The sequence below is a fragment of the Taurulus bubalis genome, assembly GCF_910589615.1.
Source record: "Taurulus bubalis genome assembly, chromosome: 16".
NCBI lineage: Eukaryota > Metazoa > Chordata > Actinopteri > Perciformes > Cottidae > Taurulus > Taurulus bubalis.
This window is the reverse complement of record NC_136604.1, coordinates 18247022-18319110: the sequence shown is the minus strand read 5'-3', so window position 1 is coordinate 18319110 and position 72089 is coordinate 18247022. Positions and strand designations below refer to the sequence as shown.

The 72089-nt window shown below is 42.1% G+C and overlaps 3 protein-coding genes across 3 annotated transcripts; 1 reads left to right on the top strand and 2 right to left on the bottom strand.

The window, feature by feature from the left end:
* Positions 1-15329: 15329 nt before the first annotated feature.
* anln (anillin, actin binding protein) lies at positions 15330-28197 on the bottom strand (the record flags this gene model as incomplete). The annotated part of the gene is made up of 25 exons (XM_079231761.1): positions 15330-16715; positions 17178-17350; positions 18122-18229; positions 18318-18404; positions 18657-18710; positions 18976-19088; positions 19402-19420; positions 19557-19589; positions 19812-19856; positions 19967-20020; positions 20432-20480; positions 20790-20916; positions 21184-21366; positions 21744-21879; positions 22168-22309; positions 22401-22540; positions 22653-22966; positions 23492-23600; positions 23696-23806; positions 23910-24112; positions 24682-24988; positions 25263-25588; positions 25804-26220; positions 26329-26479; positions 28180-28197. The coding sequence occupies 25 exons, from the start codon at positions 28195-28197 to the stop codon at positions 16601-16603; spliced, it is 3534 nt and encodes a 1177-aa protein (XP_079087887.1). The 3' UTR covers positions 15330-16600.
* A 1623-nt stretch (positions 28198-29820) lies between these two features.
* On the top strand, positions 29821-36840 carry matcap2 (microtubule associated tyrosine carboxypeptidase 2; the record flags this gene model as incomplete). The annotated part of the gene is made up of 7 exons (XM_079232341.1): positions 29821-29845; positions 31306-31970; positions 33468-33611; positions 34994-35126; positions 35345-35650; positions 35759-35856; positions 36682-36840. The coding sequence occupies 7 exons, from the start codon at positions 29821-29823 to the stop codon at positions 36838-36840; spliced, it is 1530 nt and encodes a 509-aa protein (XP_079088467.1).
* A 5369-nt stretch (positions 36841-42209) lies between these two features.
* Positions 42210-68387, bottom strand: eepd1 (endonuclease/exonuclease/phosphatase family domain containing 1; the record flags this gene model as incomplete). The annotated part of the gene is made up of 7 exons (XM_079231642.1): positions 42210-42695; positions 43734-43928; positions 45895-46033; positions 46756-46890; positions 48329-48439; positions 54139-54190; positions 67540-68387. The coding sequence occupies 7 exons, from the start codon at positions 68385-68387 to the stop codon at positions 42505-42507; spliced, it is 1671 nt and encodes a 556-aa protein (XP_079087768.1). The 3' UTR covers positions 42210-42504.
* Positions 68388-72089: the final 3702 nt, after the last annotated feature.

The window sequence follows — 72089 nt, the reverse complement described above, 5'->3', positions numbered from 1 at the left end:
AATGAAAGGCTCAAGTAAAACTCTCCACCGCAACAATGCAGCTTCTCTCTGAAGTCCTCAGGACGGTTCCTCCATTGATGTCCGTGTTGATGACAACTGTAAACGGCTCTGCCAGGCCCTGACTTCCCCTCCTCTGGGCCTCAGAGCATGAGAGGATCCTGAAGCCTTGTTGTGGGCTCCGCTGTCCAAGAATCAGTCTCTCGATCCATGTGGCTTGTCAGAAGTTTTGTTTTGTTGTTGCTGTGGTTGTTTATAGGAGAAGGAGGCTCGGGAGTTTTTAATTAGTGAGACATTTTTTCCCAGTGACCCATCCTGCCTCATTCTCTCCAGCTCTGAAGCTGAGGTTTACTTAACGTGCTGATATTGAAAAAATAAGGTAACATGTTCTGTTTTACGTTCTCGTAAAGATCCTCAAGGAAAAAACGCAAAGTATGAAGATGAATTGTTTCCATTGTGACCAAACGTAATCAAGCCCTTCCATTGATTTGTCATGCCGGAGGAATAAGCCCCACTATGATCCATTAAAGAGTCCCTCTTCCTGTCCTCTCAGAGAAAAGCAATATTACCTGTTGCTGGATGATTACAAATTGACCCGTTTTAAAGAAGGACAATATACTCACCACTCCTGCACTGCCTCATCATCTTCTCAGTGCATCAATGAGTTGGTGTGTGTGTGTAGTGAATAACAACAACAACAGAGTGTAAAAATGGAATTTCCCAAAATGAGGGATTAATAAGGTGCTTTTAAATAGAAACAAAAGTCGTTTAAAGACACTTGGGAAACCCCCTTCAATAGTTCATATACAATTACTTAATTTATTGCTGAATAATTGTTTTCTTCCACTTTTTAGTCCAGTTACAGTCGCAGACACTTGATATTTCTTATAGCTGCAGTCTGTGAACTAATGGATCAAAGGTGTTGAATGTGAAAAATGTTGCTCATAGTGATGAACTCACTATCAACCAACTCTGCAGTTCTCCTCAGTTATATTGAGCTTTTTAACACTTTTTTTGCATTCTTCCTAATGGCCAGTAGGAGGCGTCTCTTCTGGTTGCAAACAGAAGTCAGATTGTATAGAAGTCCATGATAACATGACCCTACTTCTCTCTTGATTCACTACCTCAGTTGTAAACATGAGTTTATGGCCTCAATTGCTATTTTTAATTATTCAATACAGAATGATGTTCAATTATGGTCCCATTTAGACTAAAATATACAATAACCCAGGTAAAACTTTAGGGCGTGGCTACCTTGTGATTGACGGGTCACTAGCACGGTGTTGTCCAGTCTGGGAGTTGTTTCCGTTTTATAACTTTAACCCTTTCACAGTGTGTTTTCAGTCCATGAAGGTCAATTGTAACCTTTTTGGTTGCCTTAAAAAGCCTTAGTCAACATTTGGTTGTAATTAGCTCCACCCTCTCTTGACTCTTTTGGTGGTAAAACACCTAGATGACGAAGGCCAAAATCCAAGATTGCAATGTCCAAATTGTTAAATTTAAGGCTTGTCCATTGGATTTGTTAACAAGCAATAGTTTGCTATAACATGATAGCAAGTTTTCCGTCAAAAAAGTAATGAGCAGCTGGTTGATCGGATTTTTAAACAAGCCACAAGGCTTGCGAAATGTATTTGTTAAAGATGTGCATTGAGACATTACCATTTATATTAAGGTATAGTCACTTTTGGTTTTACCTCCAGATAATCTGGCTTCACAGTTGGCTTTGCTTTAGTGATGTAGCCGTGTTCCCAGATCTCAACAATCACTTTGATGAGAACTATGATCATAACCGATATACATGATGACCAAAACTACATCAAAAGACTTGTTAATGTCCTTCAACTTTAGCTTCAGATAAATGTTAGTTATAACCCGAGGTGCAAAGAGAACCGCCTCCCTGAAGATGAATCCTCGAGCTGCGTGGAATGTATTGGGTGTGAACTCTCCATAGGTAGTTTGACCTCTCGCCTCCCTGGGGGGCGGAGACTTAAGCTCATTATTATTACCTTCATTATTTCAAATGCTGGACCAGATGCCGGAGCGGGAGGGGTCCCAGCACACCCAACAGGGACCAGAGGCACCTGATTGGTCAGAAGGAGAAGAACAGTTCAGAGGCCAAAGGGTAGATTGGAGACGCCATCTGCTGACTTTCTTTTTCTAATTTCTCAGCATTTTGCTACATCAAGGACTTTGAGGAGATGACGCTGCTCCCTTTGGAAGAGGACACGCCCTTATAGGGTTATAAAATTCCATGTATTTCATGATAATCTAATCCTGAATATATGAGGTACAGTGAGTCGTCCTTTCTTTGGGAACTGCCTTATAAATATTTTGTGAATTTTTGTTTTCCAGGTACCAAGTTTTGTAATGATCACATGTTTTTTACACTTACAAATGACCTTCTGATCTTGCAGTTTAAATTCAAGATGCTATAATCAATATTTGTATGTGTAAAGTGAACGCTGTCACTCACACAAACGATCACCTGACATGCTCTAATCTGCTTTTCAGCATCTTTCAGCTCAATGTTTTGTTTTTTTCCGACCTTCAGCTATACTGTCTAGTTCATTCTCACCGCTCTCATCAGTGTTGTTTCAAGAGGTGTTATGTTTTATTTGGCTAGTACTTGTTGCCTCGACTGTGCGCTCAATTTCTGTAACCAGATTAGCTAGCTGGCTAACTAGCCTGTTGGTAAATTAGTCAAATTGTACGACTCAATGTTTCATTGACACACGCTTGTCACAGGGTAGGAGAGCACATTGCTATCGCCACGAGTGATTACTTTGTTTGGCTCATTTTCTTTAACCAGTCCAGCATGAAAACATGGTGGAATTGGTAAGCTAGCTCGCTAACTAGCCAGCCGCTAAAGATTCTTGTCCGTGCTCTTTGTCACAGTGTCAAAAAACCCATTGCTGTCGCCACATAATCTGTGAATTTAGGTTGTTCCTCATCTTCATGGTCATTTCCATACAAACCTAACAACTATGAGGCTGCAATTTGGCAGTTATTTTAATTATGGACGTTGTCTACAGTATGTCCTTCTAGCTTAGAATTCCTCACTTGGGAAATAAAGTGAAGAGGGCCAGGTTGAATTAATTCTAGTCTTGCTCTGCTGGAGGTCTCAACTGACTGTTAACACGTTTGCCATATCAATTTAGAAGGTGAGAATATGTCAATGTTCTTTTCACACTTTATTTTCACTGCCACCAAGTAGGAGGGGACACATCTGTGAAGGGCCAGGTATGTGAGATTTCTTAATGTCAACAAATCCCCCCCCAAAAAAACTAAAATAATTACACTGGCAAGACACCTTCTTCCTCTGTGCCATAGAGCTTCATTGTTGTCCAAAAACTAATCAATAAGCAACACAGTTGCACTGGGTGTCATGTTCCTTCATCACTATAAACACACACACACACACACACACACACACACACACACACACACACACACACACACACACACACACACACACACACACACACACACACACACACACACACACTTATTTTGACTCAATCCAACATACACCATCCTGCTGCCCCAAATACTCACTAAATGTGTATTAACCTACATCTGAAAATAGTTTTGGTAGAGTTTCAATGTTTTAGCTGTGTAGCAGTTTAATTTTTTTTTACATCCAGTAGGAATGACTTGGCGCCACAAAGGGAATCAGAATAAAAAATACTTTTTTGATCCCTTTGAAGAAATTTGGTTACGTTACAGTTGTTTCATTTTAGATTTGACAATATATATAAACATATCAAAATGATAGAGAAAAAAAGAAGAAAAATATATTTATGTAAAAATGTGTGCATTGTACTACAATATATAACAGCAATACATATGGAAAAATAGAAATAAGAAATATGTCAACATATGTATACTATAAAAAAAGGGATCTATGATTAAGTGTTAAAAATTCAGCAATAGTATACACAACATTAATTAAAATGTACAGTATAAATAATGCTTAATGTGCTAAATAATATGTGAGTGTGGTCATGAACATGACTAAAAGTGTAGTTGTAAATATCAGTGCAAGTTCCATTTAGCTCTCAAAAATCTAGGAGGTAAATATTGAGTTTGAAAAATTGCATCACAGATGTATTGCTGCTTTTCAAATGACACCACAGTAAAGAATTATAGGCTTCGTGTGGACGGAGAGCCAAAACAAAGAGAAAAACATGTGTTTTCAGATTCAAGTGGCTTAGTGTAGACACGGTCTCTCCAGCTGTGTTACTGAACGTCCCGGCGTCCTGCACATCTCTGCACATACATTAGATGGCGATGCTGCGTTTGCCCTCTGCTCCATCACACCCCCTTTGTGGCTAAAAATACATCTTACCGTGCAGGAAGCTCATGAGTAAAGTGGTAACCTGACATCGTGTAACCTTTAATAGAGAGAGGCTCCTCAAATGAGCGTGTCTTCTACTTGTCGACGGGTCAGGGGTCAGTGCAGATCGAACAGTGAATGTCCTTTGTCAGAGTAACAATCTATGCAACATTGTGGCATTAAGCCGGCAGATTTGGAATTAAAATGAGAGACCATACACAAGGAGAAAAGAGTCACCTACTTTGATGAATAGATCTCATTTGTATTTTGATTTATGTTTCCCTCACATGTGTTGTGTACGTTTTTCTTCATTTTTATGCCCGTGTTATCAGGAATGTTTTTGCTTTTTTGTTTTTGGACTTTCACTTGCTTTTACGTCTCGCTCATATGAATGTTGATAAGCGTAATGGAAAAAGTGTAGAAGGGAGGAAACTGTTCCTGAAAAACAATCCTCTGCGCTATTTCCTCTGACAGGAAATTGTGTCTTTGATCTAAGCCACCGCACTCATCTGGTCATCGCATGCGAGGTGTCACTCCTTCCTACGGCGGAGAGGAGGAAATTTGCTTTGGCTGCTGTGACTCGCACTGCCGTGTGAATGTGGAACACTCAAGTGCCTGAAAGATGAAACATAAGATTGTACATTTTTAATATTGCTGGGTTCAAGAAGGGTACCTGATGAAGGCCCATACAGTTCTTAGGAAAGGAGGACAGAGTGACTGATTCTTTTGTCGTCTACTGTCGTGCACTTGCATCATTCGTCTTCTGGCTGCAGTGGAGTGTCACTAATGAACATTATTGACCGAGCACAGTGTGGGAAGAAGATTCACACCTGCCAGACTACCAGGGAGTGTGTCCCATTGTGTGCACGTGTGCGTCACCTACACTGACGGTGTAAAGGGTCATTTTCATGTGGAGCGTCCCACATGGTCACAGATCAGTCAAATAAACACAGGAAGCAGATGATATCACACTCGCATGCGAGTATGCCATTGTGCATTTAGCTTATCATCCCTCACGGTTGTTTAAACATCATTCAAATGAAATGAGAATGTATGATGTGGAGATTGTGGTGTTGGTTTTACAGTATGTGATTTATATTCTGCAAACAGGAGGAGGAAGCACGCTGATCTTGATGTGTTGTTTGTCACAGTTAGGGTCGACTGCATCATTACTGCAGTGTGCCGCCCGGGTCTAGTCAGCATCAGGGGGTACAGGAGTGATCATTAATAATGTTAACAAGGCCGTCAAGACTAATACGGTCTTTCTCAAGGTCAGGCTTGATGCTGACAGGAGAAATCGCACCAAAACAAAGGAATAAAGTGGGCAAGAATGTGTGAAAAAGCTCTTTCTAGCAAACTAAAGCTTTTATCCTACAGTTCTTTATGAACACATGATTTAAAAAACACAGAGGTGGCAGGCAATAAGATAATCAAGAGCACTCTTTTCTGAAAGTCACCCTGAGACCATAACAGCAGGCACCTGTTAATTAGGAAGCAATTGAATGCAGGTTGCAATAAATGCACCTTTCGGCTGCACACACAGAGCAAGCAAGCAGCTTCAGGACAGTTGGGTGACTGTTCCTTTGACCAGAGTGCTTTCGGTTGAACATAGAGATGGTTTGTGGAGTTCATTTGGGGTAAGTTTTTGCAGTTATTCTCAGTATTTGTTGAGTTGCTGTGCCCATTTCTGACTGGATGTCTTGTTTTCTTGTGCAGGATCTTGCTGATTTGCTTAGTCCAAGCAGAGCATGTGCGTTGTTTGTGGGCTTCACACGGTGAGCAACACACGCATGTCTGTCATTGATTTGGTGAGTCTACTAGCTGTAGATTTATACTCTCGTTTCTCTTGCAGCTCGGAGACAAGACGGCAACACAAATGTTGGCTTCTCTCAACAGAGTGGATTTGGTGGACGCTATCTCCAGAATCAACTCAGACAGGCCTCTGGTTCTCCTGGCTCAGCCCAGAGCAGTAGACTCAACACAGACTCTGTTGGCCGTGGTTATAGCCAGAGATTTCCCAGTAGTGGCTACACACCAACTCTTTCACAGCCAGCTAAAAGTGGCTATGCTTCAGCCGGGTTGGTGCAGAGCCGCTCCGAGTCAAAGCCTAACTGGCGAACGACTAAGTCGAAACAAGAAAACGTGCAAAAGATGCCAAAAAAGCAGTTGAGCCTTTCTGCTCGCATTACTGGTGGCAGTTCACTCAGTAAGTACGATAAAACTCCAATTGCCAAGAAGAGAACTTGGCCAGTCCAGCAGCGTACCCCAAGTACGAGCAACCATCGTTCCAGTGGTTCTGGATCTCTTCAGAGTCCAAGAGAGATCTACTCCAAATCTGCCTCGCATCAGTCGGCAGCGCGGAAGGCTTCAGTTAATTCTGAAACCCCAGTCTACACCGGGCTAAAGGGTCCTTCGAATCCTATGAAGTCTTCCAGCCTGTCTAGCGAAGGTGCTGCTGCGACACGAAGAATCCCTGTTCGGACGAAAACATCAGCCAGTTCCGCGGCTAGAAGAGTGTCTTCACGTCGTAGCTCCTCAGCATCTGAACCTTCCCGTTCCTCCTCTCTCCAAAACGAGAGAACTAGAAATAACCCCAGCCAGACTGAGGCTTGGAAACCGTACTCCAGCAAACTGGTTCCTGTGAATGCTCGTAACCGCCCTGCCTCCAGGACCAGCAGTGTGGGGCCCTCTGGTCAGGGCTTTGCCTCAAGCGGAACCCACAAGATCCCTCAACACTTTGGTGGCTCAGTTCTCAGACGGCTGAAAAAACCTGCTGACCAGAAGGAAGTCAGTGTCAGGAAGCCGCAACAGCCGTCGTACGCGGCCCCCCAGCGCCCGTCTTTGCAGCAGCCGTCGTACGCGGCCCCCCAGCGCCCGTCTTTGCAGCAGCTGTCGTACGCGGCCCCCCAGCGCCCGTCTTTGCAGCAGCCGTCGTACGCGGCCCCCCAGCGTCCCTCTGCAGCTAACAAGCCACAGGTCCAGAGTTTTCATCCCGTGGCCAAATGGAACCGGGTCAGGCCTCGTCTGGGACAGTAGCAGGTGAGTACTTTATTACATCATGGTGTTCTATACGCCTACATTTGGTTTCTAATGTATCTTTTTTTTCAAATAGGTGCAGCAGTTGTCCTGGGATGAATCATTTAATTTCTTTAAATAAAAGTGATTTAACTTGCATCTTGTTTGCGTCTTTTCTTCCCCTCTTAGCTGTGTGATACTGGTAAAAGCCCAGCGTGTGTGCACATTGCTGTAGGCTTGGTGCCATCTAGTGTGTAAAAAGACATGTTGCAAAAATGGTTTCCCATGAAAACATGCAGGCTATTAAAAAAAAAAAAAAAAGCTCATTAATTAACCGGCTACTTCACTCATGGTGTGTGACGGTGACAAATCGGATGCCCTCTTTTCCTGCGTCAGTAGAAACTGACAATTCGCATGTGCAACATCAATGAAACTATCAAAATGTGTGCAACAATGTAGATTGAACGGTTGGGTTATGTTTTGCTTTTTAACAATTTATCTATCATGGGCCTTGCTAGTATTTTCATATTTTTTTCACTCTGCTTGTTGAGAATTTGTGACAGTTTGCTGTATATAGTGTTTTTATTTTATCCAGTAACTGTTTCTGAGCAGAAACTTCTTAAAACCAACTTGTGCAGTTTTCACAAAGGCATTACATTTCTATTTGCGTACATCCACCCTTATAAAACATGTCTTGGACACCATCTTAACTAACTTATTTCAGGAACTGGTCTTGCGACCCATAGATTGTTATGGTTGACCCTCAATATTTTATGACTCAACCTTTGTTTTTAATCACATTCAATTGTAATGAACAACTTAAAGAAACAGTTACCTGATATTGTAGGCCTAGTTGTAAATCCCTGTCTCTTTATATACTAAACATCCGAGTTCATAAATGTTATGCATATTTATGGCTAACCAACTGCTCTGCCTGCAATCGTGACATAATCCCCATCGCTCGGACCAACAGGAGTGGGACGTCCTTTGTGTCTCTGACCCAAGATTATTTGTGCTGTAAAGTGTTTTTATTATGCATATAGCTACATCACTATAATTTTGATTTATTTAATCTTCAATTGATCAGGTTTTATTCAGCGATATCAAACTATTTCATATCCGCTGATAACAGAGTTAATATATGCAAGAATGTAACCAACACTAAGTAACTCATTCTATTGAATGAGGTTAAATTAAATAATCAAGATTGTTAAGATCGGAGTGGTTTTGTCACTCCCTTATTAAACTGCACCCTCTATCTCAATATAAAGTAATAAGAAGCCACTGCTGTCTCCCCTTGACTCTGGACATTAATGTGCTGAAGATTTATTCCAGCAAGTATTGAGAGCAAGACACTTTAAGAAGAAAATATCCTGAGATTAAAGACTTTATGAACTGGCAACGGTGCAATAATCACCACTGCTGCTCCAAAGAGGTGATAAGATGATTCAGCATCCTGTTAAGAGAGATGGAGACGAGGAAGAACGGTTCAAACCTCAACTAAGAACACGACCAGATTCCCATGGTATCGGTGAAAGCCAATTTCAACAATCACCCAACAAGATGCAGTTGTCCAAAGAGGAACAGGCGCCATTGCATGCAGTTAATCTCCCATTTTCACAGCCGTCAGGTGAAACAATACCATATTGTAACACACAGAAATTAATCTTGGTACACTCTTTTTCAACATGATTTAGGACATTTTTTAAATAAACTGTGATCCAGTGCTCCACCTTCTTCAGACTTTCGTTTGGACATGTTGGACTGAGCTACATTTTTCTTTTCAATTTCTGTCTGCAAATGGCCCTGCAGTCTCATGCTGATTTTTGAGGATTGGCAGGGCGTTTACTTTTGATAATCAGGATTCAACTGGCACATGCCATGAATTTGCCTGGACGATGGGATTCCTCTTTATTAGCAAACTGGTACAAACAATTCAGCATTTTAAGAAATCATCACAAATCTCAATTAGACTCTTCTGAGGACTCTTTCTCAAGAACATATTTAAGAACAAGCTTAGGAAGATATTGGTAAATGAGGCCCAATGTTGATGAAAATGTATATTCTGGGTGTAATATCAGGGAACAAAATCCAGACCCTTGTGTAAGATATGTGCAAGAAAAGTGCTCAATGAATGTTGCAGTTGGCAGTTTGGATCATAAACTATGGTACACTGTAATTTTGAATGGTATTGTATCTGAATTACTGCAACACCTACGAAAGCGCCCTACAATCATTATAAGAAAGAATCAGTAAAAGAAAGAGCAAGCAATATTGTAAGCAATTTTTTGTTAACGAAAGTCTCTTTTTACTTCACAGTCTTGATTGGGTTGTTTGTTGAGTCGTGACAGGTGTTCAGCGTGGACTGCTGTGGCGCTGCAGCTTCCTGGAATGATTGGTTGGTGGACTCTCAGGTGCACCAGGTGACTCGTTAAGCAGTGATTGGATGCAGGTTGCAATAAATGCTACCTCTCTGCATCACACACATACAGAGCAGGTTCAGGGCAGTTGGAGTGCTATTGCATTGACCAGGCTGCTTTAGTTGGAACACATAAATGGCTTGTGGAGTTCATTTGGGGTAAGTTTTTTTTTTTTTGCAGCTCATTTCAGTATTTGTTGAGTTGCTGTGACCATTTCTGACTGGATGTCTTGTTTTCTTGTGCAGGATCTTGCTGATTTGCTTAGTCCAAGCAGAGCATGTGCGTTGTTTGTGGGCTTCACACGGTGAGCAACACACGCATGTCTGTCATTGATTTGGTGAGTCTACTAGCTGTAGATTTATACTCTCGTTTCTCTTGCAGCTCGGAGACAAGACGGCAACACAAATGTTGGCTTCTCTCAACAGAGTGGATTTGGTGGACGCTATCTCCAGAATCAACTCAGACAGGCCTCTGGTTCTCCTGGCTCAGCCCAGAGCAGTAGACTCAACACAGACTCTGTTGGCCGTGGTTATAGCCAGAGATTTCCCAGTAGTGGCTACACACCAACTCTTTCACAGCCAGCTAAAAGTGGCTATGCTTCAGCCGGGTTGGTGCAGAGCCGCTCAGAGTCAAAGCCTAACTGGCGAACGACTAAGTCGAAACAAGAAAACGTGCAAAAGATGCCAAAAAAGCAGTTGAGCCTTTCTGCTCGCATTACTGGTGGCAGTTCACTCAGTAAGTACGATAAAACTCCAATTGCCAAGAAGAGAACTTGGCCAGTCCAGCAGCGTACCCCAAGTACGAGCAACCATCGTTCCAGTGGTTCTGAATCTCTTCAGAGTCCAAGAGAGATCTACTCCAAATCTGCCTCGCATCAGTCGGCAGCGCGGAAGGCTTCAGTTAATTCTGAAACCCCAGCCTACACCGGGCTAAAGGGTTCTTCTAATCCTATGAAGTCTTCCAGCCTGTCTAGCGAAGGTGCTGCTGCGACACGAAGAATCCCTGTTCGGACGAAAACATCAGCCAGTGCCGCGGCTAGAAGAGTGTCTTCACGTCGTAGCTCCTCAGCATCTGAACCTTCCCGTTCCTCCTCTCTCCAAAACGAGAGAACTAGAAATAACCCCAGCCAGACTGAGGCTTGGAAACCGTACTCCAGCAAACTGGTTCCTGTGAATGCTCGTAACCGCCCTGCCTCCAGGACCAGCAGTGTGGGGCCCTCTGGTCAGGGCTTTGCCTCAAGCGGAACCCACAAGATCCCTCAACACTTTGGTGGCTCAGTTCTCAGACGGCTGAAAAAACCTGATGACCAGAAGGAAGTGCGTGTTAGGAAGCCGCAGCAGCCGTTCTACGCGGCCCCCAAGCGCCCATCTTTGCAGCAAGACTACGTGGCCCCCCAGCGCCCATCTTTGCCACAGCAGCCGGCCTACGTGGCCCCCCAGCGCCCGTCTTTGCCGCCGGCCTACGTGGCCCCCCAGCGCCCGTCTTTGCCGCCGGCCTACGTGGCCCCCCAGCGCCCGTCTTTGCCGCCGGCCTACGTGGCCCCCCAGCGCCCGTCTTTGCCGCCGGCCTACGTGGCCCCCCAGCGCCCGTCTTTGCCGCCGGCCTACGTGGCCCCCCAGCGCCCATCTTTGCCACCGGCCTACGTGGCCAAATGGAAGAGGGTCAGGCCACGTCTGGGACAATAGCTGGTGAGTACTTACTATATTGTGTTCTTTATGATTAAATGTGGTTTCTAATGTGTGTTTTCTAATCTTCCAAATAGGTGCAAGTGTCCTGGGACAATTGGTGTTTTTGAAATAAAATGCATTTACTTTAAAGCTTGTTTTCTGTCCTGAATTCCTCTCCTAGCTGCGGGGTACTAGTAAATGCCCAGCATGTATGATATTGCTGAAGCTTTGGTGTCATGTGTTTACAAAATAATGAAGTCTAAAACAAGACAAAATGTCTTGGCAATCTTTAGGTCTAAACACTCTACTGCTTTTTACTATTTTATTGTGTTGCATGCATCTAATGCGGGGAAGGAATTTGACTTTGGTTTGAAGGATAGTTTCATCCAATCAGATTTTCCTCCTGTGTCTCTATGGAGGCAAAGCAGTTAGACTTCAACAAATCAGATCTTCAGTTGGATGTATTTGACGTGCAAGCGCCCGTGAAATGACGTCAACGTATGATTGGTCAGTAGCCCAGCGTGACCATTAATGCGCTGCGATTGGTTTAGTGGGGCAGCGTGACTTCTGTTAATGAAAGAAGCTTCTCGCTAGAAGCTGCCTGAGAAACTTACTTGCTGGTGGATTTACTGATGCCTTTCGCACAGGGTTACGAAGGGTTGTGGGCATCTGGTGAGTGAACTGCTGGTTGTTACATCTGCAGTCTGTCTTTGTGCAGTGTTTTGGATTGTTTTACAACCCTGTGTGGTTGGGCTGGTCAAGTGGGATGCACAACAGAGCTTAGCTTGCGGCGTAGCGTTGGGCTGCTTCTACTGCTGCAGAGACGTGTTTAGTGCCGCAGTTTTCTTGGATTGTTTTGTTATAACGCTAAGCTATTATATTGAGTACTTGAACAGTTCTCTAGGAAGCAGTGTTCTGATGTATGTTTCTGGGGCTTTTGTGACGGGGAAAACGGAAGGAGAGGAAATAACCTAGTGAAGTGTGGAACAAGAATAAAAATGGTTGCCGTCTTGTCCCAACTACGCAGCATCGTGTTTTATTAATAAAGTGACGTATAAGTGAAGGCTACATAACTAAATGTGACTGTTCTTGATGTGAACTACATGCATTGTCCCTTAATAACACAGCATCCAGTCATACGCATATTTGTAAACGATATCAGACGGCACTGAAGGCCTAGGTGAAAAATACACGGCCCGCCACTGGTTAGTAATAATGGCAGTAACAACACATATAGAAATTGCTACCAGCAGCTGTGTGATATAATATATGAATGATAAAAGTGGTAATATAAATCTGACTAATCGTGTGTGTCGGGCAGTAAGCACGACCACGGTCCGGATATAAACACGATCCATGAGAACCTGCAAGGCGAGGAAGCACAAAGACTCTGGGGAAGAAGCCCAGTTAGTATTTATGAATGAGACATGAATACATGCAGATGGCGAGGGTATCCTAGCAACTTTTCAGGAATTTCTTTTATTTGTCATTTCATACGATATAATCCCTTTTTTGACTTATGACATACAATTACTAAGACCTTATGAGACACTCTGACTTTTATGACATATTTGAAGACTTTTTATGACTCTGTACATAGATTTGTTTTATGACTTACTATACTGACTTTTTACACTTGTCTGACTTACTATGAATGTTTATGTCCTACATACTGCTTTCATGAAAGTTTTAACATACTACAATCAGGTTTTTGACATGCTACACTTTGACTGTCATACTGACTTCATGACAGTATTCTATACACTTTGACTTAATCACATGTTGAATAATGTAATATCGGTCTCAAATTTAATTCATACGATAGACTATTCTAACATCCAAAATGCAGTCATTAGTTTCTGTTGCATAGTGTTACAGTAGATCTTCTGACTAAACTTTCATTAACCACATTTAGGCCAAACGCATAATTTATGAACACTGTCTAATTAGTGAGTTCATGAAGTATAACATGACTAAATTTACACACTTGTAGGACGTCTCTCCAGTGTTGTAGATGTCATGAACAGGCTTGTTTGTGACCTCAGTGTCCATGGAGAAAGGGAACAATGTCAGTGAGACGGGAACAGAATCACAATAACTTAAACAATGGAATCAAACATCACTTGGTACTCTGGACTGTTGGTGCCGTACTAAACTATCCCAGCCATTATCTGTGGCTCCTCATCATACGTTTCTTTTCCCAGAAAGACTGTGCTTTATTTTTGCTGGACACTGCAAACATCCAAAGACACCATCCAGGGGAGAAGACATTCTCTGGACGCCAAAGCGGTCATACAGATGGAGCAGCATCTCACCATCCACTTTAGTTCCATCCACAAAAAGCCAATGGGATTTTGCTGAAAATAATCTTGGGGCAAACACAAATGTAGATGTTTTGTTCAGCAAGATGAACTTCACAAATGAACACTTTTTTTGCATTTTTATTCTGCACATCATGTTCATGCCTAAAGGGACACTGGAGAAATGTGCCCATGTGTCAGTGTAGCCACTATATACCCAGTTTTGTTTTTAAAATACATTTTAAAAAGGCATTTGAGAAGCTAAACCTCTTTGTAAACCAAGCGAAGGTGCCTACAAGCTGGTGCTGGTCTCATCAATAGGAGCTGGTAAGAATCTGAGCGAATAGCTGATATGAGCTCGAAGCTGGTGTGACCAGTAAGTAGCTGGCCGACCGAAACTAACTAAAGCTACCAGCCCTGGCAATCAGATGTCACCTTTTATAAGAAAATACATTTTTAAAAAGTGAGCAGCATATCGAGTTATAACCGACCAGTCGGCTGTGTGGAGATCTGTATGGTTATACTGTAGCAGCTGGTGTCATTTTCAGACATTTTAATAAAGGTAAAACCAGAACGACCCTGTGTTCTGACACAGCATCAATCCTCCATAAAGTTGACCTAATAATGGATTGTGTGGTTAGTTTTAGTTGACCGCCGGTAAAGGACAGGGGTTACGTAACCTTCAAAATGAGCCACAACAGATAATCACCCTGCACATCTAACTAACAGACGCTAAGTCTCATGCTGCTGCTGAACATTAAGTCTCAGCAGCAATCAGCACTGGTTTGCGATTGTTTTTATTTTAGGCAATGCTTGTTAGCTTTTTAGTTAGTTCACGTTTGTTGGAAGAAAAAAACGTATTTACTATTAATCAGTTACTGTTTCACTGTTATATTAATAATCATGTTCTGTTTATTAATGATATACCGTTAAAGGCCCGGGACTTCAGATTTAACTATTCCTTGTTAACTTACTGAAACTTTGAATTGGTCTCCAAGGTCATAAGACAGGTTGGTATCTGTTTAAAGAATACACAGAACCTTGCCTGTCTTGTGACCATGGGTGCAGACCAATCTATGCAAAGGCATCATGTGGGATAAGACCAAAGACGCCATAAGGGCCTCTGATTGTGTGATTAATGTATTTAAGAGGTTACAATTCACTCGTTCAGAGCAGGATACGCAATTCCAATACCATGGTGTGTGAATCTGTCTCCTGCTCCTCTTTGCAAAGAATACATGTCCTGATTGAATGATTTTATCACCAGGTGTCAGGTACATTTTTCTAACGTTATAAATAGTAAAACCAAAATCACCATTTTCATTTTCTAGTACACAAAAGACACAATGGCATTAAAATATCTCTGAACTTAAAACACATTTTACTCAATTTAATGTTACATTTCAATAAAATGACAAAAGGAACTTGCGCATTAGTAACCTGGTCCATTTTGGTCAAAGCAGGCATTTATTGAAGTCTCGTAGAACCACAAAGTGAAGAACTGAAGTCTGTTAGCGCATCCGCTGAAAGCACTTACACAGTTCCTGCTCCCTCTCTTTCTCCATGATGAAAAGGTACGTAGAGCGGATGCAGAAACAATTAATTTGGTGTATGTTGTATTCATAAGCAACATGATGAAAAAGCACCGTTTTTTTTTTTGTATTAACTTCTCCTGAAATTACATTTACCAACACCGGCAGGGTTCACTGTAAAGTCTGTTACATAGTTTCCATTAGAACACAGAGGGGGAAATGTTTTGTAATCTCAGCGTCTGCTGCAACACCACAAACTAAAATGTCAGCTCCTAATGAGCAAAAGAAACAAGTCTGTCTGTTAAAATAAATATATCTGCACTTACTTAAAATTACAGGGTACTTGAGCCTGCCGTTGTGTTTTCAAAGCACTGTGTTTGCAGCCATCAAGAATGTAGACCAACAATCTGATGCTACAACAAAATATCTTCTTCGTAGATTAGCCTCTTTTTTCTTTTTATTTAAACACCAGCTATATTGTAAAGGCAGGCTCATAAATAAGCAGGCCAATACTTTAAAACAAATAGAGAAGTATTTAGCTGCAAGATGTGTTTAAGGTGATTCACAGTGTGTCCACCAGAGAGCACCGACAACTTCACGTTTACACTGTAAAAGGATTTGATTTATCCACTAAAGTATGAGTTTTATTCACAATTGGACCCATATAAAAAAATGCTCGTTAAGCATTTCCATAAAATCAATGCTGGCCAGGTTCTAGCGTAGACTATGTGACAGACCTTTCTTGGTTTTCGCAAATGCTAATTTCCACACTGAAACAAAGACTAACACACATTACAACTAGAAACGAAGGAGAGAAAAAAATAATGTGTAAATCCTGCCATAAGTTGTGAAAGCTAATATATATATATAAAGTAAAAACTTGCCAAAGGTATCAGTATTGTTCTATGCTTTTCATGCAGGATAAAAAGTGATAAAACTGTGGTGCCCCTTACAGTATTCATCTGTAATTTCAACATAATTTATATACATTGATTCCAGCCGTGAAACCAAATAACTTAAAGCCATGCATTGTGTCAAGGACACTAAAATCGCATTAACATAAATGCGGCAACTCAACAATACCCGAAAACATTAGAATATGAAACCAGACTGGAAATGTATAAAACAAAGCTAGTGCCAAACCCTGACTCCTACACAAAATACTGCCCTGAAATATCTCAATGGCTTTATTTACTTCCTCTTCTGATCTTTAACTTATGCGTCTGATTATGTATAATATTTACCGATTCATATACTGTATTGCACTTTATAAAATGGCATGCGTCACTGATATTGTCCAAAAGATAAGAGCTGTGACAGAGTGCAGTAATAATTACAGCGGCCTGTAACAGGAGTCTGGTTGCCACATACGCAGATCCACCACGATCTGGTTCAGTTTGTTCATCCACAGATTCCTCTCGTCCTTGGTGTCTGCACTCAGCCAGTTTCTGCACGGAAAAACAATCAGTGTTCAGCAATGCAGGCTTGTTATTTATAGATACCACATTTTACTTGTGTGTACTTTTAAATGTGTGTGTGTGTGTGTCAGCACATCATTCATTTTTTCATCTTTTGTCAGGCGGTCTTGGATTAATTTGATAGGCGTGAATCAATAGTTCCACATAGGTTTGACCCAACACAACTTCATGGCTGGGAGAATAAAGTGTTATGACGAGGAGCAGCTCATATAGAGCATAAATAAGGTTGTTGTAACGGATGTGAGCTAAACATTGTTTATCTAGCTTCTTAACTTTGCACCACATTCATGTTTGAATTAAACCTACAACATTTAGCGTGAATATTCCTAAATGACATATTGCAGAATTTCCCAGAAGAAGAAAAAGAAGCATTGCGATTTCAGTTTGTTTCCCCAGTATTGTGCAGCCCTAATGGACTTGGTGAGAACTTACTTGGTGACACACATGGTATCCTGGCACTGGCTCACTAGTGTTTCTTTGTCGTCGTCTCGTTGTGGTCGGACTGTGATGAGCTCAAACGTGTTGGGTCTGGCACAAAACTCTCTGTTGGCTGGCTCCACCTTCTTACTGGTGCAGTTAGACAGGTTGAGGCGCCCAATGGGATTCTGACAGAAGAAAGAAAGAAAAACCCGGTCAGGTGTCAGCACAGAAGATATGTTTGAGTATCACCAATAAAAGGTTTGTCCACCAGAGAGCATGCAAGTGGTTCTCATCAGAAATGTTTATATCACAGGACCCCTTTGAACTTATACAGTTCAGATTTGACCTCATGATACAGCTACAGGCTACACACTTTTAAGAAGCTAGTCCTATCTTGAACACTGTCTTCATGGAGACTGATTTACTTTCTTAAATCAACTAGAAGAAAAGATCAAGGCTGGATCAAAGCCTCGGCTCTCCATACCGAAAAGCATAGGTCATGATATGTGAACCAGCAATACGTGGACATTTTTTTGGACCCACAATTATCCAACATTACAATGGTATCTGAGAGAAAGTAACAATTCGGTTGGATGACTACCGTAGGTTAAAAAAAGACGTCCTTAAATGTGGTGTCTTAAGAGCTCCCTGATACCACTGTTTGCATCTAATGGCACAGTGTGCAACTTCTCATGTAATTCTGGATATTAAGAAAGGCGATCCACAGCCTCATGAAAACAAACCAGTGTTCAGGTTGCAGATAACCATAATGGCTTTTACATCAATAAAACATGTTTATTTGTAACGCTGTAGGAGGCTCAGGCATCTTTTGCTCAGGTCCACGTTTCCCACATTTATGGCAAATATGCCTCAGTTGAAATACACTGGAACTTGCTTTCAATGTTAAGTAATATCTATACACAAAAAAAATAAAGAAGCTCAATAGTGAATAATACCTTGCGCTTCTCATCGTCTGGGTAGGTCCAGTAGGAGATGCAGTATCCCGACAGGACACACCACCTCCTGTGCCAGGCTCCAAATCCACTAACGTCTTCAAACATCGTCTAGAGGGGAAATTAAAATCAGTAAATGAATAACAGCCTCTGCATTAGCATTAGTTAACCTGTGATGATGTCATCGGCCTGCGCTCACCAGGAAGCCCTTCTCCTCCACTTTGGAGCCAACCTCACACTGCATCTTGAGGTAGACGTGGCCCTCCAGAGGGCACAAGAACGGCACCTTGAGACAAAAGAGGACACTTCAATAAAAGATCAGACATCATGTTGACCATTCATGCAATTAACGCCACAAGACGGGGTTAAATGGTTGCAATGTTTTAAAGATGGTTAAAAATCATAGACAGCGATGTTCAGATTGAGCTAATAATGTTGTGTTATGTTAGTGCAACCATGAAGTGAACTATATTCCTTGTTATAGTGCGTTCACCACTTTCCCACACGGACAAAATAAAAAAACAGGGCAAGTAGTAACCTTGGTATGAAACATGTCACTGAGTAGTTCTCTTTCAATTCCTTCATATTTGATCTAAAAGAAAGATATTCAGGGAGGTGAATGAGAGGGAGAACAAACGGAGTTACTGAGAGTCTCTGTGAGGCCCGACACAAATATGTGACTACGATCCAAGTGAGCCACGCGTCAGCCTCACCCTACAGCATCGGCACCGTGCCTTCAGACCGAGGCTCGCCACATGTGAAACGCAGTACACGAGTACAGAAGAAAAGGAACGTGCTCTAAATGTGAGAATGTGGGAAAAGGGACATGAGATTATAAACATTAATGGTTTTTATACCTTCTCCAATGGAAATTTGTTCATTCCAATAGAGGACAGGGTGAGCTTGTGTGATCCGACCAGGGCGAAGTGACTGGTGCGAACAGCATTGGGGCCTCCGGGACTCGCCACAACTTCACACAGAAAGAATGACATCATTAAAAAAAAAAAAAAAAAAAAATCAAATCAAAAAAATCAATGCTGTGCGTGTCGAGCATCATAACATAGACCCAACCAAACTCGATTTAATTAATAACTAAATAAATAAATAATCAAATAGTTGTTGCAATCCTACTCCCAACTTCATTCTAGTGCAGTATCACTAGAGTACTTTAAAAACACCTCGTGGCCTCTGTTCACCATGTCCTTGGAGCATTTGTGAGATGCAAAAGGCTTCGAATACATTTGACTGAATAGAACAAACATTTTTTTATTTTTTTTGCATACCTGGTGTTTGGACACTTTTCTGCAAGACAAGAGGTGAAAGCAGTACATTAAAGTCAGGCAAATGAGTAGTTACTGTACATTCTGATACATACAGTAGTGATAAAAGGAAAGAAAGTTCGCTGTGCAACAAAACTATTTTTTGGGGAAATACTTACACTGATGGCGAGGAATCTCTTTGGAGTGATCGCCTGGAAAGATAGAAGTAAAACAAAGAATTATTAAAAAAAGTACTTTTGCTTCAAAAGAACAAATGGGACTGACAGTAATTAGTCTGACAAGCTAACGCTTCTCTCCGCTAAACGAAAAGACCTCCAGAAGCTGTGTAGAGAAACAGTGACATTATTCAGACTCCGCCCACACAGTGCACACCCACCAACATGTGAGGGATTTGATACAGAAACTGTTCATACCGACATACACATATAATGGGCGTCGTGAACCTGTCTCCATATTATCTGGACACACACACACACACACACACACCTTAAGTATTACATGAAGCTCCATGATTGACTGACAATGTGTTTTTCATTTGAAAAAAAGAAGAAGCAAATTGGGGATTTACCTTGGACTTGTTGGGTTTCTTCTTCTTGTCACTGCAGACGTCACGTTTCTGCACCTGAGGACGTCATTAATGCACAAGAAGATAATGAATCAGCAGCTCAATAATAAAAAAACGTTGATGTGGCGGGAGAAATAAAATAAAAGCAACAAAGGCCTCACCAACACAGCAAAAATGTTATGCAATTATGTGTGCTCAAACTCTGAAGTTAGTTTTCAGTGTTTTCTATTTTAGTTTAGCTTCAGTTTTTACATCATTTGTTTTAGTTTGTTTTTAATATGGTTTCATAGCAAAGGAAATAAATGCCTGAGAAAACACCATAACTGCAGTATGTGTTAAAAGGTGTTAAGAGGTTTTGTTTCCAAAAAAGTAGGACTACAAACAAAACCAGTAAATATAGTGGATATGTAGTCACAGTATCATTATTCTGGTATCTGTAAACCCGTATATATGTTATATTACACTCACCAAGCAATAGACCTGAATATCAATGTCAAAGTCACTGGAGACATCAGATCTGAAAGTGAGGAAGAAGAGGGACAATCATGAGCAACATAATCATATTCAAGTACAGCAGTATGGGATCTGTTCAGAAGGTTTTTTACAATCCAAAGATGATACTCTGTTGATTCTAATAATAATAATAATAATAATATAAACTGGTTCAATTTCATATGTTCAATTTGTTTTAATGAAACAACCAAACATCACGTAGAATGGAATCTAGAGCTGTACCGAATCTCATGATATTTACGTTAGCTTCTATTGAGGTTTAGTTTATGAAATGGTGCGTGTTCCTTCATAAGAGCAGGAGTGAAGTATTTACATGGTGAACTTGGTCGGGAAAGACAGGGTGTCCCCGCTGAGGCCGTGGTGTGTGCTGGCTAATGGTGTGGCCACAGAGTTCTCTGCTCCAGCACGAATCATCATGAAGAACGAATGTTTGGTTGACTCTGAAATAACAAGACAGAATTATAGACAACCATCAGTATGACAAATACTCAGATAGTGACTACATCCAGACATAAAGCTTTAATGGAATTCTTTGATTCTTGACACTAATGGCATTACCATCAGTCAGTTATTTTTTTTTGAGTTTTTTTTTTTTCCTTCACATTTAAATATTACACAGCATGAGGTTGTTAAACCCGCTTACTGAAAACGGGCCGTTGATGTCTGGAGATAATGTTGAACTGTGGTTATAAGCATTTTGAGCTTACCTGGCTTGTTGGCAATGGAGCAAACAAAGTCTGCCTTGAGCGGCAGGCGCAGCTCCTGCAGGGTGATGGAGCCCTTGGAGGCCGACATGCTAGAAGGTTCTGGGGCTACAGAGGCCTTTTTCTGGCCCTTTGGGTCTCCTTTCAGACGGTCCAGCTCTGCCTTCAACGCTTCCCTCCTCTCCGCTAAGAAAGTAACGAGGACATAGTCAAGCTGTGATACTACGAAATCCTAAAGATAGTGGATCTTAAATATATACAGACTGGGTAGAGTCGTATTGTAGCTTTACAATTTATACAAAGCAGATGTCTATAAACCTGGTTACTTACACTCTTGTCAAAATTGCATTAAAAACAGCAAACATGATCAAAAAAGGAAAAGCAAAAAATGTCCTAAGTGAGGAACAAGGGTTAAGAATAAGCCCCCAAAATGATCCAAAAGGGTATGTTTTTATTATTTGAATAAAGACTGAAGAGCTACAGGTTTCATAAATAAGGCTAAAACCACTTGCAGGTGTGTCTACTACATGTCGACTGTGTGTGTGTTGTCTGGATCAACTCACTTGCTATCAGCAGCAGCCGCTCTGCTTCCGCCTCCACCTGGGATCCTCTGCCATGCTCTTCATCTGTGCAGCAGTTCAGCGCCTGACTGGCCTGATGAATGATGGTCTGTTGCAGGTTCATCTCATTTGTCAGAATCTAAGGAAACAATAGAAAAGTTTGCACCCCGTGTGATGAACTATAACGTGTACAATCAGCCCTGAAGTGCATAACAGACTTAAGACTCATACTGTAGGAGTGCTGAAGGGACTCCAACACCATTGTTATGGGTTTTTTTAAACGCAAATGCTGTCAGCAGAAGTAAAAAGCCAACGTTGGGTTATAAAATAACTATATAAATTACTATAAACTACTTACGTAGACATAACAAGGCTGTAACGGCGGACTAGTCAGTGTGAATTCTAGCTTTTAGGACTTTTTCCTAACCTTCATCCTCTGTTTGATACTGGAGAGACTGGATCCTCTTGGTTCCTCTGCTCTGTGAGAAACGTCCTCTTTTCTCACAATCACCTGTTTCACGTTGGGTCTGTCGTTCTCTTTCACCCGGGTGGACCTATAGGCATCAATGCTAGCACACACAGAACCAAGCGGATGAGACGCACATTTCCTGGAACAAATGATGCCGACAGCCAACTTTAACCCATCCAACTGCCACTTACCTGTATGGCAGTTTGAGGTCCTCGTCCAAAGCCTCAGAGGAGGCAGTCCGTTTCATGTTGGTTCTCTGGAACTTGCTGGGTTTGGAAACATTGCCTGGAGGGTTGCTCTTTACAATGAAGGAGCCGGCTGGAGTTGACGTCTGCACAGACACACAAAGAAAAGGTTTTTGTTCAGACGTTTCTTGTGACGTTTGCCTCATAGTAACGAACAGGAAGTATGCAAGTAGAGAGCGACATCATGCTAGTGCCTACCATCATTCGTCTCTCTGGACTCTTCACCACAGCAGCCACAGTCTCTGCTAGTGGAGTGAGGATGGACATGGAGGAGATATTCAAAGCATCTTCCTCCTCCTCCTCATCATAATCATCACTCTGGTCCAGGGCTTGATCAAACAGATCGTTGATAACAGCAGAGTTGATGGACTGGTCTACATTCATCTCTATCTCCTTAACCTCCTCTTCTTCTTCTTCTGGGGTTTCATCAGTTGTTTTCTCGACAATATGGCCGACCACCCTCAGAGGACTGGATGTTGAGGACGGAGGCGAGATCATCAACACAGGATCTGCTATTGACAAAAGCTTAGTTAGAAAACATTATATTTTCCCATTTTATCAGTCTCTCAAGAGGAACATCTCTCCATTACAATGGATACCAACATAGGCACGTGCAGACTGAACACCTCTACCAATAACCTGTAAACTCTTAATTTGGACTGACATTCAAAGCCCTCTTTTAAAAAAATGCAATTAACAACTTTTAAGACTTAAAAGATGTTTGCCTTAAAACTTCAGGAAATAATACAGTTTTAACAACTCATGACCTTTTATGCTGCGATGTCATACAGTCTTCAAAATCTTGCAATGGCTACACTTCACTTGCAAATATTTTCAGTAACACAGAGCATGATGGTAATTCTTAACTTTTTACTTCAGGCACAGATTGCCGCTTTAATTAGCCAACAATTTTCCTCCAAATCAAAAGAGCCTAATGGATGAAAGAACAACTGCTAATGCCAGCAACTGATCACGCAAACATCTGGACACAAACAAATAGAAATGTCCAAACACAAATATGAAATGTTGTTGAATACCTGGACGAGTGCACTTTGTGGGTGTCGCCATACCCTCAGCAGACGGTGCTGTGGGTTCCTCCTGTGGCTCACGGGGAACTTCAGCCTCCACAGGCTTGGCAAGCTGTTCCTAAAAAGCATATTGTTTTTATTAAATATAATCTTGCTTAGGCTACGAAAGCATGACTATATTGAGATTTGTGTGTCAGATGCTTATTGGCCAACCTTGATGTCTGTATTTGTATTGCTTTCTGCGGCTTCATCTTTGTTTTTCCACATGTTGGTGTTCCCCTTCTGAAACCGGTTACGAATCTGAGCCAGCTCAGACTCTCGCTCCTGAAATTAGTTGTTTTTTCATAAAAATCTAATTTTAGTATTGTGATATCAAACAAAATTATTGCAACAATACAAGGATACAGTATCTCCAACATTAATTTACCAGCTTCTGTCTTTGGGTGAGATCAGCAGTGGTTGTGTTTGCAGATCGGGCCGCTTTGAGTCTCTCCTGTACCAGTCTGGTGTTCGGTGTGACTGATGGCGTAACAGTGGGAGTCTTGGACTGGGTAGCACCCCCAGCTGGGGAGCTCTGGTTGCTGCGCTCCTGGCACCTCTCTCCAAAGCGCTCCAGAAAAGATTTTACACCTGTTGGTAATGAAGGGAAAATCAATATACTGTATTTTTTTCATAGACGTGGAGGAAAGTTGCAAATACTAAACAACTCTAGCTATTAATATTGCCGGCTTGTGCATATCTGAAAAATATGAGGTTGGGTGTAAATATAATATTGAATACTTGGCCAAAATAACAAGGACATAAATGATTTTTCTGTAGTTGAATTTGTGTGTGGGATTTCTGCATTGGTTGACATGCAATATCAAAAACAAAACTGTCGTCATGTCATTTTTGTATCGATACACAGCATGATGCCTAGAGTTGTTCCAGTACCTATACCAGTATTTGGTATCAGAGTGTGCGATATGCACCCATCAAATATCTATATATCTCTATACATGAAAAAGAAGATCGAAATATCTATATAATACAACCTAAATTGTTTTTCAACTATTTCAGTAACTCTGACACAATACATATTACCTTTATACAACTTCTACACAAGAAAATTGTAAAATTAAATTGTATTAAAGAAGTCAAAAATAAATTGCAACATGACTCACCGGGTGCTGCAGCAGTGGCCATTTCCTGAGGGACACAGGATCCAGCAGTGGTGGGCTTGGCACGGAGTTCTGGCTTCTGGGGGCTGGAGGTGAGACCCCTGGAGAGGCCCTGATTCTTCAGGGGACTTTGAGGCACTGATGAGGAGGAGGGACCAGCCTTCTGGGGACTAGAAGGGAAGGCTTTTCCCTGGAGGGAACTCTTCTGGGGACTAGAGGGGAAGGTCTGATTGGAACTCTTCTGAGGACTGATTGCTGACTTAAGTGCTGGCCTGGCTGCAGGAATGTCCGCCTCCTGATGGCTTGGGAAAACCACTCGGCTCGGCTTTGCTGGTATACTCAGAACCTGCTAAGAAGACATAAAATACTTGTATTTAGTTGGGTCTAACTAGGCATTTAGAACAAAACAAACATGAAAGCTGCTGCATTGAAGGGGCACGTTGCTTCAGTTATCACCAGGGAGACCAATGCAATGTGTTGCAGCAAAGGGCCTGATCAGTTAAAGTTATTTTCAGGGTAAATGAAAAAAGGAGCCAAATTCACTGGAACAGACACCTCGTATTAAACAGTCATACATAACTGCTTATGCTGAGGAATGAGACAATTTCAGGTAAACCTACCTGCGAGCTGGGTGTAGACTTGCTGCTTGCAGTTGCACTAGCCACCACATGGCCTGCAGCACTTGGTTTAGTGCCGGCAGCCACAGCAGCGCCTCTGACTGCGAACTTGTGAACAGCTGGACCGGGCTTCTCTTTTGCAGTCTCATTGGGAATGTTAGCATGGCTTAGGTCGTCTTCCCAGGTTCCGATGGTGGCAGCGAGGTTGGCGAGTCGGCCTCTCCTCCCAACCGGAGCGCCGGAGGACACGGTGGGGACGGCAGCTGGTGGCACCTCAGCTTGTTTCTTAAACGGGGACAGGGGAGTGCAGTCTGGAACTTCAGAGGAGTCTGAAAAGGTGGCAAAATGTTTAAGTGGACAGGGACAAACTATATGACTGAGAAATCTAACTGTGTGTTTTGTTATTTTGGTGTGACGCTTTTTTGTTTCCACCTTGATTATAGATTGTGTCTTTAAACATTTTTTATTTGTTTGATGAAAACCAAAATAAATTATTATTAATAATGAACAAAATGATCTCAACCAGCAAACTAAATATTCGTACCATCACCATCCCAGTACTTTCTCTGCTGTGCAAGCCTCTGCAGACGAGACTTCATGCCAGCAGCAGGTGGAGCTGTGGCTTCCACCAGGTCCTCCTTGTTCCTTGGCAAGGCTGAACTGGCAGGCACCATCTCTACCTCTCTGCTGCTTGGAGCGTTAGGAGCTGGGGTCACAGTCATCTTCTCTGGCTCTGGCGTTTTCAGCTGGATAGCAGGCCGGGTAGCAGTCTTCTCCAGGGAGGCGGTAGGACGAACGCTGGCAGGCCCCACCGGGGGTTTCTTGTCTGTGGGAGGATCTGAGAGCATCGGAGTCACGGCTCGTGTCGTTATTGGCTCCTGGTTTTCCTCACCGGCTGCAGGTGAGAGATTTTCTTCTGAGCACCTGCGCTTGGAGGGAGAAGGCTTGGACACCTGTGGAACTGGGAGGAAGTGACATGGAAATATAAGCAAAGATTGGAGCTGCAGCTCAGCGGTCAAACTGACAGGACAAGTCTGAGTAGACAGCAATCCAACAAATGTATTCATACCTTTATCAATGGCTGGCTCACTGATCACACTATTGGTGTCAGCCAGCGGCTCTCTGGGCCGTTTGGCCATCTGTCTGTTTCCTGCATTTGGTCTCTCTGCCATTTTCTTTTGCAGATTTTCTCTGCGAGCTCTGGTGCGCTCCAACAGTTTCTGGTTTGACAAAACAAAAAGCATTGTTACAATGGCTGATTTATACTTTCTTACGACAGACAGAATAACATCACAATCTGTATAATATTGTATCATCAGGTAGACGGGTACAAAACACCTATTAAAAGTAACTAAATGAAAAGAAAAAAATACATTACATGCTACACTATCAATTACACAAATGTATAATTTATAGCAAGGCTATTGAATGGAAGTATATTATTGCCCAGGGTTTGATTTTAATATGTCCATCCCCAGTGTACAGCAGAAATAGTTTTCATCCAAGCCATAGGCCTTTTCCCCACAACCATAAATGTGTTTTCTGTATGTTCTGCAGTGTCCCTTGGAGCTTAGTGCTCCCACACAGCAAGTCAAACATCAACACTACTACATTGATTCAGAGTATCTGCTCCAACGCTACATCAAGGGGAATAACTGAATAATTTAACAGTTCAAATCAACAACTTGTAAGTGAGTGTTCATAAATGTTAAATTGCCTGCATGCTTTAGTCGCCCTTTATGTCCTTAAATAAATAGTTATACATTTTAGGAAATATGCTTATTTACTGTCTAAAAGAGCGAGAGGAGGAGATCATACCCGTCTCAGACAATTACAGTAGATGCGTTGTGGTGAGTCTTCTCATCGCACTCGCAGAAAGAAAAATGAATAAGCGCATAACCCAAATTGTGAAGCTATTTCTTGAATGCTATATAAGTTTATTTGACATGGGAAAAAGGCATGGCAATTGATTTTTAACTATGTTTTGTCTCAGACCTGATTTTATAGTCACACTTGTTGCTGTGAGACTTGCAATTAGGCCAAAATATGCTGATTCTCTCTCAAATATCTGCTTGATCTGTAAATATAAAAAGGTGTGGCAATGGGCTATTAACATACAGACTATAAAACAGTCCTTCTCCACCTGAGATCTTTTTTAACGGCCTGTTTGCTTTCCCTCTTGTCTCTTTTTTCTTCTCGTCTTAATGTGACATTGCCCTTCCTTGGCCTCACAATCTGATTTACTGTGCAAGTCCAAACACATTCCTGCAGCTGTGTGCCGCCTTCAGTGTGGAAAACTTGAAGTCACATTTAACAGCATTCCTCAGGAATGAGACACTCCTTCTCGTGGTTCCTGGATTTGAAATTTCAAACCCTTCTGGCTCAGATACTGGAAGAGCAAGAACGGTTTATATTTCTAATATAAGCTTGTAACAACAGCATGAGTGCATCATGGCAAAGAGAGAAAGTGTTGGACAATATCCAGTGCTGACACATACCATTGCCTTAAATGGAGGTAACGCTGTTAAATTTGAATAACGTCACATTATATGGGGTTGTGGTGTGTCTTTGCTGGAATGAAGGGATGAAGTACAAAAGCTACAAACTAACTGTTAGTTCATTGTTATTTTAGATTTGTGGTTGCAGACAACTGACAATACAAAGAAACAACACGTGATTTTTTTTTACCCATTGTAAACACATCATATTATCATACAATTCTGTATGGTGACATCAGTGTACGCCACAGTATTGTGGACGTAAACAAGTTAGTCTCCTGCCATAAATAGGATAAAAAGAAGAAACGTTACGTTAGCATTAGCAGGTAACGCCAACCTTACCATAGCTAGCTAACGCTACACGATATCTGCGGTTAGTTATTTAGTTAGCTGACGTCAGTTATGTTTGCTCGCCGACTCACCTCAGTAAATGGATCCATTTCGGACAGTTTATCCCTTTCGATCGATATTTCAACAACGCTGTTTAAACGCTGTACACACTACGTGTACACGAACAGGACGTGGCTCTGAGCGGCTCTCAACTTCAACTTCTTCTTCTTCTTACTCGCTGCACAAAAACAACCGTTCAAATTTTGAATTTCAGCGCTGGACCTACTGCGCATGCTCCAACAGTTGGGAAGCCCTTGAGAACCAATCAGAATCCACCTAGTGTCCAAGGGCGTTACACTCGGGCAGCCCATCACAGCCTAGGTGCATGTCACGTTACAAGAGGGCGTCACTCCATCATGCGCTGCATATGTTTTATGAATCAGTCCTCTGTGTATTCAAATATTAAGCGGTTAAAAAGTACGCTGACCGAGTTCACAGTTTCACTGATTATGTGTGTCGTCTCCCATGTGATCTGCAATATGCACACTTTAACATGAACACGTACAGACAATTTTGGTTGCGGTTTTACACTTAAACTTACACTGTTATTCTTTCTTTCATACAGCTATTTTATTGTTGTTGTTATTTTTTTATCTTTATTCTATCAGTATTATTATTGCATATATCTTTCATCCCTGTTATTTTTACATCTTATCTTATTTTCTGTGTAAATGGCTGCTACGCAACACTAAATTTCCCCTTGGGGATTAATAAAGTATATATTCATTCATTCATTCATTCATTCATTTTCACTGTCTAACTTTCATTTGATCAGTTTATATTTTTTGTCAAAAATTAAATTTACAAATTCAAAAAGTTAGTGGGGAATTAAGTGGCATGGAGACTAATAAAAAGTCACTTACATGGAATGTCAGTATGAACTGAGTTATTTGCTATCCTCTGTAATGTAAACAAATAAATATAAATTATGGCCATTGTGTAGATTCTGTGTTTTCACATTGTTTTTTGTTATCTTGTTCCCCCCCCCACCCCCCCTCCCACACACACACATTTTAATTATGTGCCTTCTAATTAATTAAATTAGTTTTGTCATTTTACAAATTCCAGCATGACAAAACTTTTGGCTAGATATTTTGTTCATGTTAATAAAAGCATGGCTTCTCTCAACCAGTCCAAAGAAAACTACAACAACAACTAGGCTCTACTCACAACACATGTCTACGTTTGGAGTGCTAAACTGGCACTCCAAATTGAAACTACTGACAATAGATTAATTATGAATTGCAAATTATAAATTAATCAATTTACGCCACACAACTCGGATGTTTTTCCTCAAAAGTGTCTCCACCTTTCCTCAAAGGAACTTCATTTCCCATGAGCACCCGCGTATAATCGCGTAGTAAGGTAGTCGTCAACGAAACCATGGAAACGGTTCAGTAGCTGCAGGGACGGTAGCTCGGAGACGAACTCTACTCCTGTCAGTGTGTCTGGGGCTCGGCGTCGGCGGTAATATTTATGTTATCTCTGACATTTACATACTTTAGACAAATAATTACAACGTGTTGTGACACGTTGTCATTACCGGGAATTTGCGTCAATCGTTGCAGGTTTAATTGGGCAATATTAGCGGGCTAATTCAGCTAGGTCAGTTTAACCTTTGTATTCTTCGAGCAGCACCGGTGTCTTTAGGTTTCCAGAACGCAGAACAGAGGATGCTGGAGTCAATTAAAGTAACAGGTAAGGCTGCATTCATCTTGTGTGTCTCTTATTATGCTGTGACTGTAGCTTGGAGCTCAATTACTTAGAGGAATTAGGGACATTAATACCTAAATATGATACTTTAATAATAGCGATTATGGTAACTTAAAACTGACGTTACTCATTAGCTTGTGGTTAAAGCAAGTGGGTTGAAATATGAGCTCCAGACAGCTATTGTGGACATAATGCACGTATTATAACTGGGAAAACATTTTAAGAAAGCATGAATGTAATGATTACTTTATATTATATTGTATCTTATATTATTGTATTGTATTATATACAACCTATTTTGTATTCACACAAGCCTTGTGGCTGCTTCCTGGTTTTAAGAAAGCATGAATGTAATGATTACTTTATATTATATTGTATCTTATATCTTATATTATTACATTGTATTATATACAACCTATTTTGTATTCACACAAGCCTTGTGGCTGCTTCCTGGTGAGCTTACTCAAGGCTGACTCATGCTGATTACTGCTGATCATGTGCTTTAAATTGACAATAGTGCTTTCATATTTCGATCGATGATGATGGGCTCGATGGAGACACTTCAGTATTGATTCATTTTGTTGTGCAGCTCAACCAGGTTCACATTCCCGACTGTATTTGCTGTCATACATTTGATTTCAGAAATGGTTACTGGGGAAAATTAACAATCACCCACCACAGCATCCACTAGATAGGAATTCTGGGCTGGTTTCTTCTCTGAAATACAGTATGATATGATAGCCTATTATGTGAGGTAAAACTGGATGATGAAATACCCAGCTGATGTGTTAGGTAATAGCATTTGATTTGGTGGCTGAGCAAGCCAACGAAGCTCCAATTTGTCCTTGTCGCTCTTCCAATCATTACTGTGCGGTTGAGGTCATTAGTTTGTTCTGTCTGTGGTTGCATGGATTCCGCCCCAGTGCTCCTGTCCGAACAGAGTGCCGGCTCTGACTGTGATGATGTTCCAGGTCACCGTACTGGAAATTAGAAAGACCTGCACTCTGACTCCTGCGCTTAAGACTCTGGAGACAAGATGAGAATAATGTCCTCTTGAAACAGATCAGGATGAAACTGAATGGTTATTTGAGTCATATCACATCATGGAAAAGCTAAAAAAGTGGGAAAAGATGGTTGCTACTTTCAAGCTTAAACTCACCGCATAGATTACATGTTTTGGTATATATATATATATATATATATATATATATATATATATATATATATATATATATATATATATATATATATATATATGTATCTGTATATTTATTATCTTGTTTTTTTAGCTTGGCATTTGGATAGATCTAATTTTATCCTCCCTTGATAAGAGGATTACTCTATCAAGCTATCTATAAAAGGTCTGCACGTGAAGGTGATCCAAAAGTAAGCAGCAAGCAGATTCCCTGTCTTCCCTTACTGGTCTCTCATCTTACTTCTTTCAGAAAGACTCCACTGGCCAGAAGTAGAAATGTCCAAAAAGTACATCTTAAACTCTGCCGACAAGGCGCTGAGTCCAAATCAGGTGTACCTGGAGAAGATCTCTTCCGCTGTCCTCAAAGACCTCTTCAGCACCGGCACCAGCAGCTACAACGTCCTGCTGCAGGCTGAGGAGAAGAAGAATCCGAAGCCGTCCCCGTACAAGAGGCCAAAAACATCAGTGAAATGTGGCACCACATCTAGTAGAAGAAACCGCCCGGTCATGGCTCCTAAAAAGTTGCGTGCCCCAGAAAGTGTCTGCAAACCTGCACAGACAAATCGTGTTCTCTCAGGCAACTCCAATCACTCTAAACCAGCAAGGAACATCGCAGTCGTGGGCAGCACCATGGGCCTCACCCCTCGTGCAGTTCCACAGCTGAGAAAAATGTGCACCCCCAATTCTCCACGCACGAAACTTCCCTTGTTACACAAAGCAGCAATCACACGGGAAGTGGAAAACGCCAAGAAGCTCTGCATCCTTACAGCCATTAAGCCGTCTAATGTTCAGAAGGAGAAGGCCACGTTTTTCAAGTCTGACTTCAACTATAATCCACAGTTTGAGTACAGCAACCCAGTCTCCCCAGCTGTTCTGGCACGGCATAACAATGCCTCGGACCGCTTCCTGACACAGGTGAGGGTGTGTTTGTGTTGGGAGCAATTGAATGATTGGGTTTGTTTGGCTGGGTGAGAGCAATAACTCTCTGCAACAAATACCCTTCATTGAAATGCTTAATAATGTGTTTTATAGGACTGCATCTTTCTGTCTGTATGAAGAGACTCACAACATGTCCTCTGTGTGTAAACCAAGGAGATGGCTATGCAATACAAAAGGGGTGTCTCTTAGTGATAAACCCAGAGGGAACTGTCAACTCTGCAGTTCCCCTCAGCTCTTTGGAACATTTCAGCGTGTTTCAGTTCATTGTTTTGTTTATTTTTGATTAGTTTGATGCAAATTTACTGTTTTGATTCTATCTCACTGCTCGTAGTTTCCAGCAGCTGATTGTGCACTATGAACCTAAACAGCAGATAAGTGCAGCACTTAGCATAGTGCAGCATTTAGCATAGTGCAGTGAACATAGTGGAGCATTTAGCAGCTAAAGAGACAGATTTTTTGTCAGGAGTGGATGGAGACTCAAGCTTTTCCCACAGGTTACCTATAAATACATATTCACTTTGGACCTATTGTAACCAATCTCAAACAGGTTTATCATAAGTCTCTGTGTTAAAATAAAAAATGGGATAGAGAGACTCAAAAACCGGAAGCCCACCAAATTGACCCAGAGGCAGTGACATGCCATTCATCACATCTGCAACAAAGTCCTTGGTGCATGAGGTTTCTGCAGAGCTAGCTGGTTTGAGATCAGCAACCTCCACATGGCAGCAGTCAAGCTGGACACTGGGATCACAGAGGCTTGCTGCCATTGCTGTTTAGCGTCAGGGAAGATCAGAGCTGGTGCAGTGTGAGTCTGTTGACTAAGTGGAAGAGGAAAGTGGCTGGGATTCACAAAAAAACTGCCACAGCGAATGTCTTAAATCAACATTAACAGTATTAGTACATGTCAATACAATACAAGAAATTGCAAGACAACCGAGGTCGGAGGTAATTTAGAAAGATTATCTCCATTACCAAAGCTTCACTACCCGAAAGCACTGAAAAAAAATTGATGGGATCCATATACAGATTGTTTGTTTATGTAGAAAAGCATTACTCTTGGCTGATATGTCCAGGTATTAGGTTCTAGGAGAGGGGACATTTGGGTAGCAGTGACATTTTGTGATTTTTTGTCAATGTGACCTAACAGCAGCATATAAATAGAGAAATATATCTGGACCAGGACCAAGCATAGCACCATGGGGAACCCCATAATATGATGAGAATTTGCCAATAAGTTGCAACTTATCTACTCCCCATAATCGGTCTATAAAATGAATTTGCCTGTTTCAATATATTTTGTTCTCCTTCTAAATAAGTTGTTTGACTAACTGGCGGTTGGTTGAAACTGTCATGATTAGCAGTTATTGCCAAGTTGCCAAGTACAGCATGTCCAAAGAATCAACAACAGAAGGTGTCAGAACAGTCATCCGTCGCATGCAGCTGTCACACCGTGACTCTCTCCTCATCTTGCAGGCCGTGCGCATCATGGAGCTGGCCCTGCAGCGATATGGCAGCTATGAGAAGTTTGAGCAGGCCACTGGAGGCAACCTCCTCACCAAGAGTCGCGTCTGGCACAACATCAAGAAATACATGGAGAAGGAAGGCTGCTTGGGGGAGGTAGGAGGACGGGCGACTCCGGCTTATTTGATAAGCGTTGCTTTTAATGTGCACACCCTTCATGGCGCTGTAGTTTTCACAGTTTAATTCGAACACAACAACAAACATACCGGTACACACACAGTTCAGACAATTCCCACTGTAGAATATATCACATACAGTGGAAAAAGTCAATAAGGGGCTGTCATTTGGAGCCTGGCATCTTTCTGTGGCTGCACTGCAGTGTGTGTCATGCTGAATTTGTGCATCATCATTGCAGAGCAGCAGACAGCAGGGCCTCAAAGGGAAAAGAGCTCCAGGGAAAAGTAAGACCTTTGCAAAAAGCCGCGTTCACTGAAGTCATCCTGAAGTTTGCTCGTGCGAAGATGTGTTTATATAACCGTCAACAAATACGTGTTACATCATCAAGTTATTAATGTTCCACAGAGCACATTACACCACACACACACACACCACCTTGTGTGTGTGTGTGGTGAAGTATTAATGGATTCAGACGCACTAGCCAGTGGAAATAAAATACAAGGGAGGGAATGGCACTAAAAGAGAAACCCAGCTACAAATGATAGAAGAAGATATTCCAGGAATGTAAAGCATCAGTGATTTTGATCTGAATGCAGCACAAACTACAGGAACACACATGAACACGGGGTGACTGTGGCTCAGTGGTTAGCATGCCCGTCTTTCAATCAGAGGATCGGTGCTTCGAGCCCCGCTCTGCTTGTCCAAGTCGATGTGTCCTTGAGAAAGACACTTAACCCCTAAATGCTCCCCATTGCTGTGTCTCCGGTGTATAGAGCAAAAATGTAAATCGCTTTGGATATAAGCGTCAATGAAATGTAATGAACACACATGCTGAATATGTCCAACATACCTAACATAACATTCCACAAGTTGAAAAATAGACACACATAACATGTTATTGTTATTCTTCTCTGTTACTGTCCTTGAATTCACTGCCAGCCATGCATGTATGAATGGCCACGCAATTATATAAAGAAGAAGGAAAATGATCAGTGTTTCCTGAGCAAGTCAGTCACAATCCCTCACTATTCATTATGTGAATCAGATTAAGGAGGTGAAGTAGATGCAAGTAGGATCATGTCGCCACAAGAAGTATCTCGTTTCCCCTTCTTCATTGAAAATAATGGGAAGTGACTTGCTTGAGGTGCAATCACACAGAACTACTAGACATCCTTCTTCTCGGCCGCGTCCTTCAGCTCCAACACCTCACATAACACGGCTACTAACACAATAACTAATCTTACAGTGTTTTTCTTGTCATTGTGTCATCAGGAAGTGGTGGAAGTGGATCAGACAAGTTAAATGAAAATACAGCAAAAAGTCAACAGCAAAACGTAATGTTTCATTCCATCTGTTGAAAGATCGTAGCCCAGGTGACAGATGACCTCCTGTCCAGAGCCTCCATGACGGTGGTGAACAGCAGACCCACGCTGAGCATCAACATCTCCACCGCCCGGGAGCACTGGCTCGAAGGCATGCTGCGGCATGAGATCGGTGGGTACAGCAGCTCCCACGTTGTGTTCTTCTGGAGGCCACCAGCCTAATGGAAAAATAATGTCAATTCAACTGTTCATCAGAAGACATTCATTGATTGTATTTACTTAAAGATACAATGTTATTTACTTTTATTTTATGGATCTAATCGAAGTAAAGTTGCCTTTAATTTGATCTTAAATACAACCATTTTAATAGCCCTTGTGACTGTCCACCAGGCACACATTATTTCCGTGGCATCAACAACTGCCACCAGCCGTGGAGCAGCGGTGCGGGCAGGAAGAAGCACAACCTGAAGCCTCTGAACCCCACGGAGGAGGGCCTGGCCAGCATCCACAGCGTCCTGTTCAGGAAGGACCCCACGCTGTGGCGCGCCGCCCTGCTCTACTACACCGTCTACCAGGCCAGCCACATGTCCTTCTCTCAGCTCTTCCACAGTCTGGGGCGCTTCGTCCAGGACCCCAACACCCGCTGGGACTACTGCGTCCGAGCCAAGAGGGGCCAGACCGACACAGCACAGCCAGGTGACACACAGTTTGACTTTACCTGAATAGATTCACATGTGATGTGTTGAAAGTATTCGTATTCGTCAACCTTGTATTGGACTTCTTTCCCCGCCTCTCACACTGCAGGGTGCTTCAGTAAAGACCAGGTCTACCTGGACGGGATCCTGCAGATCCTGAGATACAGAGACAAGATCAACTTCCCACTGCTGATGGCTCTCGGAAAGGTGAGGTAGCTCAACTATCTCCCTCTGGTTGTGTTAGACTGTTTACTGATTCACTAAGCAGCAGCTATATGGAATAAAAGCTTCCAGGATTATTCACAGGTGCGAGTCTCTTTATTCAATGTTTTAATGCTGTCGTTCACAACTTGAATTAAACCCGTGGCTGCTCCTCCCTGCCACCAGTTTCTCCCCTTCAATCAGTCACTGACTGAATCCAAATGTCCACCCTCTGACATCAAAGAGAGCAAAACAAACGCTGAATTAATACGGCACTCAACTGGCATCTATTTTCCATTTTGTTCAAAGGGATCTGTCCAACAGGCATCATAATCGAATGCAGGCCCCACCTGAACCGCATGTAACTCCTTTCAAAGAGAAGCAGCAGTTTCAGCTGCTCATTCTCTCGGTCTTTACCCAAATCAATTTGCCCCGACACTACACAATAGTACAAAGTGGTGAACACGAGAAGTGAACTCCTTCCCTTGATACTCGCTGCCAGACACTTCTCTTTCCTGATATTTACACAGCTTCCTCCTGAATCCCCTCCGCTCCAGCATACGGTGATGAAGATTGTTCAGTATCAGAGTATCAGATGAGGCCTCATTGACAGCGTCCCGTAGAAATGAGTCTGATATAATAACCTCTGATTCAAAGGAGCTGAAGGCACTGATGATTCCACAAGGTGCTCATTCCAGCTGTAGATGTGGAACCTGATGTAAGAAGAGATGTGTCTCCAACAACATGAATACGTGAAGTGAAAAGGTGGCACGGTGACGGCGATGCAGCTGGTTGTTAACTCCTTCTCCTCTCTCTCTCCTGCGGGTTTAGGTGTCATTTGAAGACGTGGACCGCCTGAAAGCTCTGGCTCAGATGGAAAATGTCCGCATCCCACATTTCATGCAGGACCAGGCAAGGTACGCCGAGCAGCTGGAGAAAATCATGGCGGTCAACCAGCTGACTGACGAGGAGCTCAAGGCCATCGTCTGATGCTGCGCTCCACTGCTCAGACCACTGCCAAGCCGTGGTCCGCATCCCTCCACACAGTCACCCTGCTGCCAGGGCGCGTGCAGCATGCTGTAGTGCACGTCGTGTAGTTAGACAGACACATTAGTTGACTTTGGCTTTGAATTATAGATCTGTTATTGCTCAGTTATGTCGTTTCTCCACTGACGCGAAACCCAGAGAATCATTTGGGTGTCTTGTGATTAAGGCTGGGAGTAGTTTATTGTTTTTACCAGTGCCAATACAAAACCTGAATTGCTGATCAATACAGAAATTAAGAACTTGATGCCAACTTTTTTTTGTTTACTTGTTAGCATCTGATACTCAGTTTGGTTTGAGGTTTTTCATAAATATCTCCCCCAGAGCTTGTTTTAATATTATGACCTAATTTAGAGCCTGACGGATTTTTTTGTGTCAGTTACTTCACAGGGTGTCTTGTAAATGCACTTTGACCCATTGCATGCCCTGTTGCCCATAAGTGAACCAGGCTACTGTCGTTTTCTTTGCTCACGTAAAATGGGGATCCCATCGGCTGAAAGTATAATCATTACAATCATACCGTCCGAGAAGTGATGTGTGCAAACATTTTGGGTGAAGGTAAAGCTCACTGCTACGGCCTTTCACCAACGTTTGCTTGTTACTCGGTGAGGCAACAGCGTCACACGTGAACACGTGAACACATGAACACGTAAACAGTGACTTAACCGTCGGACTCTATCAAAATGCTGCCCGCCGATTACAACCAGACAATTATGACTTTCTTGGAGAGTTCTTGAATGCTTATTTTCTTGTGGACTTGTGCATGAATATGTTTAGCTGAAGCATCAAACACACATTGATCTAGTTCTAATTTAAGAATCCCTTGTCGTTCTTTCATGCACCTGTGATCTAAGTGTACTTACCTCGTGTTTTATATCTGTCTCTTTAGTGGGGATGAACACATTCTTGCACTTTTTGTATCCTCTTGCTACCACTATTTTTGTAGTACAGATGTTGGGCATTAAAAGAAGAGAGTTGTTGCTCGATGGTGAAAGCAAGATGGTTCACAGCAGCTCCGTCTTTCTAGAGAGAAATGGACAGATAACGTGATAAAGTGCTTCGTCAGCGCCGTCCCACACAGGCCTGCTAATTACAGCGGAGCTCGTCAGTATTGTTCTACATTCGCTGAAAAGGAAATGTCCCTGAAATGTGAACGTCACTTGTAAAGCTGTGTATTTTGAAGGTGAGTTGCTAGGAAGCCCTCGTGGTCCAAGTGCAGGGACTTGAAGCCCTGTTTGACTATTTGCACTTTGTTACCTTTGATCTACCTTTTCAACTGCACCGATAGCAGTTACTGTGTTGGTGTCATAGACGCTGTAGAAGAAGTGGACGTAGCCACCGTGACGTCACTCATTGGCTTGTGGACTGCAGATTGTGGACTGCAGATGGCCGTCGCCATCTTGTTTTTTTGGAGCTAGTAGCGACCTGTCACCTGTCCATCACAAAGTAGCCCCGCCCTAAAGTATAACCTGCTTTGTCGTCTATTTTAGGCTACGTCCCCTTCTTTTATACGTCTCATTGGTGTCATTTATGATATATTTATGTTTCACAAAACAAAACAAAAGCCTCGTAGTTCTACTGTGATACTTGATGAGTCGTTGTGTCGTTGTCAGGAATGACCTAATATGGAGAGCATGTGTGCTACTCTGCCCCTTAAATAGTACAGTTTAATTACACGGCTTTCCTATGTAATGTTTTCTATTTGAGTGACTATTTGTGATATTATTATAGATAACATCTTTAAATAAAGTGGACTACCTGAAAATATGCTTTGTGTCTCCCAAAGTATTTCTGTATTTATATTTGTGCATCTTTTACATGTATAATGCATTTATATTCAAAATATTGAAATAGTTGTTAACGCTGTTAAAAAACAGTGAAAAGAACTTATTCCATTTGTCACAAACTGAACAACGTCGATCAATACGGACGCATCCATTCAGGTTTGGGTCTCGCCAATGCTGTTGTGCTTTCTGTTTTTCCCTTCAGGGCCACCATAGATATCACCACTTACAGACACTGCATTCCAAATCGCATACTTGTTATTTTTACTTTCAGTTCATACTGCAGCTGGCCTTACAAAGTAGGTACTGTTGCAACATACTTCTTTCTCATAACATTGCACCTTGAACATTGACCCTCTTGCTTAAATACCTAAACATACAGAGAGGATTGTGGGTCAGAATAGCCAGTAATAGGCTTGTACACTGCAAAATACGCCTGGATGCAGTAGGACATCCTGGTAGTATCTGGAGCTCTTCCCAGTGTCAGAGATCAATGAGTAGAGTTTCAGTTGAACATGCTGACCCACAATCTGAGTGACTGCAGTAACCAAATCTGTCACAACACACACTGCTGGCCTCTCCAAACCCTGTCCAGAGGTGTCACACGTCCCATTCACCGGCGTCTGGTTTCACTGGGAAACTGGAAACCATTGAGTGGTGACTGACGGCTACAAGCAGTGACGGTCTGAAGACCTCAGTCATCAGATGGAGGCTTCCTCCTCCCACCTCCTCACACTCGCCTCTCATACGCAATGTGCACAATGTGTAGAATGAAAATGTGTGTTTTACTCAGTCAATCATTACAATACAATATGATACAATATTCTATGTAACATACAAAACAGAAAGAATGAAAAGGTAAAAGTAGGATCAATTAAATCAGATAATTAATTTGAAATAAAGAAAAAATAAAATAAATATATACATATATATACATACCTCTTCCATATACATACATTTCATTCACACTTGTAACCTTCAAAATTGTTCGGATAAATGATCCTTTTGAAAACCAAAAATTAGTTGACTTTAGTGTTGTTCCATAATTGAACTCCTTCAATAGAAATACATCTCAAATCATATTTACACTCGTGTTGAAAACAACCTTTGTACACGGTCTTGACTTTGCATTAGCTCTGTACATTGTCTGCATTATTTTATAATAAACCAAATCACTAAATTTTCTAACATGTGATCTGAAAAACAATGGATTTGTGTGCTCAGAGTAGCCAGCGTTATTCTTGAAGCGTATCAATCGTTTTTGTAGCAAAACTGTAGAATTCATAAAGGTTTTATAGGTTGACCCCCACACCTCCACACAATAAGATGAATATGGAAGTATAAGGGAGAAATAAATGATATACAAAGCCTTAGAAGTTAGTACATCTCTACATTTATACAGTATTGCTATTGAAAATACACTCCCCTTACGAGGAAACTATCAAACATGTGTCTCCACTGTAGTGCACAATGTACTGTTTTAATAGCTTTTTATTTGTTCACTTTTATTCAATGTTTTCTTACCCTCCACATTTCCCAACACCTTTTATTGCTTGTGGAATATGTTTGTATGTCTGTATTGTTTAATGATTATTATTAATCATTATTATTTTTTTATGATTTTAGGAATGAATTCATTGAACTTTGTTGTTCAGACGAGCGTCCTGCTGAAGTAAGAACACACTGTCATCAGATGAAGTGTGTGACAGTTGAAGTGGTTATTGTGAAATAGAGCAACATCTCCACTAGAGGACAGCAGCTCATAATAAAACTATTTCAAGAAGTGAACTACAGGAGAAATGAGACAGACATCCTGAAACCCCAAGAGTCATAAAATCCACCAGATATTCATTCTAAATGAAGGATGACATCTCACTGAAAACATAAAGCGTATATTATATAATGGATTATAAATGTTTATGCTATATAGGAACAAATACTGTGAAATTGCTGAATTTCCAATACACATTGTTTGAATATATAAACACTTATAATCCACATAAGAAAATATATATTTTTCACATATTGAAATAAGTGAAGACCTTTTTATTGTGAGAATATGGCTACACAGTATATAAGTATGCACAATATGAATTACAACTATGGTAAAGCAAGCTTCGAAGGCTATGCAATTTTCAAAAGTCATTCCCTTGGTTTCATTATATTACATGTTGGATATACTGTAGTTCACCAAGTTCATGAATTCAAGTTCATCAGCTGATCAAATAATATTGCACAATGGTATTTAAACAGTTGTTTGGCTACACAAGAAAGGAAACTGCTCTCTTTATACACACTTTTTAAGAACCTAAAATATCAAAAACCTTTGGCCATTTTTTACAGGTTAAAAGGACAGATGATGCAAGAGTACAAATATAATGTGTTTGAGTATTTTATAGTCAAAGAGAGTCTGTGGAGGAACCCGAGGCTCATCGTGGCCAATCTGTCCGGCAGAGGACCGACTCGTCCTCGTTCAGAACCTCTCCCTCCAAAAGCTTCCGGCCCGTTGATGTCCGTTCAGTCCACCGTAGGCCCAAAGAAAGCAGCCCGAACCAAAGGAAGTTGTTCACTGTTGCTGCAGGACTTACTACATGCATACTTCCTGCAGCAGCGGAGGAAGTTCAACCTGCCAAATGTAATGACGGTGCACCACCAGATTCGATCTGCTGAGAAGGCTGCAGGCTGCTGTCCCTCCAGGATCTTTAAGATAGTGAGCAACCCCTCCCACCCCAACCTGCAGGAGGCTGCAGTCCATCAATACCAAAACCTCGACAACAACACTTTCACTGTGACTGACATTTTGCAGTACTTCTTCCTGTGTTTGTTATTATGCACGAAACTCTCAAGCCAAATTCCTTGCATACAGAAATCTGATTCTGGCATTTCTGCTAAAGCATAAATCCCACCTTCTCTATCGCCTAAAAAAAAATTTGGTCCAAATGTCGAACAAGTTGATAGTTTCTTGAAACAAAGCAGGTATTGTTTGCATGATAGAAGGCGCTGGAATCCACCACTAGGGGGCTCCATCATAATCTGGCTATTTATCTCGGTTATTTTTGCGCTTAGTCTTGCTTGATTGGTCACCCAGCAATGTTTTTACAGTGCGTGCAGCCAAAAGCATTGATTAGCTGTCATTTCATCTGCACACAGAGCCTCTTTACCCAGTATGGATATCTCTATTCACTACAAATCAAAAATGGCCAACTAATTAGTCCTGTTCTCCGACAGGTTTTCATAGAATAAGATCATTGTTGTGTTATAACGTGGATTTTTTCCCGTATATCTAAAACAAACACGGTGGAGCAGCACGTCCTCTGACGGCCTTCTGCTCATTTCCCATCACAGGAGGAACACACGTGCACACGGAGGCCCGGCTTACATAATTTAGCAGCGCTCAGCCTTCATGACGTCATCACCCTGTGGACTGACAGAAGAGATGAGCGCCACCTTCGAGCCGCCGGAGAGCCGGGTCATCCGGAGGATCCCGATGAGACTAATGAGAGGTCGGACACAGCTGGAACATCTATCAAGTTCTCTTTATTTTTATATACATATAGAAAATGTTTGGCACATTCCTTTTTAAAGTACATTATATATATATATATATATGTATATATATATATATATATATTCTGTCGGAACATGTTATGGCTCTCTGACCAGTGACTATCATACATTGATAAATTGAAACCAAAAAGGCAATCATGGCGCTTCTTCACATTCATCAGGAAACTCTCTGCTCCACAGCTCACCGAGAGGAAGCAGGATCCAGGCCGGACGAAGTCTCGCGTCTCACTACTGTCTTTTTCTGTGTCGGCGCACGTCGTCACCGCTCGTGTTTGGGTACAATGTCCCCTCGGTCCACCACCGACATACCGGGCCTGCTGAACTCCTTCGGGGATACGTCTGCGTAGAACTCGGCCACAACGGGGCAGTGATCCGACGCCACGCCGCCCCACGACCAGTTGTCTGGGATCCAGGGGTTGGTCAAGCCCTCCCGCACCACCGTGCAGTGGCCTGTCGGAGGAAAAGACACAAGAAGTCAGCCGACATGTGGGACCGCGTGAAGAAACTTCTCACAAAAGCTGCTGCATCCAACTACGACTACCATGCACCATGTTGCAGTTTACATCCATAAGTGTCTAAATACTAACACTCAATAACTTCACACAGATACTCTTAACATATAGAGCTATGTTATATATATTAAATAAAATATAGCAAATATAGTTACGATAAGTAAACCTTTAATTATGTTTTTGCAAAATATATATATTTTCCTTTTCTGTGCACTATCATAAACCAATATACCAGTCACACATATATGAACGTATTATCTATGTTCCCAAGGGTTTTCTGTATATTATACTTTTTAAATTATTAAAATAGGCCTTGTGGTTGAGGGGATAATCAGAATTTTGTATGGGTATATTAACCATTCGGATTTTCGGAAAGCAGGGCTTGATGCCATAAGGTTAAAGCGCTCTACAAATAAAATGTGTTATTGTTTGTGTGAAATTGTCATAATTAGCACATGACATCTTGTGTTTTGTGAGGTCACAGTGAACTTTTATGGCGTTCACTAGGATGGGCCGTTGCTACGTGGAGGGACGGGCCATCCAATTACATATGGAAATATTTATATGGAAATACGTAACAGGTGTCCTGTACTGCTACATGTAAACATCAGAACAGTCGGGTCGAGTCAGACTTAAAATCAAAAAATTAAGCAACTAGCAGGCCTTTTAATGACATTTCATTATCAGGCCGATGCATTGAAGTCTTAGTCTCAGTCATGTAAAAACTTTTTACAGGCCAGACTTGTATCAAATAACTTGAGACTCAACTTTGAGTTACCTTGAATGACTCGAGACGGAGCTAAAACTTGTGTTAATTGACTTTGACTGAGAGTTGACTTGTCTCAAATTACTTTTTCTCTTATAACTTGCGACTCAAAACATATTCATCTCGATTGACTTTGACTCCAAACCTTAATTTTACCTGAGACTTATGAAAGCGTACTCAATTAAAATCTACCGCTGTCACTGCACCCACCAGAATAGATCTTCTTGAGGGAGCGGCTCATCCAGATGTTGTCCAGGCAGCGGGTGCCCTGCGGCGACCGGGTGCTGATGTTGGTGAACTGGGAGGATGGGACCAGGGCACAGAGCTTCTCCTTCCTCAGGACGTCCAGCTCTGAGCTCTGAGCCGGCGAGCCAAAATCTCCCATCACCAGCAACTCCTTCTCAGCTGCAGAGAAAAGAAGAAACGTAGAAAAAAGATTGAGAACAGGATGACATCATCATAACTCACATTCATGGAGAGACGGACGACGCACAGGACACAATGTTTCAGACGCTTTGTTTCAGTCACTTTGGGGACTTAAGAATTAAGATAATAAAATAATAAGCACCATACAACAGCATGTTTATGTTTAATACATTTAATGTAATTTATAATTCTCAGAAAATACAGAATAAAGTGGGACTCTCTGGCTTAAACTAATTGCGGCCCGCGAACGGATATTTTGTGGCCCCCTACTTGACATCAAAGTTTAGTGTTATTGCGGCCCCGTAAGACAACGTTTACTGGACGTTTCTATTAATAGCTCCGTGAAAAAACAGAGTAGAAAAAAGATTCAGATGCAGCTAGATGCGCCAAAGTCTGGAGGTTCCGCCCCACTCCTCTGTGTGATCATACTGCCTCTCATAGGAGCACACAGCCTGTCGAGCTCCACCTTTCACCTGATTTGTTGATTCAGGTGTCAGTCGACATTTTGTGTGAAACTACCCAATGAACACTCAGGAAATCCCTAAGGACCTACCCACCCACATACGGTGCAAAGATTCACTGGTTTTTATTCAGACAGACAACACACTACCACCTGAGAAAAAAAAAAACTTGCAGTGTACTAAAAAAATCAACACTGGCCACAGAGAGATGGCAGCTCTGCTCCGCTCAGCTGTTCGCTAATATTTAGTTTGAAAACAGAAACGGTTGTAATATTAATGTTTCATGTGCACACACTCCATGAAGCTTGATCTGTAGTATGAAGACATTTCTCAGTCCTGAGTCTGTTGCAAATGGAACTTATTGACTTGCAACAGAGATCTAAAAGCTAAATTCAAAGGCACAAGGACAACCAGCCATGATGGACCATTTCTGAGAGAATTGCCTCCATCCTTCCCTGAGCAGACAAAAGTGATCAGTCGGGTAATGTGCCTTTTTGGAAGCAAATATCTGTGAGAAACCTTTCTTGACTATGAACTTTAATGCAAGTACAGGTCCAGGCTCAGTGACGCCTACCGTGAAGCTGTACTCAGGGTTTCACCGTGACCTGGATCAGGGTTTCCACAGTAACCTGGATCAGGGTTTCACTGTGACCTGGTATAGGGTCAATGTGGCTCAGATGTGTGAGCAAAAGCGCTGCCAGGTGCCTGGCTAGAAATAGAATAAAGTACAAATGTATTCAGGGATTGCATTTGTTGGTTCGGTGCAGTTTCAATAAGTTATTGAAAAAAAAAAAAAAAAAAAAAGAAAAAAAAATATATATATATATATATATATATATATATATATATATATATATATATACATACATATATATATATATATATACATACATATATATATATATATATATATATATATATATATATATATATATATACATATATATATATATATATATATTTGTACTGTTAAAAACTATTATAAAAATGTATAGAAACTGCTGGTTGCCTTTTTTAATGACGAAAATATGTTACGAATGTAAAAAAAAATATTGCGCTTTCTGTGTGGCCCTCTGATGAGATAAAAATACCAGCAGTGGCCCCAAGTCAAATTGAGTTTGAGACCCCTGCTTTAAAGCTTTTCCTAAGAAATGTGAATTCTTTGTCTGAAATGTCTTTCTTTCTCTTAGCGCTCTCCATTTCTCTCTCCAAATCTCACGCACTAGAAGAGGCTCGCCTGGAAACAACATTTGGTGAAGCTGTATTATTGTCTGGGTGGAAAAGAAGACCGTTAGAGTCTTTGGGTTCATACACGCAGTCTAGTGCCAGAAACAGGTTGCAACAACGAAAATGAAAAAAAACTAAAAGTGTGGAAAAGTTGAGAATCGAAAGGCCAGTTAAAAAAAAAATACCAGGAAAGTCGGGACGGTTGGCCCATTTGGTCGGATCGCTCCACGTCCCACTGGTCGACCTGACAGACTGACCTTTCAGTGTTTCCTGGATGCTGGGCGGGAGGTGCGGACACTTGGCTTCGTCCGTGTTGTGGTTCTTGCCGTTGGACTCTCCCGCTGCAGCTGTGGCCTGCATGTGCACGTTCACCACTGTCAGCTCGTATGAACCCACCTAATGGGGAAAGTCAGACATTTCATTTTGGTCAGAATCCAGTTGACCATCAAACCAAACGAAACAAAATGCAGGGACATGCATGTGGGTTACAACATGTGTTGTTGGGCATCTTTCCTGTCAGTAAAACATTGTTCACAACCGACGGCCGTGTTTCTGACTCATTTTTTAGCAATGCTACTATTATTATTATTTTCTCAGATCTCAGCTATTACTCACTCAAGTGACCTCATTACGAAGAGAAATTATTATCAAAACTACCAAAACGAGACCCAAGCTGTAATGAACTGGAATTATTCAGTAACAGTAACTTTTACGTTTTCATGACAACAAAATATGGCATCCTGTTGACAAACTTTTGACGTTAATTACGAACAATAATACCACTTGTGAGAATACTGCAAGATGTTGACTTTAAAGTGGAAACCTAAAAGACTTCCAATCAAATAAATGTCTGTTCAGTCACTATAACTAACACATTGCTGTTTGAGTCTACGATGCAATGATGAAAGTATTGCAATATTTAAATATTTGCAATTTTATGAACTTTGTGTGTGTAGCGACATTCCCTAAAACACAACACACGCACATCAACATGCATTAACATTACAACACAGCGACTTAACTCTCTGATCAGCGAAGCCCAACTCCTTTATATCTTTACACAGACATTCGATTTATCATTCACCTAAAATCCGTTTTGGAACTGGATCAATACTCACAGAGAAGTGAGCCAGGTAGAGTCGAGGGTAGGCATGATTTCCGTTGCCGTTGACAATCGGAGACTCCAGGACTGCAGCGTCCTTCAGGTCAATACCAGACGAAGTGTCCCACAGAAAGCCAGAGTAGCTCGCTCCCTGGAACAAGAGGATCATGGGAAATGGAGTCAGATATATGCATCTAAAATAACAAACCCAAACTGAATCAGGAATAGTTCCCCAACCTTAAGGCTTATATGCATATGTCAGGTCTCCTTAGAAAAGTATGAAGCTAAAGAATAGGAATTAATTGAAATAAAACCTATTTCAAATTACCATTCCATAGTAAATGGAGATGCAATAAATGAAAAAATAAGATTTTTATCATCATGTATGATCTCAATTTCAAAGGCAATAACACGGTCAAAACCAGGATTTATGGATGATGATGCAACTGAATGTCTTCTCCTACAATTGGGATGTACATTCGATAATAAATACACATAAATGCACTATTTATGATACTATTTATAATTATTTGGGCCATTCTTATTGTGTAAAGGTTAACCGTTCACTGGGAGTTTTATTTCAAAACGCTATTTATTTCCATATAGCCATGTCATAAATAAATTAAATGAAAATAATGATTAACACAATGAATTTCGAACAAAATTCATGTATTTAATGTAGTATTATGTCAGTCTGAATGCAAAAGGTGAAGTTTAAATGCTGTGTGTTTTGAGTCGAGGTGCATTTAGGTGCATTAGAAAACTCAAAATTTTCTGGTTTCCAGCGATAAAACTTATAATTGTAGGCTGACGAGAAAATGATCATGGATCTTTTAAACATATATACACGCATATTTACATGAAGGAAATTTGTACAACTTTAAATGCTTTGTAATAACACATATTTCGGATAGCATTCAGTCGATTTATAGATTCTGAAACCTGAAGACTACATGTTTTCATAACAGTATAAAATACGTGAGATTTTTGCAACAACACAAAAGGTACTCTCTGTCCAGCTTCAGTTCATACTAGTGTCCTTTAACAGCCCCAAAACCATTACTAACGAAGAGCTTATGACAACTTATACGCAATTCCCTGCATCACAAGGCCGTCGAGATGAACTATCTCTAAGCTTTCTGAGGTGTCACAAGCTAAGCTTTGATCTTCTACTTTAGAGTGGATCATGTGTATTGATAAGAAAGCACATTTATTAAAATGAAAAGGTTATGAGCCTTGAGGTCTGCGTGAAAAAGCTTCAGTTCAAACAGAGATGTGTTATAGATGCAAGATAAGCCAACCAGACTTAGTCACAGCTCTGTAATCTCTGTGGGAAAACTGCTTCTTTTTGCAGCAGTGAAGACTTAAAATGCGTAAAAAGAGTAAAAAAAATTAAAAAAATGGGAAAAAGGAATGAAAACCACTTTGCAGAAAACTGTGCTAAGTAAAGACTTTCATGCACCATCATCATGAAATTATTAAATAAAAGATATAGATATATATATATATATAAAACTGTGTTGTTTCTCTCAATTCAGCTGCTTCAAAGATGTCCGTGGTGTCCGTATTGTTCAAGATGGCCGCCGTACCTTGCTGGAGTGTCCAGTGGGTTTTTCCGACACGACACTTTTCCACAGCCCTCGTGGCCATTTCCACTTGCGTGTGCTGGCCAGCGTTCCTTGGTTTAGCTCCACACAGAACTGCAACAGAAAACAGAGAGAGGACATTTTGTCAGCGCGATGCGCAGACGCCAGATTTGTTGTTGATTGCACTTCAAGGTTTGGAAACGATGAAAATGCCGATTGTGGTTTCAGTTCTGCTGACTTAGACGTAGAAACACAGAAACCCGCTAAATAAATCACTTGTAATACATGTTTAACTTTCTGAGCAATATTAGTCTGGCTGAAATGTAATAACTGTACATTATAAAGACACCAGAGCCAACTAAGGACACTGAGTTAATAAGAAAGAGAATCAAAGCCCACAGGGGCTTGAATACATCAAGGAGACACAGTGGTTAACTTGGAAAAAATCTCCAGATGTTTATCTGATAATTAAATGCCAACACGACTTTATCTCCACTTCTCATCAGTTTCTAATCATAAGTGCAGGTCATGTTGAGTGTTGTTCTGCGTTTCAACACCCGAGGGCAGATTAACTCGTGGAAGTTCTGCTTAACAGCCACTGAGGAACAATATGGAGTTCAGTGAACTCAAGTAGCCTCATCTCAGAGGAAATACAGAGAGAAAGAGGAAGCCTCTTGTTGACATCACCGAGAGAGGGCTAAACAGGAGCGGGGTAGCGTTCTGGAGGAAATAAGTAGGAGAAAGGAAAGGAATCGAGGGAGCTGCACACATGCTTATGAGGACTCAGGTTGCTGCACTGGCTGACCCGCCACTGGCTCTAAATTTAGCCCGAGAGGTTCCCTTTAGGGAGACCGGGAGAGTCAGAGGAACCCCACATGGAGCACGCACGCACATACGTGACCTCTCCAGGAGAGGCCCACTCTGAAAGGACACCCACTAAGATTTAAAGTGACAAATGTCGAGTGGGAGTCGAGCAGAAGTCTCACAGAAATCTACGTTTGCTGAAGCGTGGTTTTGAATGGCGGCGTTTTAACAATACAGTTGACATTTTAAGGTTTGTTTACAGGATGTCAAAGTTGTTTAAACATGTAAAAAAGATCAATCCTGAGAACACCGGTGCTTCTCCAGACTAAATTAAAGTAAAACTACATTAAAGCCAAGCAGCTCGTTTACATTATATTGCCCTTGCCCTGACAACTTGAAATGTTTATATTAAACTGCGTTAACGTTAAAAATCGAGTATCTGAAGGAACTGAGGTTGGGTTGTTGTGTAGTTAGTTAGCGAGGAGCATCCAGTGTTAGCGGGAGGCTAGCGGCTGGTACTTTGGTACTAAGGTGCCCCCAAATGTCCCCATGTACCCTTTTTAATATATAGCTGTATATTACATAATAGACTGTATATATAGTAGGTCAACTTTGGCTGGTGTTCAGTAAGCTGAACAAATATAACTGTGTTCTTAACAATATTAATGTGGTTTAAACTGTTGTAAAAGAAGTTGACAATCATTGTATTACCTCTCTATTACACAGTGACATTGCTCGTTGTATTTACATTTTTTATGTACATTACATTTTTCATGCTGAAGATTTAAAGTGGTGCTTTTGTGTGACTCTTTGTGGAGAAACTCATTCAATCAACTAATCGAATAGTCGACAAAATCATTTAAAGTCAACAAAGAATTTCTTCAGTCGAGGCCCTTTTTTAAATATTGTTCGACATACATTTCTGCTACTGTGATTCATGCACAAAATGTACTTTAGTTTGTGCTCTTAAATGTGTTTAAAGTCTCCTGGTCTTAGCTTCAGCTTCATGTAACATACTGGGTGGTTTTGGGCCCCAGTTTGACATATCTGGAAGAGTTACATTTTGTCCTCATAGGGACTAAAACTCGAACCCATAACACGTTCAGCTAGATAACACTAATGAACGCCATTCTGTGTCAAAGTCTATCAGGTCACCTCCGTGCGACCACGGCTCTATCAGGCTGTAACGAGATACACAAACACATAGAGGTGCATTCTTTTATCGTCGCAGAGTGATAAAATTAATACGCAATTTCAGACTGTCAGGAGGTTAGAAACTCCCAACAGGATTTACTTTCAGTCGTTGTCCCCGGGGGCCATTGAGCCTGTAAAGGGAACAAGGATGAATTGCTCACAAGTGTAACTTTGCCAAAATACCCTCATTATTCAGCTTGTCGGGCACAAAGTGCGGGCGCAGCACGCAGTCAGGGCCCTGGCGAGGAGCCCGGCGGGCCGGGAGGAATCACCTGGCAGAGCGGCAGAGTCCTGTGACACCTGGACTCCACCGTGCAGGTATGCAGCTCACTAATACAGACAGAAAACTGGCAAGGACTTAATTATCGGATCACTAGAATGATTGTTTTTTTAATAGAACAGACAAAGGATGTAAAACCTCCTCACCAATACTTTTTACTTAAAGTTTCATTTTCGTGGAGTTTGAAAGATGTAGGATCGAACTAAACAGGACAAGGGGCGTTTTTTTACATCACAAGTAATCATTTGAGGCATTGGTTTTATTTAAAAATAATAATAATAATTCCTGCAGCTTGAATTGATCTTTTTCATTATTTAAATTGCCTCACCCTGAGAATATGTTCAACCCCCCGACAGGAAGGAGCTCTAAGAATAGCATAATTTTAATTAAATTAAATTATTTAGAAGCGTGGCTGTAATGCACAGTGCAGCCTCTAGGAGCTGCTCGCAGAAGTTGGACAGAACGCAATAAAAGACTTCAGGTTGTAAAGTACACACTGTTTTGCACGTCTATGCTCTCATGAGTGTGTTTCTGATCGGAATCCCGCGTGACTTTTTTTAATAAAGGCTGAGCAAATGTCCTGATCGAAGCATCTTTCATTTCTCCTTTCAAAAAACCCACTCATGATCACTTCGACTGAAGCATGAAGAAAACAAAAGAAAAACCCAACAACAAAAACAACGGCCTCATTAAAGCCGGATGGACAGATGAAGACATTTAGGAGCAAACAGAAGAGAACTCACTGAACCCTCAGACGGCTGCCAGATAACCACGTCTGGGTTTGCCAGAATCCACACAACACAAAACAACAAGGAGAGACAGTGTGTGTGTGTGTGTGTGTATGTGTGAGAGTGAGTGAGTGTGTGTTTTTTAAGTATTTAGAAAAGGTGAGGAAGAAAGCAAGGCCATTTGTCCAGTTATGCGTATTCATTATTGTGTTTGCGCAAAAGCTTTTTCATAGTAACCAGGAAGGCATTTTACAGTGTGAGTAATCATGAGTTTGAAAACCAAACCACAGACATGAGGGTTCCTTAGCGACAGAAGAGACAAGAGGATAACAGTCTAAAACCGGCAGACTGTGTGACTAATCACAACACGTGACCAGCAAAGTGACGCTGAGTGGACATTTACCACACGAATGCAGTAGAGTGCAAAAGTGAGATGTGCCGCACTGCATTGATGATATAAATCCTCATGATGTATATTTTACCAGATTGGTCAAAGGAATGTAAATGATGTTAGTCTTTTAAGAGTCTGCTTAGCCCTGGTGGCAACCTACGGGTTTTAAGTGAAGCCGAAGTGTTTTAAGTGAGCATTTTCTCGCAGGAGGCGAATGCTCTCGTTACTAAAAGCAGTCTGATTGTATAGAAGTCTATGAGAAAATACTTCTACCTCAGTAAACATTGTGAACATGAGTCTTCTTCACTACAGCATGATGTTCATTTAGTAATTTATAGTACCAGTTAGAGTAAAATGGGGGATACCAAGATGGCAACGTCATAAAATATTACATCTGTTCCCATTTCTTTTCCCGTGGCTCCCTGATGCTAGATCAGATACTACTGTAAACTTTAAAAGTAAAATATTTAATATTGCTCAGACTATCGCGTCGATAAGTATACGTTTTTGTGTGTATTGCTAATTGCTGTTCGTATTATATGTACAGCCTTTTGAGGAAAGCTTTGTGATATCTGGCGATAAAAGCTTTTATTTTAGCACCCACTTTCTCTTCTATATGTGAAGTAAAACACTACAGCAATCAAATCATAGGGATATCACAACATTCATAGAGTTCCTACTGTCATTCAAAGTAATGAGAGGCTGTTTACAGACTTTTACTCAATTATTTATGAAATATTCAGGCCATAAAAATAGAGTTTTGAACAAGAAACGAAAGCGTTAAAAGCGTATTTTAGCGAGCTGCACTGCACCGAGTGAAGTGGAAGACCTAAGAGAGAATGGAAGACGTCTCTCAATCACTCGGCAGGAAGAGACACTGCTGGGACGGGAGATGAAAAGGAAAAGAGAGGGTGCTAATGAATAAGACAAGACCGAATAGATGAGAAAACAGGCAGAAAATCAGTGTGGGAGGCTGGCAGGAGTGAAAACGCTGCAATGTGCTACCACTTGTCCAGAGGTAACTCATCCTCCCACCACCTCCCTCTCTCTCCGTCCAAAATACTCTGTTGCTGACCTACTTCCCTTTCCACGGCGCTCTGATTTCTCTGCCAAGGATCCATCTGGTAGCCAATACAGAAAGTGACATCGCACATGTGCAAACGAGTGTGTAGGCCGAACAGGAACACATCACGCTGCTCAGAGCCGTCTGTCCAACGATTTACAGAAACGCTGACATCTAACGCAGTCGCCCTACGTCTCTGCCCAGGAGGAGAGTGGGTGATCTGAACAGCACACTTCATACATCAGTGACGAGTGAGTTTAACCAACGTTTTCCACGGCGTCAGTACTGACAGAATGGGGTCCAAAAGAGTACGATATTAGAATAAGAGGAACTGAGAATGAGAGTAGAACGAACACTGTACCGTTTGCCCTGGTTGTTGGACTAGTTCAAAATAAAATGGTGCTCAGCACTGTTGATTTGAATGTCTGTTCTACTCTCACTCTATTTCTAGGATTTTACCTCTACTACGTGGTCCATATAATCTGGATTTACAGTCAGCAGATACAAAAACTAGCATTACCACCTCGTGGTTGTATGCCTCCGCCAACCATTCATGTTGACGCTTACAGTATACAGTATATGTCCCAAATGTCATCACCACTATTTGTGTAAAATTAGCATAGTTCATTTATAAATGATTGGCCAAAAACTGTTTTGTTTTCAGGCGACAGTGACCTTTCAACACCAAATTCTAATCAGTTCCTCCTCGAGTCCAAGTGGGTGTTTGAGCAAAATTCAAAGGAATTCCCTCCAGGCGTTCCTGAGATATCGCATTTACGAGAATGGACCGACAGATAACCTAAAAACCTAATTTCGCCGGTACGGAGGAATAAATACGTGTAACGGCAGCAACAGAAGGGTTGCTGATCTGGCTGGGAGTCTGGGTGGTCCCCCTGGGATCAGACCAGGGATCAGTGGTTGTTTTTTCTCACTAATCCTAATCCAATGTTTCCTGATTACTGCTGAAGAGGACACCCTCCAACCCAAAGCAACCACCGTCAGATATATATAGTGATGAAAGCCCAGTGTTTTCATCACTATATATATCTGACAGTGTGCTAACACAGTTCAAATGTGAGACCAGGAATAGAAGACATTTACACTCGGGAGATACAGACACACAGAAAGAGAAAGGTGTGTGTGTGTGTGTGTGTGTGTGTGTGTGTGTGTGTGTGTGTGTGTGTGTTGGGGGGCTTATTTTGCATAAGAGCAATACATTAAATAAATGGGAAACACTGAGCGAGAGTTTCTGGTGAGTCATCTCATTTACAATGCTGCAAATCAAAGCCGGCTCCAACACCTCCCGCAGCAGTCCTCCCAGTGTGACCCCGGCAGAGAGCAGCGCTACTTTACCTTCTCAAGAGCCTCCCGCTCCAGCAGGTCCTGCACTGCCAGTAGCTTGATGCTGGAAACAGAAAGAGGGGATGAGTTTTACATTCACATGACAGGATTTTGAAACACATCCACGCCGAGCAACTGACATCCAGGAACCACAGACTGTTTCACTGGCTGAGACGTGTGAGACCAACATTCAGCCAGAGTAACAGTCGCCTCCTTGTAAAGATAAAGTCTCCTTCATACATGAAAATGACAGATACCCTACATGCACAATACAAAATCATGTCATATTCATGAATGATTTCTCATCAAATGCAGATTTGAGCCTCAGAACAAATTTTCTGCTTGAAAAACACAAACAATGTGTGTTGAAACAGAGGGTCTATAAGTGTGAGAACGCTAAATGTAATGCTTTCTATTACATTTTTACGACATTTATTTATTGTTTTAGGTATTTGACGAGTTGGGAGTGAGAATGGGTTGGCGAGACCTTTTAGTACTGAAATGAGCAAAGGTTTGTTTCTAATGTGTTCAACAAAGGTTACATAGTCTTACAGCTATTTTAGCAACAATTATTGTGAGTATATATCTGCCTTTCGTTACAATCAAAAACCAAGAACCAGAAAAAAAAAAAAAAAAATTCACATAACCCCAAAAGAAACCCATTGAACTCAGTTTCTAGGAGATGCAGAGCTTCGACACAGCAATGAGTGTTCGGCATCAAAGAAGGAGAATAAAAACGTGCCAATCTTAAACAAAGTTGAAAATGTTCTCCCCCAGACTTCCAGCAGCAAGCATGCATGCATGTATATATATATACAGTCATGCCTCCAGTCATGCCTCCAGCCCAATACAACAAGGTTAACTTGTTTAACGAGTCAAACATAATTTAATGTGTTTGGAGCAATAAAAGGAGACAGTGACACAGTGTTGAACAGATACAGTAATGTTTCATAGTGCTTAAACCTGGCCATGTATTCTATGATCATGCACACAGTGAACGTCTGATTGTGTTGACACAACAGACACAGTGGCCAAACTGGATCCTCACCTAATCAAAAATGAGCTCAGGGCCCGTTCAATGTTTTTTTAAGCCTTCAGAAAGCTGAATAACTCTTATTGAGGGAGTTTGGATTGGCGTCATAAATCCTATCTTCCAACACATTATGGCGCTGTGAAGGAGGAGTCCTTTACAGCTCAATAAACATTTATCTGTATACCTTTTTAATGGCTTTCCAGACCAACAGTCAGCACAATAAAAAGAGCGTGTCCGAGAAGCACCAGTGCTTCTTTGGCTCGGGACGAGGAAGTGTTTTGCGATCTGAAGAGAGCGTTCCCCGGTATTTCATTTGGATTAATGTCTTTTACAAATGTCCGTCTGCACATCGAGAAAGTCTTAAAAGGAGGGAATCCAATAAGTTCCCCAAAATCCTGCTAGTTGACACCCACAATCTTCCAGGGCTCAATCTGAGCCGTCTGTTACATTGGAGCTGGAGGAGAAAAAGTGCTGCTGGAGTTGCACACGGCGTTATTCTAATGCACACACACACACAAACACAAACACAGCCTGCAGTGCCATATGTTCACCTGATTCACAACACAATGAAACAAAGTTGGTGGCAATGCGTTGCCCTCATTCACCTATAACCTACTAATCCGTACAGAAAATCCCATTGCATAACAGTCTTTTCTATTAGCGAAGCCCTGCTGCTGTTGGGCATTACAGGAGCTCTGTTACCGCTCCAGACTGACTCACCAGCAGCATCACATGTAACGTAATCACTCGGCAATTGTGAGGGAGAACAGAGAGGAGTTACGGCACAAATCCTCTCCAAGGTTGCTCGCTTCACGCCGCAAAGGCTGCGAAGCCGTGAAGGACAAAGTCGGCCGAGAGGAGAGAGCACTCTCTGCACTTATTTAGACTGACCGCCTGTTACGTCGCGTCCACAGAGACCTCCCTATCAAAGGATACCCTTCACCTTGTGTTGCCGGTTTTACAGAAAGTGGAGACAATTTCATAAGTGCAACATCCTATCATTCACTTAAAGCGCATCAGTTGAGGACCGTGGCCTTAGAAATAAAGGACGGACGGACCCGTTCCCGTTCAAATCAACGTAGCGGGACGGTCAGAATGACAGGCAGAGGACACTTCAGCAAACCAGACATGCAACCGTTGCTATTTGTCCACAGATCTAGAAAAAACAAAAGCCTTCCTGGTTACAATGGAACTGGCGGGTGGTTGTTAGTCCTGCCACCGTGGGTCGAGGAACAGGGCGTTATCGAGCACCGTGTGGTGGCTGTTAGCTCGCCAGTGGGTCACACACACAGCTTCCATTCACATGGTTAGTATTGACAGAAGCGCTCTATTGATATCGGTGTCACATTTTTTTTTTTTTTAAACAATAACCTACTGACGTGTGTTGTCACCATAACAATGAACAATCTCCATTTTCTTTTGACCGAGTGCAAACAGCTCAATGCCCGTTCCACCACTATCCTGGTTCTACGACTGCAGCACACACTGGACGTGCAGACGGAGTCGAGATAGAGTGGCTTTGACTGGAGGTCGTGGTGCAAATCTCTGCATGTAGGGCGGCTAAGAAGCACAGTTGAATATTGATTGTGTCCGGTCCGGCTGCTTTGGTCCAACAACGAGCTGAACGAGCAAACACACCAGAGTTGGTTTGAACGATACCAAGCAAGTTAAAGTGTGAGAAGAGGCGGTATCATCTTATCATCAAGAGGTATTTTAAACACTCCAGTTGACCTCACATAAACAAACAACTGGTGTGTGCTAATGTCCTCTTAGTTAAGCAGATGTACTATTATAATGGCATGCTGACCAAAAAAACTGTAATCATGGCATTCTACCAGGAAATGAAGTTCACTACAGCCACAATCGGAACTAGTTGAAGGTATGTAAATCTTAATCCTCAACACATTCACTGTGACTGGAATGAGAATCAATTGAAGCAGCTGCTGATGCATATTCAGCAGCTGCAGCTCGTCCAGTAGGTGAAGGATAAAGAGGCATGGAGGTGAAAATAGATCTCGTTGAGTGGAAAACTCAGGGCCCATTACTATTATACTAAAGCTGGACAGGCTGAGCCATAAATAATCTGTACAGGGTTATGATGATATGTTGGTGAAGTACTGCTGAGTGGATTTACTGCTGTTGTCATGTGAAAAAGAAACGTCCAACAGATCAACGTTTGTTTGAATTGGTTATAGATGCTGGCTCTTCTTGAGGCTGCAATGTTTAGAGGTTCAGACATTACAAGAGCAGCAAACAACAAACTGAAGATTTTTGCAAGGCTATAAATGTTAAGTTTGTAAATAGTTCAGGGTTCATCCTTTGGGAAGCATGAGCTCAGTAAATGTAAAGTCCGGAGAGATCAGTGGATATCGTTTAGGATGGCGCTGTAAGAATCCTCATTAATTGTGCCAAAATAGAAAGTGTTGAGCTACAGAAACCGGCTAATTCAGGTTTTGACATTACAAAGCTATAGCCACCCCTAAGGGAAACAAATTATTTAAAATTAAACTAATCTCAGAGCGCTTTGATAATTCATGGTAACCCGTGAAGTTTTTGGCCACTATTAATGCCACGGAACACACACACACTCACAGACACACACACACACACACACACACACACGGGAGACAGTACCTTGAGCTCTTTTTGCTGCTGGTCACTCACGGCCCAACATGAAAACACAGGGTTGTGGTGCATTTTTTGCATGTTAGTATTGTTGCATTTTGGTTGTGTTTAAAACGTTTGCTGTGACAGCAAAGTAGCACGAAGCCAATGTACAGCCTAAACAGTCTCACGGCAAAATGTAAACTATTGTTTCGTGAACATGGACACAAATTGGCACGTTTTTTTTCTTCCATATCGCTCAGACAGGACGACATTATGTTACAAAAAGGAAAGTTAGGTTTTGGAAAAACCTCATGGATGGGCTAAATATAACTACACACAATTGGGTTTAGGCAACAAAACCACAACATGTTGTCGAACATCGGTCTCGTGGTTGAAAGGCCCTCATCCACCATCCGACCTCCGATATTTCATACTACCTCACTAGCTCTGAACATTGCATTGTCACATGGATGCGTTTAATTCGTGGGTCCACCACGAAAAAAGGCCCCAACTGGCATTGTTTTGAATCAGATTATCTACAGCATCCCGAAACTGTGGTGAAAAAGCCAAAGCCATGAAATGCAAATGGGGCAGCTACTCTTTCTTTACATAACAATACCATTGAGCCCCAATTTGCAAGCGGGTGAGCAGCATCAATATTCCTTATTTCAGTTTTCTACCGCCTGCCCCACCCGACTGAACAGCCTCACATTACGCAACACTGAGAGCCGCAGCAGAAACTCCTGTTTTCAGAACAAACAGGCCTGCAGTCACAGAGACAATACCTCTTTCCTCTCCTGGAGGTGTGATCTCTCCGCACAATGAAAGCGGGAGATCCTGATCCTCCCGGATCCACTGGCCAGGATTCAATCCCACCACACCCTGAGTGGACCTGCACTTCAGCCATGTCATGAGGACCTGAAGGAAAACGCTGAGTCTGTGATGCAGGGAGTGCTTTCGATTGTACTTCCAGGCCTTTAGAGGCCGATAAAATGTGCTGTGTCTATAAGAGATAGTCCTGATGCAAACAACACTTAAGAAAGTGTAGGTGCAGAAGCACAAACAGAGCCTGCAGAAACACAGCGTGACATCGAAGCCTAATCCATCAGTGTCACTGTGACAAGGCGGTGGATCTCCGGGCCTCGTATCTGTGCGCGCTGGAGCAAAACAGAGCGTCCGCTTCGGTGTTTGTCAGATAAAAGGCAAATCTGAGGACAGAGACAAGGTTGCATAAGGAGTGACGAGCGGCAGCGGCGGCCTTGCACATAAGTAATGCCTCTCAGGAGTCTCTCGCTCCGAATGAGGAGAGAGGGCTCCAGAGCTGCAGTTCACCACACATCTAAAGAGCACGGCGCCTGATGGGTTGCTGAGCAAATTAACTTGCAAAAATTAGCTTGTACGAGTGACATAAAAGCATAACTATGAGCTAAGAGACTCGGACCATGTCCCGTCACTGTTAAAACAGTAAGGTTCTAACACATAAGTACCCCTTTAATAACAACGACTTTAATTAATTAAAAATCACAACTGCATTCGTTTACATTGGTCACAAATGACAAACACTAACAGCTAACTATGCTGGTGACAGCAGACAGGAGGATTATGAAAGTTGTTTTACTTTCTTTTCACCATAAATCCTACACACTGTTCCTTTAAAGGTGTACTATTCCAACCATGTATTCAGAAATCTCTAGTGCCTGTATAAGGCAATGCATCTTTTGTTTCAATCCCACTGATTAAAGTGGAGCGGTGTTTATCTGACTGGTGACGATAGCAAGTCTGTTTGATTTGCTGCTGCAGGACACAAACAAGCCCTAATCAGCTGTTTTTAAGCAAAACAAAATGGGGTTGGGAGCACTGTATTGGCCCGAGTGACTCCTGGCTGGCAGGGCCGGCTGGGCAATGCCCCTAACTCACTGTCCAACCACAATAAAATGCTGCGGCAATGGAAATTTCCACATGAGCACCCAGCACCCGGCACCCTGCGTCAGCTCAGCATAGCCCTCCCTTGCAGCACCCCTCGTCCTCATGGCCTCCACCTCACTGGATTCCTTTCGTGAATAAGGTTGTTTCCGTGAAATCAAAGAGATATTCACTAACGTCACAGAAAATGTGAACACCCAGCGTGTTTACGTGTGGGTCTCTGATAGTTCCGGATTAGAAGAGTGTGTGACGCTGCTGCCAAACTCTGTGCCCGCATATCTCATAATCCGGGCCTAATATACCGACCACAGATGTTGGGTACATCATCTCGACAGCTGCTGGGCTCGCGTACTTTGCAGTCAACAGATTTGGAAGTGGGGATGTGTACAGTCCCTTGATAAGCCTGGGAGTGGCTCTGCTGTGGCTGAAAATGCATGTTGTGGTATCAAAGAATGTGAAATGCACTTTGTGGAGAATAATTTGCTCAATAATAGTTTCAAACGATTTGCTTCCTTGGTGTAATCATGCTAAGCAAGTCACATTATTATAACAATAATAATTTTAATTATTTCATATGACTATGTAGCTTAAAGTGGTGTACTTGAAAAAAATGAAGCTCTGTTTTTATTTTTTAACAGATGAATAAAAACTGGAAAACATTTTTATTTGATAATTTATTTAAAATGACAAATAAATAAATAAAAATGTGTCAATAAAAGTGTATGTAAATACATAAAACATCATTTGAAAGACAGATATGCGACGCCGCACATAAAGTTTGTTTCCGTCTCCCAGCTCGGTCTCCTTCACATAAACGGAGGAAGGAAAACCATTAAGACCTACTATTATAAATAAGGGCTATTCAAGTGTTCATACTGGGAAATTGATTTACCGAAAAGAAAAAATACCTGCTGATTTAAAGACGTCTCTTTCCCCTCATGTGACGGGCCAATATAATGAAATGCTGTGTGTGTGTGTGTGAATGCGGCCATTCACAGATTTCTTCTCAGCTTGTAGTTCTCAGTAGAGAATCGATAAGCTAAACAAGGAGCAGAAGCATATCTGATTAGAGTAATGTGATGAACAAAAAGAGCGACGACGGCAGCCGCCATTTTATACGGCCGTCACTCAAGGACTGGGAATATCACCGGCCACTCATTACCATATAATTGGCTTTAGTGGCTCCAGTGTCAACGCTGCAGCGGTGGCTATCAACATGAAGGAAGGTCGTCAATACGAAACCTGAAAGGCAGGACGGTATGATGATCAACAGCCTCATTGAACCTGGATTTCAGTCAATGTAATTGATTCTGTTCGGTGCTAATGTTCATTAATTTGATAGCCTGAATTTGATCAAAATCATAACTGATCAGATACACATCTGAGTTATGATAAAGAAAATGAAACCGAACACAGACATGAAGAAAGCACCGCTTTGGTTGACAAAATGAGGATGTAGGTCACTGTCTGGTGTTTCTTCCTTTTTTTCCCATCTGACCTGCAGCTCACAACAGCTAGCTTTTAGTAGCAGCTCTCCACTTCATGTGTGATGTCAGCCATCCATCCCTCCCTCCCCTATCACCATTAGCCCAGTCAGTAAGGTCAGGGGTCGCTGACAGACACAGCACCACTAAAAACAAACCCCGGTGTCTTGACATTGAGAGAAAAAGAAAGAAACAACGACCTTAAGTAACCTTGTGGCTTTAAAGTTCAGCTTGTTGAGGACAGGAAACTGACCGAAGCTCATTTCCCCTCGAGTCACGTTTCAGTGACGACAAATCAGTCGTGTTCACAGTAATGTCATTTCTGTGTAGTCACAAGACATTGCTCCCTTTATTGATTTACTCACTGCAATTTCATTTTTTATTTTTTTTTACTTTACAAATAACTAATGAACCTGCTAAGACCTACATTTCTTTAAAAATGTTTTACAGAAATCATTTCAGATGCTTGTCTCAGAGTACGACACAGAAATGGACCCCGTGCATTAGCTGTGGTGGCGAACAGCGGAGGCGGCTTGCTGGCCGCCAACAACCCACCGACCAAGCAGCCAGTGCACCAACTGGACGGACGTTAGCTGCAGAGCTAGCAACGAATGCACCGACTGTCTCTTTTTTTTTTCAGCTCAGCCTGTTTTTGTTATCTCTCTCCATTTCCCTCTTCTCTCTGAATGTTTATGAAGCTGATTCATAAAGCCCCGGGATAAATGGGAATTCTTCCTTCCACTGACTCTGAAATTCCCTTCTCCTTTTGTCTGAGCACGCAGAAAAGCTCACTTATTAAAACAAGAATTTATGTAACGCTGTGGTGGAAGTATTTATCGACGAGGAAATAATTTATCCAACCGCCCAGTACCTCCGAGCTGAGATGTTTAAGTCAGTTGTAGATAACGGCCAGCGAGCTTTTATCCTCTTGCAGACACACTGGTACCATACCTGGCAACCTCACGTTGGGATGTTGTGCACAGTCACTGCAGCGGCTGCAAAGAAAGTAGTTCCAGCGCATAAAACCACAAATCTGTTCCTTTTTTACTTTTATGTTCCTGAACAGATACGACAAGAGATGTTAACAAGTGATTTTGGGATAGGTGTGTCTTTTTTACTTTTAGACTGGCTCGTCCACAGTAACTCACACGAAGAGGAAATAAAAGATGACAAATGATCCAATATCAAAGAGCCCATGTTCTTTGGACAAATCCCATTCTCACTGCCGTCCTTGTAACTCAATTTCATGTTTTTTAGTACTTCCTGTGTGCTGTCAGGTAGGTGGGACGCTACACTGGATGAATAGAAGCTGTCACATATGGACGTTCTCTACTGCAGCCCCGTGCTACAATTTGGACAGAGAGGATGGATGTTGCATAAAATGCTTGCTTCATGCAGCTTGGCAGACACATTAGACACCACGAAGGGAAGGTTTCAAAACTGAGGCGGACACATTTTTCTCTGTGACACAAGAGAAGAACCACAAACTAATAAAGCATTAAAGAAACAGAAATGGCCTCCTACGTGCTGTCAGGCAGAAATAACTGATCCCTGGAGCAGACTTGACAGCAACACAGCTTTTCACCACCATAGCCACACTGGCTCAGTGAGTCCCTGTCAGCTCACGTCTACACATTGATCCACGTTAGCCGTGCCGTTAAGAGCTTGTGTCGGCTCGTTCACTTCCCTTCAGCGCAGTGTGTGAGGCTGGCTGAAGGCCAGCAGGCTGTGGTGCGGCTGAGCGCAGTTTGCTGCGCAACCTTTGGAAAGCGGGAGTTCATTGAACTCTAGTAGCTCTCCGCTTGTGCCTGGAGGAAAGCCAGGAAGTGTGTAAACTCAGCCTGGATCTTGTGACTGCTCACACAGCGCAAACACACCGAATCTCCACTACAGCCTCCTCCTCCTCCACAACAATGATCCCGACAATATCACCGTGAGGGTTGCAACACATGGCTCGGGAAAACAGGAAGTAAGAGGCATGAGCGAGGGGAAGTGGTGGAGATCTACAAAAAGGATGGGTGGGTTTGGAGGAACATTGAAGTGGAGGGAGATGTGGAGGAAGATATAAGATGGTGCCAAAGGTACAGACAGTTCTTAAATAAAACTTCTTTTTTTTTAAACACACGCTCCTTGGTCAAACAGATTAGTCATGTGAGGCTCCAGACTTCACCCGGTGTGTACTGGGTGTGGTGGAGTTTATGAAAGGCTTAATAATCATGGAAGATTGCAATCATCTGAAATTAAGGAAACAAAACCACACCTTCTTTGCAGTAAATTTAACATTTTCTTTCACTATTATTTTATGGTCTTCAGCAGTGGCGGCTGGTGGCAATCTTTTTTGGTAGGGCCATCTAATACATTTCAGCAAACATCCTTGTATGATTCAATGCAAAAAAAAAAGGTATCACGCATTACTACTTCGCAGTTAAATATTTAAAATGTATTCCAACACTTTAACATAATAAGGACATCTTATTAATACAATTCAGTATATTATCACGCCAGTTTGTTGTCTTATGGCGAGGACCGGTTGATCTGGCACCAGGTGTTTTACCTGTAGATTCTCCACCAAAGTTCTTCTCTCAAACGGATGTTGAAAGGAGAGATTATACAGAGTCAGCGTTTGGCCTCCTTTGAAGAGCAGTTGTCACGTTGTTAAAATGGGTGGCGCCTCCAGAGACGAGCCCTGAAGAGAACGAGACCCGGGGACGCACACCTTTGGGACAAATGTGGCCCCTCCGTGGATGTTTTTTAGGGCGCTGATTAGATAAATTGTATGTTAAAAAAAAAAAAATATATATATGTCTTCAGTCTATAGCTGGCCAGAGGCGAGTAGCCTCCGTCTAGTGTTTCACAAAGCCTCCTGTCTCCAGTGTAAATTCTAGTTTATTACTCATTATTTCACCATCTTAAGTTTAAATTACATTAATAATGTCACTGTGCTGACAGAGTGTTTACCCACAGTACGTGGCATCAGCCGATCAAAAGTCAATAACATGTTATTTCTATTCGGTTTTCTAGTTTGCATCCCTCTCGTTCCGTCTCTTTCATTCAGGAGTCGTTGAGACTTTTAGCGGTTCTGTGGTAGTTTGCAAAGGTTAAGTTAGTACTTATTTTGACCCAAACCATGATCTTTTCTAACCCTAATATAGTAGCTTGGTGCCTAAACCTACATTGTTTCCATGCTGGTAGCTTGTAATTTAACACGAGGCGATGAGAGGTCGTGGTCATTTCACGTAGGCGATCACTGAGTAGGATTTGGGTGAAATGAAACTAGAGTCCGAGACCATCGGTCCTGAAACTCCAGTCTCCTCTGTTGCAGGAACATAATATTGCCAAAGGCACGAAGTCCTCGGTGTGCTTCAAAGAAAGTGATTGTTTTTGCATTTTTGCAACTCTCAAAAAACAAATGACGTGTCAATCATGTCCACCAATGTTGAGGTTGAAGCAGGCAGGGTTTGAATGACTCTTCGTTTCACTGCTCACGTGTACAACCAAGTGCAACGCTGTGAATGCATTTGAGAGGAGACTGCATTTTGATTTTCATTTAAAAATGCTTTACTTACTTCTGCTACGTTCAGGCTCAGAATCGACACTACTGCGGCTTTTCCCAATCCCTAAAAATGAGTTTTGAAAACGCTGCTGAAGCCGTTTCCGGTCGATAAACTCCGGGGTTGCATTTTAGCGTGTACGGATAGAAACGGAGACCTTTGAAAACTATTGCGCAATACCCCACGTTCGCTTCGTGATCGAGTTTCATCAGGCCGTGACGCGTCCTTCCCTGATTGGTCGCGATACTACAGACGAAGATCTTTTCTGAAATGACACTAAAACACTTCTCTGAACGGAGATTGCTTTAAAATGAAAACATAGTAGTGCAGATGTAGTCGCACATATGAGAAGAGACAGAAGAAGTAGTGTGAAAAAAAAAAGAAGCTTGAAGGACCCTGACCCTTCGCTGCATACAGTGGACATGGTTATCAAATTGTCAGATTTGGAAAATTAGAAAAGGTGTGTCAGCAACTATTATTTCAGCACTCAAAGACTACGAGCCCTTTAGGCCGCTTCACATCACATTTTATCGCCTCACATCTTCTGTCAAAGTTGAACACAACGCAGACCATCGGCGACCTCGACCTCAACATGTCGACATGAACTGAACCGAACAGTCATACGCTCGAGTATATGGCTGATTAAAAAGTTGCACCTGGCACCATCTTGCTTGGATTATGGTTGGCGTTCTTAAAAAAGAAGAAAGGGAGAACTGTACCAAATCAGTAATTCACAAGTCGAACAGACCCTCTGACATCTTTCTCTCATCGTTTTCAGCCTCTAGCACAGATGCCTTTTATGCAATATCTCCAAAGAATTATGATAAAAATAGACAGAAGAGCATTGCGATAAACCCATCTCTCTGGTGGCGCTTCCGCAGTAAAAAGCTTCATAGTAGCCAGCGTTTGAGAACAGCAAGGATGTCGCAATCAGACAACAGACCGGTTACTTGTAGCTACCTAGCCGTCTGTGATTTGATAACATGTTGCAGAATGAGTCCATCCAAGTATTTCAATACTATCAGATTGTTTCGAATTGTTTGGCACAGATATCTAGTCCATGACAGTTGAGCTCATCAGGAAGATTGTATCAAAAAAATGACATCAGAACAAGGTCTACTTGGCGTCGTAAACTTTTGAAGGAACGACGACCAAATGAACAGCTGCAGATGAGTCAACAAAAGTCTTTCGTCCTTTTAAATGAAGTCTGCATGATTTCTTTTGAGCGACGCAACGTTAACATGTAAGATTTCTCAAACCGAGTTTGGTACGCCGGCTTCTCCATATGACAGAGGACAGAACGTTTGGATTGTCGGACGGGGTCACGTGGTGGCTGCATTGCAGAGGGTACTAATTTTACCGGCAGTGACGCCTTCAGATGCACCAACGTGTTCTGCAGGAATGCCGTGTCATTCATGAGCCGGCAGGTCAGGGCTCCCCACCACGGGGGGACACTGCGCAGCTGCAGGCCCGTCAAACATCTGGTCACAACCTCCCCTCAAGACGTGTGCATTACGAACAAAGAATGATTGAAGAACATGGCGACCACACAAGCGGTCATGTGTGAAAACATGTGTTTTATATCCATGTCGTATCATGGCGAGCAATCTCAGGACCGAGCTAATAGAGCTTTGGGACGAGGTGAGCCGATCAGCTCGTTGTAAAGCAAATACGCGTAGAATCACACTGCATTAATCTCGTTATTTATTGATTCCGGAACCCAACGCTGAACCGCTGCTCTCAGGGTTTATGAGGGCAGATTAACCCGGATTCACAGAGGCCTGTTTTCCTGCTATCTGCATTAATGTTGCACTTTGGGCAAAGGAGCACGGTCACCTGAAGCAGTCCTTAACAGACCGTGGTGCTCTCTGGAGGCGTTTCTTCACTCATTTGTGCTGTGAATCACAGAATCAGAGATATTGCATCTGCAGCAAAGCTTGTCCCTGTTTTAATGCTTTGATGGCGTGGGACTGTTGCCTTGTGGAGAGATTGTAATATAAATGCAAATACAACTGTAATATCCATTTGCTGCGGTTTCTTTCTTTGTGTGTATTTGTTTAAGTTGTACTGGCTTTATACACTGCTGCAGACTTTATTCTTGTCACGCAGATGGTTTAATGACTATTAATATGTATGTATAGTGTGTGTGTGTGTGTGTGTGTGTATTTGTAAAAAAAATAGCAAGTTTTCTAAAAACGTTTTTAACTCTTTTAAAAAAAACTGCTTGAATAGCTTATTTGTCTTTCTTTCAACAACTTACATTTCAGTTGAATTTTCAAGTGTTTCCATTTTAATCATACTGCAAGGTTTGTGTGTGTGTGTGTGTGTGTGTGTGTGTGTGTGTGTGTGTGTGTGTGTGCCTCTCTCATAAGTACAGTACACACAAAAACCTGCAAACCAACCAGTACTTGCTCTTAGACACACGGCCACAATATGAAGTAATAATCCACGACCTTTGGCTTATGTTGTACTTTAGTGATGCAATTTCCTCAACAAATTTGAAATTAATCAAATTAACAAAACAAACTGACTTGCAGTGAACCTTTTGGGGAATCTGAGGTTGCTCTTTAAGTGTCATAGCAAAGCAACAGCACGAACATCATTTGTGACAGAACTGCATCAAGCATAGCTCTGATGGCCCCATATTAAAGACAGCGAGGGCAACATGCTTTGGAAGCCTTAAAAGACCTAAAAGGATCCAACTTTGCTTCACTTTTGACATCTGGGACTAAATGATTATTGATCGTTTGCTGACCAATCACACTTTTAGATGTCATGGCTGAGTGCAGGCATGAGCACTGGATGTTGTACTCACTCGTTTTCCAGCAGGGTCATGCACACCACCTCCTTGACCCCCGGGTTGTTGGCCTTGTCGCAGGAGCAGCCCTGCAGGCTCCAGGTGGCCAGACGCACCACGGGCTTCCCGTCGCGCATGCCGGCCGGGGGCTCCACGTCGGGCCGCACAGAGAGGATCTGGGTCGGTCCTCCGGGCGGGAGGTCCAGGTCGTCGCTCCTGAGACTGAATGAAGTCGGGCTTGGGTGGGACTTGGTGGTGCAGGTCAGCCCTCCGTTGGTGTTGGTGGACGGCGCCCTGGAGCGCTCCACGAACACCTGGAAGCGGATTTTGTCCAGCAGGGAGCTGTTGATGTGGTTGACCCTCACCAGGTCTTCGATGCTTCTGAAGGCGCCGTGTTCCACCCGGTAGGCCACGATGTTCTTGGCTATCTTCTCCGTGATGCCTCGGATGCTCATGAGCTGCGCCGGGGTGGCGGTGTTAATGTTCATCCCGGTGCAGGACTGGTGATCCAGATCTTTGCGCAGCGACGACGGGGAATGCTGGGACGAGCTGGTCCTGCTGGAGACGCATATTTCCAGTTTGATCACCTCCAGCTTGGTGGCCCCGATCCCGCTCACCAGAGCCAGGTCCTCCACCTTCTTGAACCCGCCGATACAGTCCCGGTACTCCACGATGTTCTGCGCAACAGTGCGGTTGACTCCCGGGAGAGTCATGAGTTCCTCCTCCGTGGCCGTGTTGATGTTCAGCCGCTCCTGGTTCACCAGGATGTGGCCGAAGTTACACGCGGCGCTGAATTTGCGCTTGCCGCAGCTGAAGTCCGTGGGGTCCCTGGGGATGGAGCGGTGGCAGCCCAGACTCCCACCCATGGCTCCGGCAGGTCACCGGGGCTCGGATCGGTGCAGCGGACGGGGGGAGCACGCAGAGGGCCAGGGCAGAGAGAGAGAGAGAGAGAGAGAGAGAACCGGCTGAAACGACAATCACATTCACGGGAGGTGAAGACGCACATCCGCAGAGAGAGTACCTTCTTCCTCACATCACGGGGAAGCTTCATTAAACATTGCATTAGTCATACGCACCATATAGCAGTTGTCCTCAGTCCTGGCTACATGCCGCACGGAACCCACACACCGGCCGGTCCAGCACCTCCACCGCGTGCAGCTGAAAGCCTGCCCGCGGGTCCTCTGAGGGGAGATAGAGCAGTTGGATTATTTAGGCTGCTCTGTAAACTTTGCCCTCCAACAGTCCGCTGGGTGATTGGCCACAGGTCGGCCTGCACACACGCTCTTCTGACAGGGAGACGACAGCGCTCACATCGATACAAACCTTTGCGCCCGACGTGCGTCAAGTTACGCAGCGTCAGGCAGGCACATGCAGGAAGTCTTGGGATTAGTCTTCAAAGTAAAAGGTAGCCTCGGTAAAACGGGGAGGGACAATAATCTGTTTCAATTCATTCGTTTATGTAAAGTGCATGCAGACTTGTGGAACATGTAATCAGCTGTTGCATTGAATTCCATACAGGTTTGGTTTTCCCATAAATGATGGGAGCCAAAGAAGGCCACATGGCATACATAAATAGGAATGTGTCAAATTAAATGTATATAATGAAAAACTAATTAAATACTTTTAAAAGTCAAATAAAGAACGAATATGTTGGGGATTTAAAAAAAAAACACTAGATATTTTTGTAATTTTATATTTAGGCCTGTTGACCATCTATTATTTATTTAATTCCACATTTACGCATTTCTATATTTATTTGCACAATAATTCTGTATCCAAATTAATTTATACACTGACATATTTACTTTTCTTTCTCCACACAATGTATTTTCCTTATTCTCGAAGAAATAAAATCATCTTAATTTATCTATATATTATTTTCGGTTACATTTAAATTAGTTACTTTATTTTCAATTTATATGTGCACATTTTAAAATATTATTTCCCGTATCACATCTGGGCCAAAATAATATTGAATATTTCTTAATGTACATATTATCTTTTTCTCCCAATAAAATGTATATTTGTATAATTTTGCTAGTATGTTGCCCTGTAGCTCGTTAGTGTCCACAGTTAAAAATAATTTAAAAAAATCATGCAATCTAGCTTTTATTTTGAAATTCAACACTCTTAGCTACTGTCATATGGTTTATTCTTCCAGCAGGAGGCGTGGCTCCAGGCATGACAACCAAATATGTTCTGTCACTGGGGAAGAGGAGTTTATGACACATGTACATCTTAATAATGGACCTTTGGTTAATAATTGATCATTCAATATTGATTCCTGGTCTTCTGATGTAGCAGCATCAGTTTACTCTTCAGTAAAGCAGGATAACAAGGTTTTTAAAATGTTCCTCAACTGCATTAAAAACAAGAAAAGTATCAAATAAAATGTAATTTTCACACTCAAACTTAAATGTTCTGAAGTGCATTATAATCTACAGGAAGCGTTCCGTTTAAAAGGAGTAAGGATTGACAGATGAGTTGCAACATGTCACCCATTAATCTGCCATTACATGTGATTTTGGTGGAGGCAGAAGGGAATTCACACCAATATGTGGTGTGTGTTAGCTATATCTAAGATTGTATTGGATTATTATGAATTTTGAAGAATGTTAATTTGTAAAAATACAGATGTTTTGAAAATCATAAGGGAATTCATCCATAGGAGGAGGGACTATTGTGCAGCTAGTGGCCAAAGCAGTCAGTGGCCTCCATCAATGGAAGGATGTAATTATCGCCCTGACTCCGATCCTGCCTGATTGAATTAGCATAGCATTATACTTTCCGATAAGACGCATGCTTTTGTTCCATTCTTTATAAACAGATCATGTGATAATCCATTGATCGCGTACTTTCTCTCTTATGTAAGGGGGTTGGAAAAACTCGACAGAAAGATTATTTCCAAATCCAATCACTTTAAATGTATTATCTCCAGATGGAAATCAGAAACATGGTCACAGTGAGACAGTTATATGCGCCCATTCTGAGATGAATGAATGTGTGCACTTTTGTGGATTTCAGTGCCAAGAACATTTAATGCTAATGTGCGCCAAACTAGCAATTTTCAAAGAGTGATTTAGAGACCACCGCAAACTCATGGGTTGGGTTCAAATGGTTCTTTAAAGGGTTTTAGGGGTCCTTAAGTGTTTTAGGCCAAACAAGAAGATTGAAAGAGTTCCATGGGTTCTTGAATCGGTCCACACGTTACAGGACAGGTTCAAGGGGTCCCTGAGATCACAGGGATTCTTGATGAGCGTCCTTTGGGATCTTATATGGAGATCCCTATAGGGTTCTAAAATGGTTCTTTGGGCTCTCGAGGGGAGCCAAATGAGGGGTTTAGGAGGGAATTTAAAAAGGAGTTCTAGAAATTATTCCTGAGGTGGTTCCAGGGGTCTTGTGAATATCAAAAGGTAACAGGAGATTACCTGAAGGAGGTTTATGAGGGATTCTTCGGCAGAGGCTTCCAGATGTTCTGAAAGGGTTCCATGGGTTCCTTATGAAGACCACAAGGGTACCTGAGGGGGAACAGAGCTCAAGAGTTTCTTAAAAGTATTTAAAGCGGTTGTGGGAGACACAGGGGTTCTTATGAGGTTTACATGAGTTCTTGAATAGATTACAAGAAGACTGTGTGGTTCCTAGAGGGATCCTTGAGGTGCCTCCTGAAGTGGTATGGTGCTGGGGTTGTAAAGGTTTTTCCAGAGTCTACCGGTAGTTTAGCTTTTCCACAGCGAGAGAATGAAGGATCATTATTTTTGATCATAGGTTTCATGGTGAGCATGGTTACTTCTCCAAAGAATTATATTAAACAAAAAGTCCATTCTGGCATTTACTTTGTCAAATGAGTGTGATGAGCGTTTAGTAAGCAGGGACATGGATCATTGGCCTCGACAGAAAGCGTGGTGCCATTTGCCCGGATCCTCTGGTCGTGAAAGGATAAGCCGCTGTTCACATCACAACTATATGTTCAGCCCCATTGCATAAATACCAGACAATGCCACCTCTGCTTGACCCCGTCTTTTATGCAACATGGATCAAGTATAAGATTTCACGCACAACTACAACAAAATAAGAATGAAGCAGGAAGCTGAATAGTAAATGGACTGCATTATAGTAGCACTTTTCTACCTAATGATGTAACATCCATGCATGCGACAGGACGAATATATTTTAAAGAAGATATGTAAATATCTGAATAACATGCTTTCTCTGGAGTGGTTTAAAAAACATATTCAGACAGAGTTGTCGGCCTCAGTGGCACCTTTCCTCCACTCTTATCATTCTGCCCAGAGCTGCAGCTAACCCAGAAACACTGCAGTTTTCATGGAACCAGGTCAAAGTCAGAACAGCAATTAACCAAACATGAACCAACATTGACCCACCCGACGAAGGGGAGAAAATGGCAGCGACTGGGGAGGTAAGTCACAATGAACGAACGATGCGCTCGACCCAGAACATGGAGATCATCGTTACGCAATCAGAGCTGGGCCCCGTATTCTTTGGGGCCCCTTTTAGGCAGAATTAGATAACTGAGCAGTTCTTGTCTTGTTGTGTGGGCTGACACATGG